Source organism: Castor canadensis, chromosome 5 (genome assembly GCF_047511655.1).
Source record: "Castor canadensis chromosome 5, mCasCan1.hap1v2, whole genome shotgun sequence".
Taxonomy (NCBI): Eukaryota; Metazoa; Chordata; class Mammalia; order Rodentia; family Castoridae; genus Castor; species Castor canadensis.
The window spans coordinates 125,850,972-125,923,060 of record NC_133390.1 but is presented as its reverse complement, the minus strand read 5'-3'; positions in this window follow the sequence as shown (position 1 = coordinate 125,923,060).

Here is a 72,089-nt window from a genome sequence, read left to right as displayed (position 1 = left end):
TTCTGTAACCGTGGCTCCAGTTCAGGTGAATGTCAAGTGTGGCAGGAGTTGAATCAGAGCTAGGGTTGTATTGAGGGTGAGCTGTGCCCATGTGTGACCCAGAAATTTGCTGAGGTCTCCTTTCCTCATGGCTATGAAAAAATTGGCCACCCATTCTTTCCCCTGAGGGTATATGAAGTCTAGCTCTCTCCAGTGTTTCCATACTTCCCGTGGCTTTGCATGTCTCTTGGTCACCTCTGACCCGTAGGTGGCTTTTGATCAATTCTTATTTCTGCTTGTTTTCTTGCTCTGTATTGCCCTAGTATCTGCCCAAATGAAGGTCAGGGCCTTTTCTCCTTCATTGTCTTTCTTCATCTCCTCCCGAACATTCCACATACGCACTGTGTGATGGCTTTCACTGGAGATGTGACAGGAGACAGCCATATCAATGACAGTGAATTTCTTTATTTTTTTATTGAGACCCTCGGCCATTTCTGCTGCTGGCATTTGGCACCCTGCCATTGCATCAAGTGCTCCTCTTTCATCTCTCTACAGACTTTTCTTTCTCATTCTTTTTATCCTTTAGTACTGGGGCTTGAACTCAGTGCCTTGTGCTTTTTAGGCAAGTGCTCTACCACTTGAGCCACAACTCCAATCCTTTTGTTTTTCAGATAGGGTTCATTTTATCCCTGACTGGCTCAGACCATGATCCTCCTACTTCTGCTTCTGGAGTAGCTGAGCCCACAGGTATGTACTACCATACCTGGCTTGTTTGTGAGATAGGGTCTTGCTAACTTTTTGCCTGGGCTTTTGAACCTCAATCCTCCTATCACAGTTTCCTGAGACTGCAGACTACTTTTCTTTTTTATCTGCTTTTCCCACCCTAGATTTCTCCTTCTCCTCCTCTTATTTTTCTTCTCCTCTCCCTCTCCTCCTCTTTCTACCCCATCCTTTTCTTCCTCCTTCTTCTAATGATTTTTACTATTCCCAAATCAGCAGGACACATGATGAAAATACTGGGGAACAGACACTACTCAGAAAACTTCTGATTTTAATAGTTTGGTGTGAGATTCAGATATGAGATTTTTTTAAGGCACTCTCACATTTCCAAATATACATCCATGCTGAGAATCACTGTGAGTATAGCCCATGTATTTCCAGAGTTGTCTGGTCTTACAGAAATTTTTCACTAGTGAAATAAAAAAGGAAAACATAAGTGTCATCTATATCTGTCTGTCCATTTGAATATACACATTTCTATCTTACTACATGTAGTTTAGTTTGATCCTTATAACAACTGTTGTGGTAGCTATCAATGTCCATATCATATGTATACATATTGGGAAACTGAGGCCAGGCAACAGTAGAGGTGTATGAATCTCGGACTCAAGTGTCTTTCCTTTGGGGTCTCACTTCTTCTGCTAACCATTTCTGGTTCTCCAGTAACATCTTTGCCAGTTTATATCAGGCTCATGTTGGTCTTTCTCCAAAGGCTCTCCTTTTGTCCAAAGCCCAGAAAATTCTCATTTATTCCCAGAACATTGGCTAGCATTTGTTGAGTGCCTGTTAGGTTCAGGCACACTGAAGTACAGAGACCATGGCACTTGGTCAAGTTGACACATTTATTAGAACAGAGGCTGGAGTCAAACCCAGGTGTACTCCTCACTCTCTACTGTATACAAGGATCATCGGGGGCCCTGGTGGAAATGCAGCCTGGGATTCTGCAGGTGTGTGGTGGGGCCAGCACCTCTCACCAGTGCACAGGCAGTTGCCACGCTGATCTCAGTGCTGAGAACACTGCTACCTCTCTGTTCTTCCCAATTCAATCAGTTGAGTGAAATTCGAAGTGGCTAAATTTCTCTTGCAGTCTCTGAATTTTTCTTCCCAGCTAAAATGGTCCAAAGATCTCAAGAGCATTACAAGTTCAGTGATTCCTTTTAATATTAAGTAATTAATTATAAAACAACCATTACTCAGCCTTTTTTAAAAATAGGGTTCTCCTGGGAGGGTAGAAAGATGGATGTAGGCAGGTGATTTAGTGTTGAGAAGTAGGAAACAGGAAGTTTAATGTTTTAAATTCTGCCCTTCCAGCCCTTCTTCCATGGATTAGTGAGAAACCTATTTTGGCCATCCCCAAACTTCTGTGAAATGCAAACTCAGGGGAACTTTAAAGATGGAGGCAACAGTTGCCCATTTCACAGAAGCTGCTTTCTAAAGCCAGGTTCTTCCAGGACGTTTTTTTGTTTGTTTGTTTTATTTTTAGTTGCCATTCTTCATTTTGATGTTCAAATCTGTTGAAGCTCTGTAACTTGAGCAAGGGTAATTGGCACTGGGGGAAAGCCACTTGTCACACAAGCCCACCACTGCCAAGAAGAAGGCCAGGGAAGCCGGTGCTAGGCGGGGGATGGCGGGGGGGGGGGGGAACGGCCAGCTAGTATATGAAGAAACTTTCATTTCAGGAACGGGCAGCCCTCCGATCTCCTCCTGAATGCAACTAGCATCAAGCACATTGTACCCTACACAAAATGCTTAATTATAGAGGAAAGTTATGGGTTCCAGTTGACAGAATAAGCTAATCAATATTGCTTATTTCAAACTCTAATTTACTTGTCTTACAACTCATTAAATTTGAAATATTATTGATTTGCAAGTAGATGGCTGAGAGGATAAATAAGTCCATTTTATCTCAGGGACCTTGGTTGGAGTTTGATCTGTGGACTTGTAGGCAGGAAAGCTCAAATCTCTTCACTGGGCAGCGTTTGTGGAGCAATCACAGCAGACATACTCCACTGATGCAAATCACTTGCCAGGATTCTGTGTTTCCCAGGAACTCATGACGAATGGACTCTTCCTCCTGTTTTTGAAGAGGGCATCTCCAAGGCAGGAGATAGTAGATTATATGACTTGAGGAGACACTTCTTAAGAGCACATGCTCCTCTGAAATGTGATTTCTTCATTTTCCACAAATTAAAAGATGCCTTGGACTTTTATATTCTCCTGCACAGAAACTATCTCACTTGGCTTTTGGAAACTTACTCTGTTTTTTTCCCCTCAATAATCTGGACCAGACTTCTCTTCTCTTCTCTCTTCTCTCCTGGCCTCTCCTCTGCTCTCTTCTCCTCTCCTCTCTTCCCCACTCTTCGTTCTATTATGTCTTTCTTTTTTTCTGGGCTGGAGTGCTGGGAGTCAAACCCAGGCCCCGTGTGTACTAGGCAGTACTGCTGAGCTACACTGTCAGCCCCAGGCTCTCATTTTTCTACTCTGACACAGCCTTCTACATTTCTTGGAGTTGACAAGACAATGGCCACAGTTATACATTTTGCCCTAGCTACGTGCCAAATGTGACAGGTGTTTGGTGTGAGGGGAGAGATGGTCAAATGAATTAAACCCCTCTCTGAGATGACACTTAAAATTTTTTTTGAATGGGTGCCTATTAACATGATTCAACATCCTAAAATTATGAAATGTTACCCAGTAAAAACTTCAACCCATGCCCCCATATCTCATTCTCTTTTCTTCCTCTTTCCTTCTTCTCCAACAGGAAAACCCTACTTTTTCTATTTCTTTGATAACCTATTTGAGTGGCCTTATGTGGATTAAGAAAGAGTAGGACTGGCTTTAGTGGCATACACCTGTAATCCCTGCTACTTGAGAGGTGGATATTGACAGGATTGAGGTTTGATGCCAGCTTGAGCAAAAAAAATTTAGTGAGACTCCATCTCAGCTAACAAGCTGGGAATGATGGTGAGTGCTTTTGGCCCCAGCTACTGGGAGGCATATGTAGGAGAGTCACAGTCTGAGGCTGGTCCCTGGGCAAAAAACCACAAGACCCTATCTAAAAAAAAAATAACAAAAGTAAAAAGGGTTTGGGAATGTGGCTCAAGCAGCACAGCAACTTTCTTCCAAGTGTGAGGCCCTGAGTTCAAGCCCGTATAAAATGAATAAAGGTGGATTCTTATTTTTCCTTATTTTTATAAAAGACAGTATAGTATACACACTTCTCTGAACCTATGATTTATTTTGTTCATTTTTTTTTACTTACAGCAATATTTGGGACATTTTTCTATATCATCACATTGAGGGTATCAATACCCTCATTTCCAAAAAGAACTGGGTAACTTTCCATCATATGTGCATGCCATCATCAGCAACACCACCACCAACAGGTGTTGGCGAGGATGCAGGGAAAAAGGAACCCTCTTACACTGTTGGTGGGAATGTAGACTAGCACAACCACTCTGGAAAAAAATTTGGAGGCTACTTAAAAAGCTAGACATTGATCTACCATTTGATCCAGCAATACCACTCTTGGGGATATACCCAAAAGAATGTGACATAGGTTACTCCAGAGGCATCTGCACACCCATGTTTATTGCGGCACTATTCACAATAGCCAAGTTATGGAAACAGCCAAGATGCCCCACCACTGATGAATGGGTTAAGAAAATGTGGTATCTATACACAATGGAATTTTATGCAGCCATGAAGAAGAACGAGATGTTATCATTCGCTGGTAAATGGATGGAATTGGAGAACATCATTCTGAGTGAGGTTAGCCTGGCCCAAAAGCCAAAAATCATATGTTCTCCCTCATATGTGGACATTAGATCATGGGCAAACACAACAAGGGGATTGGACTTTGAGCACATGATAAAAGCGAGAGCACACAAGGGAGGGGTGAGGATAGGTAAGACACCTAAAAAGTTAGCTAGTATTTGTTGCCCTTAACGCAAAGAAACTAAAGCAGATACCTTAAAAGCAACTGAGGCCAATAGGAAAAGGGGACCAGGAACTAGAGAAAAGGTGAGATCAAAAAGAATTAACCTAGAAGGTAACACATACACACAGGAAATTAATGTGAGTCAACTCCCTGTATAGCTATCCTTATCTCAACCAGCAAAAACCCTTGTTCCTTTCTATTATTGCTTATACTCTCTCTACAACAAAATTAGAAATAAGGGCAAAATAGTTTCTGCTGGGTACTGAGGGGGGGGAGAGGGAGGGGGCGGAGTGGGTGGTAAGGGAGGGGGTGGGGGCAGGGGGGAGAAATGACCTAAGCCTTGTATGCACATATGAATAATAAAAGAAAAAAAATATGTGCATGCTATAATTTACTCAATCAGTTCTCTATTTATGGACTTTCTGAGCCTTTAAGTATTTTGCTATTGCAAACAGCCCTGCAGTGAATAATCAGGCACATGGATAAATGGCCTTGCATGTAGGCCATTTTGCAGTTGTGTAAGTATATGTAGGATCCATGCCCCATGGTGGAGAGCTAGGTCACAGGGTGCATGATAATTACTGCCTGGTTTCCCTCTATGGCATGTTTTGCCCACTTTCTCTCCCACCAGCAATGTATGGGAATCTGAATCTGGCAGTTGTAATTTGCCTTGGCAAGGACTTTTTAGGGCAGAAGCTATACCAGCCAGGCTTGCAAACAGCAACAGAGAGTAGAGCTAGTGTGAGGCAGAGAGTTTATTGGAATGGTGCACAGATACTGGGGGGACAAGGGAGGTAAAAGATAGCTAAAGACTTGCCATGGAAATAGTCTTGTGAGCACTGTGCCACAGGGCAGAATGCCTGTCCCTCTGAGCATACCAACGCTAATCTCCCCTGAGAGATGAACTGAGAACGAATTTGGCTTCCAGGTTATAAAGGTGGGGGAAGGGTAGGGAGGCCCTACCAATCATCTCTTTGTCTCCTGGCAAGACTGCTATCTATTCAGACATTGAGCAGCTGAAGCAGTGTCCACTGTGAAGACCAAGTTACCTCTTCACCTTCCTTTCAAGTGGGCTGCATTCAAAGGCATTTTCTTGCATTATGCAGGTTTCAGAATCTAGATTTAAGAGCTCTTCTGGCTTTAGGATCTGAATTGGATCTAGAATCTACCACTACACCCAAGAGGGGATTAATGCATAATTTTAAACTCAGTCTGTGAGTCTGCCTCATTTATCGATCACCTTCTGCATGCTAAATAAGCACTCACTTGGCCAAGGATTCAGAGGCAGGAACTCTTCCATCTAATTCTGCTTCAGCTCTTCTGATCGGTGGCTTAGCCTTGGGTGAGCCATTTTTCTTAAGCCTGTTTTCTCATCCACGAAGCAGGGATGATAATATTGACCTACTTTCCTGGTGTTTGCGGGGATTCATTAATTGATCGTTGTAAAGAACTCTGGAAATACTTTAGAGCCCCCCACCTTTGTTTCCAAGCCTGTTTCCCCTGCAGTGCTCCTGTCATGTGTCATGTGATTTGGGTTGGTCTGCAGAAGGGAACAGATGAGGGACTGGGACACAAACCTGACTTGCTTGGCATAGGAAGAGACACTAGTCCGAGCCAACCAGGAGGCAAGGTAGAGAGCAGTTAGCAACTGCTGTTGCTGCTTCCATGGAGCCCCACTGCCACAGCTCCGGTGAGCAGGGATCACAAAAGTGCAGATGCTCACATCCTAATTGCTTTCCCTGGCTGTCATCCTCATACATAAATAAATTAGCAGCCGGCCCTTAACTCAGATGGTAGAACGGCTCACCCTGAGCAGCTGTTACAGAGTCACTGATATTAATCACACACTCCCTTCAATGGTGTTGACCTTAGGGTGACAATGCCTTGCTCTCCTTCCAGCAATGAGGAGCCATCAGCACACAGAGGGTCTGTACCTGTTGGGGAGAGAGGCTGTTATGGGGATTATAATCATGACAATAACATTTTTATATCATATGAGGGTTGGCGACAGTTTTATGATTTTAATCTGCATTGGACATTAGCAATATCGTGAGGCAGGCAGAAATTGTCATCTCTATTTTTGACTGTAAGCCCAAATTCAGAGCAGTTACTAGACCTGAGATTCTATAGCTGGAAGATGGTAGCTTTTGCCTGGCACCCCCAGCACACTCTGTATTACATCATTTTCTTTCTTTAAATGATAAATAGCTATCTCTAGTCTTCCCCTTTGATACTGAAGCAAAGCGACTCAGAAATGTTAAACTATGCACATCCATCCTTGATGAAATGCTCATTGTCTGCCTCATACTGTTCTGAGTGCCACACAGGCAGAATGTCGTCTAATCCTCACTTCAACTCAGCTAGGTAGGTACCTTTGTTCTGCTTTAGAGATGAAATGAACTGAGGTTCAGAGAGGTTAATAGCTTGCCCAAAGACGCACAGATAGTCAGGAACATTCAGCTTCAATTCAATATTACCAGTCTTGAAAACTGCTGGCAGCAGAGCCAGCCCTGTGCCACACAGGGTAGAGGACTGCATTTTCGAGGTTGGGTGGAGGAAAGCGTAAGCTGGCCTGGCTTCTAGCAACAAGGGTTGCTCCACTTCAGTTTACCCATTGATAGGGCTCATTTCTTTCATTTTAGAAGGAGAGCTGTAATCCACTGTGTCAAAGACACTGGGGACCTTGTTGGCACACACTGGAAGGATGCACACACAAGTGCTTGGAGAGTACTGGTGGTTCAGGCTCCAAACTCTGGTCTTAAACTCTGCCTGCCTGCAGTTGGAAGTTTCCCTCCCGCTGCTTTGCTCTGTGAGGATGCCTGGGACACGGACCTCACATCCTCCCATCTCACTTCAGCTGAGCCATAGTGTTTTTCCATTAACTTCCAACCCCAGGGTTTGCCTTTGGACACTTGTCTCATAGCTTTGCTTTCTGTCCTACTATCCCCAATGTCAGGGTCACCTGCCAGCTTCAGCAGGCCCCTGCAGGGTGGGGCCCTGGGTTTTGTCGTGACTGTTCTGTGTGTGGCATTCTGTGGGCAGCCAGGAAGCCTTGCACACGTCATAGACACAAGCTGGTATGTCATAGTAGATGAAACAACACCTGGTCCCTGGTTGACTTAATGGTTTCTTTGTATGTATTTATTTCATACTTCCTTAAATACCTTGTAATGGAGTCACTGTGCCCTGCTGTGTCTCACCCCAAGATTGCAGCTTGTTAAGGGAGGGTCCTGAGTCACCCTCCCTGAGACAGTTGAAAGGGGAAATTGCACTCTGCCAGGTAAGTAGGATCATGTTAGGGTCAGAAGAATGCTAGGAAGAACTCCCACGCATCTAGCTCAGGTTTTCAGTGGATAAGGAGAACATCTGCAGCATGGATGGACAGACGGAGTAGGTGGCCGTGAGCAGCAGAGTGGAGCTGACCTGGACTGGTGGCCTGGGGCTCTGGATTAAAGTAGCTATTTTCAAAAATTTTTATTATTAGCATATAATAGTTGTCCAGGGAGATACATTCTGATATTTACATATGTGCTTACAAAATGACTTAGTTAGATTTACCCTTTCATTGCTCTCTCTCATCCTCTCTCCACCCTTCCTAGAACAATTCCAACAGGTTTCATTCTTCTATTTTCATACATGAATTTTTGAAAGCGAAGGGGAAACTTTGGCCACTAGAGTTGATGAAGGTCAGATGTTCTTTCCAGGCAGCGCCTGGGCTTTTCAGTGTGTGTGTAGGGGGGAGGGGTGGCAGGGATTGTCAACCTCTGGCTGTCCCTTGAAGAAGAGATTCAGGGCAGGCAGGGGGGCAGGAGGACATCATTTCTGCATGGAGGGGAGTCCTGGCTGTGAGTGTGCAGGTATAGGTGGAGGCAGCTCTCTATGACCTTCTTCCTTTGGCTCCGTGTGTGACTGAAGTCCAGTAAGGACACACCTGCCCTGAATATGGTCCTGTGCTGAGGGGCCTGTGCGGGGGAGGAGGGGGAATGCTGGCACATGGCAGGGGGATGCCCTTGGCAGAAGAGCTCTGCATCTCTTTAGGGATATTTGTGTTCTGTCCTCTGAGAAGTTTACCAGCAGACCAAAATAGCCCGAGCTTATGGCTGGAGTGTTGGCTCTGATTCTTTCTTGCACCTCTAGTCCTTCCAGCACATGCCGGGCAGCTGATTCTCTGTGCTGGCTTCTGAGGAGGCAGAGGTTGGTAGTGGATGGAAGTGGAAGTCAGAGGTGGTTTCTCCAAGTTGGTGGTGGTGGAGGAGTTGCCTCTAGTCTTGGGGCATTGGGAACTCTGTCTGGTGAGGGTGGAGCTGAGAACTGTGCAGCTGCTTCTTCTCTGAACACAATGGAAACAGAGGGACAGAGTATGACTAACGGGGAATCTCAGCCCCACCCCACCACACAGGGACGGTGCCCAGCAGCTCACAGCCTCTGGAGACAATCCTGACTAAATGTCTCCTTCCCTTGCCTTCACCCCATCCCAGCCCTCTAAAACTCACTTGTGCCTCTTCCTTCCCATCTATCTGCTTTCCTTTCCTTCAGTGCATTTTCCCCATCTCCTTTATATGTTGGTGTTGTGTGGCCTTCATCCTTGGCCTTTTCTTGTCACAGATTCATGACCTCTAGGTCTACGGCACCAGTCCTGGTTTCTCTGTTCCTGGATGTCCTTCATTCCTCTAAATTTGGCAAGACCAAAACAGAATGTGTCAATTCCTTCCCACATTGTCCTTTCTCTGAATTCCCTAGCTCAGTGAACCGAATCATCTTCCAAAGTAATTGATAACCCTGGCTAAAAGGCCAGGTGTGATCTTCTTCTCTCCAGCTATTCTCCCTAACACACACAGCCTCTTGTACTCTCTTGCACCCCACAAACATCTACCACCAGATGTGCTGTTTGCTTTTTGTTGCCCTTCAGACCAGTTCCTTCCTTATCATCTCTGCTTGAGCCCCATGAGGCTGGTTTCTGGGACTGCATTATCAGAACCTTTCCCTCTGGATCTGGGTTGAACTCACTTAATGGGAGGTCCTGGGAAGAGGAAGAAGTTGATGCATTTATTCTTTCTGCTCCTTCCCTGTGGGCTGTGGTTTGTCAGGGCCTTCTGTCCTCCCCCTGGGCTGTGGCTCCTTTTGGCCAGCCTTCTCACAGAGTCAGTTCTTTCCACCTTCCAATAATTATTGCCTCTGTTTGCCTGTACAGGTGGCCAAAGAGGCTTGTGTTGTTAGTCCTAGCAAGTGATGGTTCATGTTGGTATGTGTCTCCCTGTGTGTTGTCCCTCCCACTAAACTCTCTACAGATATTTCTTTAAAGATACTGGAGTTTCCTGTTAGGATGCTATTAGATATGTCAGGTCATGCCATTGTTTTTTCCTTTGTGTTTCTCAAATCTAACCTGAATACTTAAGGAAGAGGGAGCTGATTTTTAAAAACCAAGTCATGAACCGTTTCAGACAATGACTCCACCCACATTCCTCATTATTGTTTCTGACTTGACTCTCTTATGGCTGTTCTCATGAGTAGGATGCACAACTATTGGTCCTATACTTGGGCTTCACTTCCTGCCCAGGCAGCAATGATGGCCTCTAGACTTTCCTTTGGGGTTTTAAGTTTCCTACAGGACACTGACTTACACATTCTCTTGTATGTTTGCATTCTCTGGTGTACAAAGCACTGGACATGTACCATGAAGACAGGTTTCAGGGTGTGAGCATTCTTCCCAGAAGGGCCCTGTGCTTGGTTTAATGTTTTACTGTCACTGTCTTGAAATAAGTAAATTTTTAAAAAGTGTTCATGTTTGTATTTTGCAGCAAATTATATAGTTTTTTTCTATGTATATATTATGTAGATTATTTAGGCAGTGTGTGGACATGGTAATAAACAGCACTGAGTCACACAAAGAAAGAAACTATTTCCTTTTCATTCAGCTTTCATTCTTTCTGATTATTTTAAGGAAAATATTTTATTTTTGCACCAGTATATCTTTAACTTCTCCCTCAACACTTGCTAATTCTCTCATTTTTAATGTAGAGAGTGGGCCTTGGATTCTAGACCTTATGGGTCACATAATAACATCATTTTGTTTTCATGGTTACCTCTATTTATGGCTAGTGATACTACTTTTCTGCTTATGAAACTAATGTAAATTTTCTTTAAAGTGAATTTGAATGAAAAATACCAGTCAATTGGAAGCAGTATGTTAATTAAGTAGGGCAGTGTATTGATGGCATTTGGATATAAAAAAATTTAAGACTTTGTGAGAATAATTGAAGTCTGAGCCACAACGGGTTAAGAGCAAAACCATTCTTTTTTCTACCTTAGCTCCCTAGAAGCCAATCTCAAGCCCAGTTTGCCTTTGAAGACTCCCATGGAAGAGCATTCTGGGACTCAACACATGGACTGGGTAGAAAGAATTAAGTTACTTCCACCTAGGGTCTTTGAGTTTCTCTAAATAGCTCTGACTGTGAACTTACAACTTGAACTCAGAAACACTTATTGGGGGAGTACAGCGAGAGGGAGGGTGGCTGTAACATCACGATGTTGCCATGATGTGTGCCACAACTAGCCCTGACAAGTTACATGGAGAGAGGTGGGTAAGGCGAGGCAGCAGAAATAAGAAGGCACAGACCATCTATAAGCCTATAACCTGGATTCCTAAAGCTTCTTAGGCTAGGAGTTCAGTGTTCACCTGGCCAGAATCTGAGCCCACGAGTGGCTGGACATGGTCAGCTTTCCAACAGGCAGTTCCTGGTTCTGTTTGGATGGCATCTTGAGTTGGTGATTCATATTGGCCCTGTGCACCTCTTCATGTGCACCTGCATATGACATTTATGGTGACAAAAAACTTTCCTTACTGGCTACGTTCTTCATCTTATTATACCCATCATTGATTTCATTGGCTGGCATTTAAAAGAGGAAGCTTGTTAAACGAAGCTGTTATGCTTGTGGTTTTAGAGGTTAGCACGACGGACAGTTCTAGGAAGGAAGAAATGTACAAGTGGACAGAAATGCATTTCTTCTAATAAAGTACAAGCTTCTAGGAAAAAAATCCCACCAGCATAAACCATCACTGAAGACATTTTGCACCAGCATACTCCTGATTTCACCATCCTTCTAGTCTGTGGGAAGTGGTGTAAATGACTTCATTTGATGGTAGAAGGAGTTTGATGCAAGTGACTGGGCCCACCCTGTGTTTCATCCATCCTCAGACCTTCGGGGTAAGGCAGGTAAATTACAATGCCATTTTTATGCCATTCTTGTGTATTCAGTTTGGACAACCTAATATGGAACCCAAGAGTAGGCCAGAAGTTAATAAGAGCACAAATGATAATAATAATTTTAGCTGCTTGGTTTCAGGTTTGATATAGATACCCTACTTAAATCACCTCCAGCTCCAGGAGCAAATTTAAAGGCAAGCGTTAACCTCAATTTTTCAGTGAGCTCCAATTTGTCTGTTTGCTCTAAAACCTATTTCCTGCCCTTTCCTTCTCTTGCTGTGTTCTGTTTTGCATTTCCCAGGCTTCCTGGTGGCTTTAGCTAATAGGAGGTACTAGTGTGAAACTGGGTGAGAGACAGTGAGAATTCAGGTGTTGTTCCCCACCCCTTTCTGCTGCCTTGGGTGGCACCTCTTGCACAGTAGTATTTCTCTCTCTCTCTCTCTCTCTGTCTTGGCTCTGTTTGGAGGCCTCCAACTCCTTGGCCCTGAGAGTTACACCATCTTCTCCTCCGTCCCCCCAGCTGCAGGTGATAGCAGCTTCCTCTGTTGCTAATCTAGGTGTTGTTTCATTGTGTTCTGTTAGTGTCTTCATTTTATGACTCCTGGATAACCAATTCTCTGAATTGATTCCTGCCCCTCCCCCACCCCCATTTGAGTGGTCTAGACTGCTGCAGTTTTCCTCGCTGGGCCTTCTTGATACACTATGGCAGAGGTGAGCAGACCTTTTCTATAAAGGGCTAGATAGTAAACACTTAGGCTTTGTGGCACAGGAGGCAAAAGAAGACTTTATTGTGTAGGTATTTATACAACGAGAGAAAAAAATATCTAGGTAAGAGTGAATGGTGACTTGTACAAAGATGACAATCATGACATAGAGTACACAGCTGGACTAGTGTCAGATTCTCAATCTGTCCTGAAATACAAACCATCCCAGAATCCTAGATTGCCCACCACCTCCTAGGTGGTGAGCTCCATGCATACAGTAGCTTATTGTAACCCCCAACTTGGGAAAGGGAAGCCCAGGGGAAAAAGAGAGAGAAGAGTACAGTCTGGGTTTCTGTGGCGCACAGGGAAGGGGTGAATGACAATTGGTTTGGAGAGATTTGGAGTTGACAAGAGACATGGCCCATTTATAGCATAACACTTTCCCTTCATTCCAGATTCTGGGCCTCTCAACGCCAACTGTCTTAAAGGATTGGCACCAGGACAATTAACTTAAAGGGTAAGGGAATGCATGCTTTCATATAGTGCTCACTCTGATCAGAGAAAGTCATTGTCATTTTAAATTATCATTTACAGCAGAAGTTCTTAACCAAAGAGAACTCAAGGATCTATAAACTTGGATAGAAAAACAATGCTACTTCCTTATTTTCACTAACCTCTCAGTGAAGCTTAGCAGTTCCTTCAGTTATAAATGCAGGCCAGAACACCAAAATAGAATTATCATCAGTTCTAGTAGCCATTACAGATACTTTCTTAACTTGAAATATTCATTACTTCCACAACTCTAAGCTACTGCTCCCACCCTAGTTTTTATTAATGTTTAGTAAAGATGTATAACTATGACCACATCACTAATTTGTTTTTGAAAATATTTTGTAACCATCTTTCTATGTAACTGGTTTCTTTCCTAATTCCAAGTTATATGTTTCATGCCTTTAAAAACACTGTTATGAGAAGGGGTTTATAGGTTTCACCAGTGTCCCCTCCCCACAAGTGAACGCTTCCACTTATGAGAAATGTTAGTGAGTGGTGCTGGTACTGGCTCAGGGGCAGGCAGATAGCACAGTTCTCTTTCCTTTAGCACCCTGTGCTTAAGAGGTAGCCAACTGTGCACCCACTCTTCTCCAGCACAGAAGCACTTAGCTAATTGTGCTGAACTCAGGGCTAGACCTCAGGGAGAGAGAAACAGCCTGTCTGGGTCCCCTTGGCAATCAATTATTCCCTGAGCAGAAAGACTGATAGCTTCTGAACATCTTGGTCCAGCTAATAATACTGCAGATGCTGTTTTAATTTCAAAGCACATAGTCATCCCAAGCCTTTCTTTTGAAACTCTTTGCCTAAAAGAGGAGTCAGGGAAGTGACTTCCAGAGACAGGGCAGATGTGCTAGCTGGGGCCATTTTAATACTTATGTATCTTGCTCCTGTCCATTTCCATACTCACCCACTTTCTGGCTACCGGTTTGGATTGGTTACCTTTTTCAGGTTTTTCTTTTCAGGTCTTCTTCCCTGCATGCTCTGAAATTGCCTTTTCTCTCATCAAAAACCTTTAAAAATTTTTTTGTCCTTCTCTGGACCTTTCTAGTTCTTGATGGGCTTGAGAAAACAGGCCTCTGTGTCTGAGTGATGGGTTGGAAGTGGTTATTGTTCCTCCTGCTCTGTGCTCAGAGACCCTTGTAACTCCTAAAGAGCCCTAAGAAGACCTTTGTTAAATCATGCTTCCCCATGACGTTGCTGAAAACCTATCCTTGAGAATACAACCAATTCCAAGCTCAGCCTGAAAGCTCAGAAGTATAAATAACAGTTTCTGGTAGGTTACTCTGTGATTGAAAGTGCTGAACTTTCTTTCCTACTGTGGTTGCAGAGAACTGAACTGCTTTCCTCTCACTCATTGCTAATTTTCTCCATATTTCTGCCCATCTAGTACCTTTAGGGGGCTTCTTTACCACAATGTATCAGAGAATATTGTCCTAAGAAAACTACTGTGAACAATTATCCACCTGCAAATTGGATAAGCTGGAACAAATGTATAAATTCCTAGACATATACATCCCACTAAGACTGAATCATGAAGAAATAGAAAATCTGAACAAACCAATGACCAATAAGGAGATTGAATCAGTAATAAAAAAAAATCACCAAAGAAAAGCCCAGGACTTGATGGTTTCACTATTGAATTCTGCCAAACATTTAAACAACTAATACCAATTCTTCTCAAGCTGTTTCAAAAACTCAAAGTACAGAGAATACTTTCAGACTCATTTCACAAGGCTAGTATTAGCCTGATACCAAAGACAGCAAGGACACCAGGAGAAATTAAGCTATAGGCCAATATCCCTTACAAACAGATGAAAAAATCCAGGCAAAATACTTGTAAACCTAATTCAGTAGAACAGTTTTTTTTTCTCAGTATTGGGGTTTGAAGTCAGGGATCACACTTGCTGAGCAGGTGCTCTACCAACAGCATTTCATCCACTATGATTACAAATCAATAAATGTGATATACCATATGAACTAAATGAAGGATAAAAATTACAAGCATATCCTAATAGAAGCAGAAAAGCACTTAACAAAGTTCATCACCATTTTGTGTAAAAACTCTCAGTAGATTAGGTACAGAGGAGTGTATATCAGTGTGATAAAGGTGGCACATGACAAAATCATAGCTAACATCATTCTCAGCAATGAAAAGTCAAAAGCCTTTTGTCTATGGTTAGAAACAAGGGAAGGACGCCCATTCTCTATACTTCATTTCAACGTAGTATTAGAAGTTGTAGCCAAGCAAGAAGAGAAAAAGGAAAGAAATAAAGGGTACCCTAAAAGGAAAGCAAAAAGTAAAATCACTTTTATTTGTTGATATGATATGGGAAATACTGAAGACTCCACCAGAAGCTGTCAAAACTGAAAAATGAATTTAGTAAAGTTTTAGGATATGAAAATCAATGTAAAAATAAGTAGAATTTCTATGTGCTAATGATGAACTATCTGAAAAGGAAATTAAGAAAACAACCTATTTACAAGAGTAAAAAAATTTAAATACTTAGGTGTAAATCACCCAAGGATATAGAAGGTCTGTATACTCAAAACTGTAAAGCACTGATGAATGAAACTGAATAAACAAAATTAAGTGGATAACCCATGTTCATGGATTAGAAGAATTAATTTTGTGAAAATGTCCATACTACTCAAAACAATCTACAAATTCAATACAATTCCTATAAAAGTTCCAATGTTATTTTTTATAGAAATGTCAAAAAATAATCCTTACATTTGTATGAAACCACAACAAAGTCAAAATAGCCAAAATAATCCTGAGCCAAAAGAACAAAGCTTGAGGCATCATGCTCCCTGATTACAAAACATAGTATAAAGTGATTGTAATCAAGAAGAGGATTGGAAGCCGGGCACTGGTGACTCATGTCTGTAATCCTAGCTACTCAAGAGGGAGAGATCAGAAGGATTGTGGTTCTAAACAAGCCCAGGCAAAAAGTTCGTGAGACCCTATCTTGAAAAAAAAAACAAACAAAAAACATTCACAAAAATAGGGCTGGTAGAATGGCTCAAGGTGAAAGCCCTGAGTTCAAACCACAGTACCATCAAAAAAAAAGAAGAGGATTGGAAAAAAGGGAACTCTTGTACATTATTGGTGGGAGCATAAATTAGTATAGTGATTATGGAAAACAGTATGGTAGGTCGCCAGAAAACTAAAACTATAACTGTTCTATGACCCAGTAATTGTACTTCTGGTTATATATGCAAAGGAAATGTTATCAGTATGTTGAAGGGGTATCTGCACCGACCTCATTTACTGCAACGCTATTCACAACAGCCAAGATACAGAAACAGCCCTTGTTCATCAGTGTATAGATAAGATAGAATACACATATTCTATATATAGTCAATTCAGCCTTCTGTGTGAGGGTTGTCATTTATGACAACATGGACAAATCTGGAGGACATTATGCTGACTGAAAGGAACTAGTCACAGAAAGACAAATGCCACATGTTCTCAGTTGCATGTGGAATCTGATAAAGTTTAACTCATTGCAATAAAGGGTGGAATTATGGTTACCAGAGGTTGCAGGATGGGGGAGTGAGCAGGGAGGGACAGAGTTGCTGTAGATCAGTGGATGGAGAGCTCCAAAGTGGTGGGAGGAACAAATTTTGAGTCCTGTTGTACAGCAGAGTGACTATAATCAATACCAATGTGTTTTATTTTCAAAATAACAGAGTAAAGTTCAAAAGTTTCACCATAAGAAATGATAGATAAGTGAGGTGATAGATAAGTTAATTAGCTTGACTTAATCATGCCATGTTATGTAAGTATATCAAAACACATTGCAGCCTGTAAACAATTATGATTTGTCAATCAAAAATAAACAAATAAATAGTATTGCCAACATATGGCCCTGCTAGAAGCTTCTCTCTAAGGTCTTACCCAGGTGTGGGGGATACTGGTAGCTGAGTGTAACTGTGGGGACTATTTGATTATTTGCTTTTTTGTCTGTATTTCAAGTGTAAGAAATCCAACACAAGAGGACTGTCAGTTCTGCGTGGATATGACAGTGCACAATTCAGGCATTCCCACTGTTGGGCTTGTGGTGGTGACAGTGCTGATTGTGGCTGTTGTTTGGATGCAACCATTTTGTAGGGAGCTCATGTTTGGCTTTACATGCTTATTTGGTTTCTTTCCTTATTATCCACCACAAACCAGAAGCTTTCAGAGTGTTGGAAAGGAGTTGAATTGCATTCATACAGATCATTTAAGAAAGCTATGATAAGAGGTGTGTATGGCAGTACTGACAAAAGAAAATTAAAAAAAACCCAAAACTGTTGTGCATGGGATTTGGAGAACCACAGAGATGCCAAGGCACCCAGGGGCTAGCATTGAGGGAGCCACAACTTTCCTAGACGTGAAGGGAGAAGGGCAGCAGGCAATGTTGCTGGGGCTACATGAGAGCTGGAGCACAGATGAGGGGCTGCTCTGTGTCTTGTTTTCACTGAGAGACAAAGTCACTTCTGGACATGAGGTGCAGAAGCATGGAAGGTGCAGTGGGAGAATTCTCTGACTTCACTTACTTCTCCTGCTCTCATGTTTCCTCCTAATAACTCTTATTTGCTGGACCTGTCAGAAGGCAGAGGACAGAGCCTTCTGTGGCCACCAGGGAACCAGAGCAGAGGGGAGAAGGGCAGAGAATGGACCTTGGCTGGTGAAGGGCTATGGGGAGCAGTTAGGGAATAAGCAGCACTGCTGTTTCCTGGGCTGGCTGGGCACCAGGAAGAGCCCCCCGCATGCCTTCCAGTATGTGGGACAATCCTTCAGTTGTCACAGAAAGATTCTGTCACACTGCAAGATGAGTAATCAAGTCAATTTATTGCAGACAGCACAGGGGAGAAAGAGGGAAGTCTTTATCACATACTCGGTGAATTTCAGTGCGGTATCATCAATTCCCCATGAGCATGTCACCACCCCATATGCCCTGGGTCCTGCAGGAGACCTGGGGCAACCGTTTCCACTCCTGCCCCACACAGCCACTCCTGGTGCCTCTTTCCTCAGTGGATCATCTTCCTGGTCCACACACTTGGGCCATCCACATGGATAGTCAGCAGGTGCGTGAACTTTCTGTAAGTGGGAGCTATCCCACTTAGGAGGCAATTGGGGAAGTAGCTTTTGTTTTATTTTTGCAAGAGAGAGAACTGAGAGAGCCTGGGTTCTTTGCTGTCTGGGTTGTAAAGACTGATGGCTCATGGGTGGAGATTTTAGATTATACCAGATTTTTAATTTATTTTAGGAAACATTTTTATTTCTAATTGTGGTATAAAATATATAACACAAAATTTACCTTCTTATCCACTTTTAAGTATACAGTGGTGTTATCTATGTAGTTGGGCTTCCTATATCAGTGGATTCTGTAGGCATGACTTCAACCAAACCAGGTAATAAATACAGGCAGGCCTATGATGCTTGTGTCTCTACTGAACATGTACAGATGTTTTTCCTTGTAATTGTTCCCTAATCAATACAATATGGCCACTGTTTATATAGATTTAACATTGCATTAGGTATTACATTATAATAATGTAGAGATTACTTAAAAATATGAGAGGATATGTGTAGGTTATATGAAAATGAGATGGCATTTTATATAAAAGGCTTGAAACTCCTCAGATTTTGGTATCCATGGGGGTCCTACAAACAATTCCCCATGGGTACTCAGGGGCAACTGTAGCCACATTGCTATGCATCTGATCCTTAGAACATTTCCATCAAATTTGAATCTCTATATCCACCACTGCAACTCCCAGCTACCTTTCTTCTTTGTTTCTGGAATTTTGCTATTTTAGACATCTTAAATGATTAAATCACAGTGTTTAGCTTTTTGCAAATTGCTTGTTTCCTGTAGCATAATGTCTTTAAGGTTCATGTAGCATGTGACAGTTTCCCGTTTCCTTCTTTTTATAAAGATTGGACAATACTGTGTTATACATATATACCACATTGTCTTTATCCATTCATCCACCAGTGGACACTGGGTTGCATTTACTTCTTGGCTATTGTGAATAAAGCTGTGATGAACATGGGTACACAAGTATATCTTCAAGATTCTGCTCTGAGGGGCATAGACTACCAGTCTAGCAAGTGCAAGGCCCTGAGTTTAAACCCCAGTACTGCAAAAAAGATTCCACTGTATATTCTTTTGAGTATATACCCTAAGAAGTGAGATTACTGGGTCATAAGGTAATTCATATTTAATATTTTGAGGAAACTTCTCAGTTTCATAGTGGCTGCACAATTTTACATTTCCATTAACAGTGCACAAGTGTTCCGATTTCTCCACATCGTCTTCAACACAGGATATTTCTACCCTGCTTCCTTCCTTCCTTCTTTCCTTGTTAGTGACCATCCAATGGGTAGGAGATGATATCTAATAGCTCTTTGAGATTTTGAATTCATTTCTCTAATGGTTTAGTGATGCTGAGTCTCCTTTCTTATGTTTATCTCCCATTTGTTTATCTTCTTTGGAGAAATGGCTATTCAAGTCCTTTGAACATTTATTGTTTGTGAGTGTGTGTAGTTAACTTATAGGAGTTTAAAATACATTATAGATATTAACCCCATGTCATATATAGGATTTGCAGGTATTTCCACTTATCTTGCTGATTGGCTTTTCACTCTGTTAATTCTTTCCTTTGAAGACAATGTGAGGTTGTCCAACTTTTCCAGTCCTAAGAGTCTTTAGACTCTTGTTTAAACTGTGTATTTCCAGCTACTTCCCTTGGAAACTTTGATTCACGAGACAGAGATTAGGGCCCACGTATGTGCATTTTTAATCAAGATCTCAGGTGATTCTAAAGTCAAGCAAGTTTGGAATACTTTGAGTTCTATTACAGTAGCATTTCTCTAGTGTGGATGGACAGTGGAATCACTTCAGAGTTGTAAAAAAAAGTTGATGCCTGGTCTTCCTTCCAGAGCTTCCTAATTAATTAATCAATAAATTGGTGTTGGGTTTAAAAAAAAAAGTCTCAGGGACACTATTGGCTAGCCAGGATTGAGAACTACTGCTGTATCTGCCCCAACTGAACAGGCACCCCATTCCTGGCAGTGTTTGGCTCAATTTTAGTTTGTTGTATTCCATATCCCAGAAAGTGATTCTGGTATTTGTCATATTTGACAGTTGTTCTTGTCTGGTGAGAATGAGAGCTTCATAGATAAGTCTGATGTCTATGACCACAAGTCTCCATGTTGTGGTGGGGAACTTGCAAAACTTGATTGTTAGTTTCCTTCATAGCTGATCTACTTAAGATTTGCTCTATTTTTTTTTTTTTGTGGTACTGGGGCTTGAACTCAGGGCCTTGCACTTGCTAGAATGGTGCTCTACCACTTGAGCCATTCTGCCAGCTCTTTTCTGTATTAGGTGTTTTCACAAACTATTTGCCTAGGTTGGCTTCAAACTGTAATCCTCGTGATCTCTGCCTCCTAAGTGGCTAGGATTATAGGTGTGAGCCACTGGTGCCCAGCTAAGATTTTCTCTTTTGAGATGAGATCTGAGCACCTCCTTTTGTGCCAACAAACCAAGAGGTTTGTTTCTACACCTGCCCAAAAGATTATGACTTTTATAACTGGACATCTACAATGGACTTAAAAACACTACTTGCAATGACCCTAGACCATGTATAACAAGTCTCTTTACTCATGGCAATTCATTTTTCTCAAAGATCATTAAGCAACTATTAATTTAAAATTATTTCTGCACTTCCTTGTCTGACGTGGATATATGACACTGTGACTATAGAAACAAATATAGGGCAAGAAAAACTAACTGGAGAATTTACAAATTAGCTTCTGTTTATCTTTGAAACAAACAAGCTAACTAGTTTTTAATAGGGGGTCTGATAAGAGGCCTCCTACTTAAATCTGGAGTTGAGATTCTTATACATCTCTTGGGTATGACATCTAGCCTCTCTGGGTCTCAGTTTGCTTATCTGTAAAATGGAGTCAATAGTAGTATCCACTCAACTGCTGTAAGACCAAGTGAGGTAAGACTCAAAAGTGATTTTAGAACCTTGGTTTGCAAATAAATGTGAGGTAGGACCATAAGAAGTGGAGCTTGTTATTGTTGCCGCCATTGTTATGAGCTGTTGTGTTTGTGAGTGGACAGCACTTTCATAGATCTTCTTTTCATATAGATAGGTAAACTCTTTACCCTCATACCTGCCAAAGCTCAGAGAGCACGCAGCCATGAGGACATGAAATACTTACATGTATACCCACTGTGTACCTGAACATGCTTGCTAAATTATTCCAAGCTATGACCCTCCTCTCACTGGAAGAACACATTTTCTTCTTTAGCCCTTTCAGATGTCCAGAACTTTCCAAATCCCTCACCAGTCATATCAGACAGAAAGAAATTGCCCTTGTCATTTGCTCATAAGTAGAACTCACTCATGCTAACACTCACACTCTTACTCCCCAAAGCATTTTAAACCTGGTTATTTCTACCTGTGGACTGATTTGTCCTATTATATTAAAAAAAAGTTTTGTATACGTTTTACTTGTCTTCTAAGAAGAAAATGTTAAAGTATGAATCAAATTGGGATTTTAGCATGAGATGTTGTGACTTAGAGAAGGAAGGCAGCTGCTCTTTGAGGTGGGACCTGGGGCAGGAAAAAGATAACTTGTGGGGAGATGATCCAGAACTTGAGATTAGTGTAGATGCAAGTAATGCTGACATGAGACAGTGTGGTGTAAGAGACAGGAAGGAGACCTTTGCTGAGCACTTGCTACGTGTGCATGCTGTGTGTGCTATTGCATTTCTGCTTCTGATACTGCAGAGGAGGCACTCATTTCAACTTTACACAAGAGTCTCAGAGATGTCATGTGACTGGAGCAAGATCACACACTATGAGTGATTCATTTGGTTTCAGACTACCAAACTACCACTTGGACTCAGGGGAAACCAACCCCAAGAGCACTGAGTAGAGGTGGATACTTGAAAACTATCAAAGGAAAAACACAAAAATTGATGTTTGATATATAAAATGGTGCTAGCAAGAGTCATTTATGTTCCATTTATGCCTAATTAACTCACAGCACAATAATTATTATGATTAAATACATGACAGATGTACTGGCCATACATTCTATCTGATCCAAATAGAAAATGCAGCATATGTGGTTTCATCTTCATCATTTCTTACCCACACTCAAGGTCATTTGCTTATAGTTTCAATAAGTTACAAGTGACATTGGTCAGCAGTCGTCTAGATGTAGAATGAAGTAGAGTCACATACAGCCTTGGTGTTGATGTCAACTGAAGAAAAATCCCCTAATTTGTTTAACATTCCTTCCTGTTGTATATTAAAATAAATGCACTTGGATTTAAGAGACTCAGGTTCCTGCTTTGGTTATTGAGATTGCTGAGACTGCTTTAAGTTTGTGATGGAGTGTTTAGGACCACAATGAATGGGCACATTATCTGACTTGTTCCTGGCAGAGAAGTCTCTTAAATTTGCAAAGGGTGGGGATGTGGATAGGGACATACCACCATAATGAATCAGGAAGCAGTGAATTAGGATTTAGAAAATCTGCCAGATTAATGTGTAACATTTGATGTGTCACATTTTCTTATCTATAATGCAGATAATAATAATAATAATAACTAGTTAATTTTGCATGACTTAGACCCTAAAAGAAAACTATATGACAAGAATTTTGAGTGCAGGTCCTTACTTTTGGAAGTTATCTAAGGAAGCTTAACTACTGAGGGAGCTGAGGAGTGAGCTATAGTTATGGACAACTGGTAGACAACACCACTGGGACTTTGTATTAGTCATCTACTACCATGTAACAAATCACCCCTACATTAAGAGGCTTAATGCAACAAAAAATTTACCATACTCATTTCCTATGTATCTGGAATTTGGGAGTGGCTCATTTGCATGAGAACTTAGACACCCTCCTCAGGTTATATATATTCAAGGTGTCAGTTAGACCTACGATCATCTGAAGGTTTGACTAGGGCAGGAGAGTCTGTTTCACTGTGGCCCAACCACATGGCTGGTTGTTGGGAGAGGACCTCAGCTCCTTGCTGTGTAGACTTCTCCACAGGCTACTTGATTGTTCTCATTTCACAGTGTCTGGCTTTCCCCAGCGCAACCCAAACAAGAAACAGCCTTCTGTGATCCAACCTTCAGAATCCTATATCATCACCCTTGTCTTATTCTGGTCATTTGGAGTAAGACACTCTGCATTTGAGGCAAGTGGAATCAGGCTCAACCTTCTGAAGAGGAAGAATGAAATATTTTAGAAGTACTATGTACTCTGGGCAACACTTGTGTAACACACCCAAGATTCTTCCTTTTCCCAGTGCTGTGGGTTGAAGATTCTGAGTGGCACCCTGCAGACAAGAATGAGTGAACTGAGGGAGGGAGGTGCTTGTGACACACTGCCTGAGGTTCCAGGGATACTGAAGAACTCTGCTGACTGCTGGGTACCCCACGTGGATCCCTGCCACCACGCAACTGCAGTTCAAGCCTAGTTCTTTCCCCAACTCACTTTTCCACTTATTGTGTCCAGAAGAATCTGCCTTTTCTTGCCTTCATATTTTCCAGCAGAAAGCAGAACTGAAGAATCTGTTCAATTTCTTAACACCTCTCCAAGCATGGACCAGCAAACAATTCCCAAATGCCATGTAAATGGAGGGAACTTAGAAACATACACCCATACACTTGCATTCACAAAGACAAATTGCACCCCTCTCTGCTGTGCTATTTCTGGTGATAACCTTCATTTATAATGCCATATTTATATAATTACAGTGCAGGGGTGGATCATGATTTCAAAATACAATCATAATCACCATCAGAAGAAATGTGAGAGATGAGAAACCAACGCAGCAAAGCACTTAAAAAGTCCTTGTGAGCGAGTTTTCCCTTGCCACCTCCTATGCTCACGGGATGCTGTGCCTCTGGGTGTGTGCACATGTGTGTTCACATATGTGTGATCATGTATTTTCTATTATAAATTTGGGTCTGACATAGAGTGTGAATATTCGGTGGAGAGACTTATTGCTTGGAGAGTACCATCTTTCTGTTCAGATTTTCTATTTAATTATCTGTGGACTTAGTGCTCAGGAAGTCTTGGTCACAGAATACATTTTATGACCCCATACCTCCATTCACACTTCTCCTTACCAAGGACACTTTCTGTACAGTATTTTGTCAGTATTTTAAAGCTTTATGCTTGAAAATAATTTTTCACTTACAAAATCTATCTGCCTCTCCATCCCTGCTTTCTCAGTCCTTCTTCCACCCATTATCCTTTTGCAATATTCTTCCACCCCAATCATTGAATGAGATGCTTGAAAATGCAAAAGCATCCTCTTTTGTCTGCTAGGCATTTTGCCAACTAACAGCTCAAGAGTCTGGTGGCTTTGTTTGGGGGACACTTCTACTCCTGCTGGCTATATTCTTGCAAGCCCATTGAAATACTGGATCCCTTTGCAGTGCTGCAAAATGAAAGTCTTTTCTTTTCCATTGCTGGCTTGCAATGCAGTGAAAGCACAATATACTTTGCCAGATCTTGAAACCTTAAAGCAGTTTATGTATTCAATTTTAAGGCAGACTTTTTCTTCCAGAGAGTTCCTGGGGGCTAATTCACATAAAATCCAACTTTGATTAACATATTAGTGCATTGCTGTTTTTCAGACTAAGGAAGAAGACTTCAGGGGAAAGAGAGGGAGTATTTTAAGTTATATTTCATTATAAATTTATTTTTTGGCTGGGGCTTTACGAAAATTCTGTTACCACTTTGGGCTAAAAACTCTGGGGACTATTGCGAACACATTGGTTTGTCACTTACACTTTGTCCTGGTTGTGCCTGGCCATTGTGGCCCTTTGTGAATTGGGGCAAAGGGAAAGGGAAGGGGTGGGAGAGTGCAAATGTGAACTCCAATTTTATTTCATTTCTTCATTAACATGTTGCACATGCAAGTCCGTGAGCATTTCAATACTTCTGTCTCCCCCATTCCATTTGGGTTGACAAGGAGGGGTAGTTGGGAAGGCCATCTTTAGCCAGCTTATATCCTTCCAGTTTTAAATTTTCATTTCTGTGACTTTATAGTTCTCAAAAATATTTTTAATGGTTGCTGGAGGCAAATCTTTCAAGAAACAGGTAGAGGGAGGGAACATATTTGTGTTGGTCTGGGAAATTCATGGCTGGTGAAGATAGAAAATAGGTTAATTTTGAGGAATTCTTTTAACTTCTTAAATAAGAAATGAGCAATAGCCTATTAAAAGAAATTAAACATGGCTTCCTTTATGTAGATTCTTTTTACTGATCCAAGACAAAGAAAGCTTCTTTCACTAGCAGGTCCCTTCCTGTAATGCAGTCTACCTCCCTGGGTCTCTTCTCTGCCTTCTGGTCTCCCTCTTAAGTGCTGGCTAAGGAGCTCCTGCCTGCATTTTCTCCTCACTGATGGTGATTGCCCTCCTCTGTGGCAACCACAAGGATCCCAATAAATTAACTGCCGGGAATGCTGTGTTAGAGGTATAGGGTGGAGTCCAGTGATGTGTAGCAAATTACTTTTATCTCCTTCTCCCTGATAAGCAGCGGTTGTAATTCTATTATCTATGCTTTGAATTAACTCTTTGGTCCCTCAAATCTAAATGTAGCTTTTGTGCACAGTTTTATGGTGTTAGAAATGCCACTTGTACCTATAAATTTCTCTGGTTGAGACACATCTGCTCTCCACATCCTGAAAATACAGTTGACTGTATTTTTCCTTGTGCACCAATATATCATGGCCTGCAGTGATGGCCATTCTATGTACACTGCTCTTTCCCTTCCTGACATTTCTGAATCAATGGCAAATACAGCATTGCTGCTCCTTCCACACCATGCTGACCTTGTTTCTTTTTTAGCTAATGAGGAGGCACAATCGGCACTTTGCCGAGCTTGGTGAAAGCCAGCCTCTTTTTCTAGTGCTACAATTAGATCAACAAGGGGGAAGAGTACAGTGACCAGAAAACTACATTCAGACATGTTTCTGTCTGGTTTTTGAGAAGAGGAGGAAGAACTTGGAGTCATTATCCCTCATTTGAAAACATGGTCAATCCTTCTGAAGACAGCCTTGGCAAGGAAAACACAAGGGGCTTGTGCTCTGATAACAAGATTCTTAACTGTTCTGTCCAGGTGGATTCAGATAAAGGGGTGGCGGGGGCCAGGGGATGGGGGGAGAAAAGGAAAGGAGAGAATTTGAGGCCAATAAAGGGAATAGCTGTGTTTGTGCATATATGGGCAGGAGCAGGTGCAATCAGTTTTTGTGTGTGTATGTCTCCTTCGTACTCCTCTTTTTTTCTTTTTTTTTTAATTTTGAAACAGGGCGTTTCACTATGCAGCCCAAGTTGGTCTTGAACTCACAATTCTTCTGCCTCACCCTCCTGAAAGCTGAGATTATGGGCAAGTGCCACTATTCTTGGCTCCTCCTGTTTTTGCTTACTTCTTCCTACTTCTGGCTTATTCATGACTATCTCATGGCCCTCCCTGATGTATATCTCTATCTCTCACTCATTTCCTGTTTCACATCCCTAAGAAAGAGAATCCTACTGTCATGAAGTATTTTTTCACCTGCAGCCACTGTGGAGGTCAAGGCAAAGCTTATTTTGGCTATTCTCTCTTTAGGTTTGCACCCCTGCTTGTGCCTAGAATTCTCGTGGCCTGCGAGAAAGACAAAAGACAAATAAACAGAAAGCTGGGGTCAGGTGGACTGGATGCTCTGATGGAGACACACAACAGCTTCATCTACCTCCAGTGAGTTTATTATATACAGCAGCAAACCAGGAAGTAGAGCAACAGTTTTTGGGGGCCTGACATTGTAGTTATTGGGAAGAGGGGGAACCTGCCATCACTACTCTTAGGAAGTAAATATCTTAGGGAAAGCAGCTGTGGTGCATTTTGCCCTGGCCCCCTTCTGCAGCTGAGGGCTGTGCCATCCCAGCCTGCAGATTATTGGACGTAGCTGTGCTTGCTCCCTTCTGCATTTGGTGGCTGTGCCAACCCAGCCTGCAGACATGGCTGTGCTTATGTCAAGTTCTCATAGGCTTCTCATAATCCGCTCCCCACAGGTTTGCACCTCTGCTTGTGCCTGGAATGGCTGGATCACACGGTATAAAATATATTGAAGGGGTACGTGTTCTGCAGATGCTGTGTGTAAGCACTTTCTGGGAGTGGCAAATGGCATCCACCTTCACCTCATGTTCTCCTGACAGCAGGCACTCACCATTCATGCCTGAATTCATTATGTGCCCTATGTGAACATAAGGGAAGGCCCACATGGCAGTTGTAGGGTGCTGGGTGTCAGTACTTTTGTTCAAAAAGAAAGGCTTTGGTTTAAAATCCACAGCAACTGCAAACAAACACCCCACAAGAGTGATTTAACTCATGAAAATATAAACAATAATTTTCACCCTTAAAGAATCAACAAAAAATGAAAGTTAGAATAACAGAACAAAGAGACTTTCTCCCCTTTTTTCTGCTTGAGAAAAGATACCCAAAGACTAGAGATTTCAGTATTCTATTATTTCTCATATGTGAATGCAAATATACATGATCTAAAGTCAGGTGGAAGCTTATCTCCTTCCTGAATTCTACGCAAACTTGGAAATTCTATTGTCCAGGGAGCTTTACCACCAAGATTTCTTCTCCTTTCTAGGGTAGAGATGTGAGTGGGGTTGGGGTGGCTGCTTGTGGACTCCTAATTTTCTTGAATCTGCCTTGTCCTGTAACACATCCACTCTAATAGGAATCTTCTTCTTTGAGGAGTTTCCTGTCTTTCAAAACTCTGCTCCTCAATTAGGCAAGAAGAAGGAATAAAAGGAATACAAATAGGTAAAGAAACTGTCAAAATAACCCTATTTGCAGATGACATGATCCTATACCTTAAAGACCCAAAAAACTCTACTCAGAAGCTTCTAGACATCATCAATAGCTATAGCAAGGTAGCAGGATATAAAATCAACATAGAAAAATCATTAGCATTTCTATACACTAACAATGAGCAAATGGAAAAAGAATGTATGAAAACAATTCCATTTACAATAGCCTCAAAAAAAATCAAATACCTAGGTGTAAACCTAACAAAAGATGTGAAAGACCTCTACAAGGAAAACTATAAACTTCTGAAGAAAGAGACTGAGGAAGACTATAGAAAGTGGAGAGATCTCCCATGCTCATGGACTGGTAGAACCAACATAGTAAAAATGTCGACACTCCCAAAAGTAATCTACATGTTTAATGCAATTCCCATCAAAAATCCAATGACATTCATTAAGGAGATTGAAAAATCTACTGTTAAATTTATATGGAAACACAAGAGGCCACGAATAGCCAAGGCAATACTCAGTCAAAAGAACAACACAGGAGGTATCACAATACCTGACTTCAAACTATATGACAAAGCAATAACAATAAAAACAGCATGGTACTGGCACAAAAACAGACATGAAGACCAGTGGAACAGAATAGAGGACCCAGATATGAAGCCACACAACTATAACCAACTTGTCTTTGACAAAGGAGCTAAAAATATATGATGGAGAAAAAGCAGCCTCTTCAACAAAAACTGCTGGAAAAACTGGTTAGCAGTCTGCAAAAAACTGAAACTAGATCCATATATATCACCCTATACCAATGTTAACTCAAAATGGATCAAGGATCTTAATATCAGACCCCAAACTCTTAAGTTGATAGAGGAAAGAGTAGGAAATACTCTGGAGTTAGTAGGTATATGTAAGAACTTTCTCAATGAAACCCCAGCAGCACAGCAACTAAGAGATAGCATAGATAAATGGGACCTCATAAAGCTAAAAAGCTTCTGTTCATCAAAAGAAATGGTCTCTAAACTGAAGAGAACACCCACAGAGTGGGAGAAAATATTTGCCAACTATACATCAGACAAAGGACTGATATCCAGAATATACAGGGAACTTAAAAAACTAAATTCTCCCAAAACTAATGAACCAATAAAGAAATGGGCAAGTGAACTAAACAGAACTTTCTCAAAAGAAGAAATTCAAATGGCCAGAAAACACATGAAAAAATGCTCACCATCTCTAGCAATAAAGGAAATGCAAATGAAAACCACACTAAGATTCCACCTCACCCCTGTTAGAATAGCCATCATCAGCAACACCACCACCAACAGGTGTTGGCGAGGATGTGGGGAAAAAGGAACCCTCTTACACTGTTGGTGGGAATGTAAACTGGTACAACCACTCTGGAAACAAATTTGGAGGCTACTTAAAAAGCTAGACATCGATCTACCATTTGATCCAGCAATACCACTCTTGGGGATATACCCAAAAGACTTTGACACAGGTTACTCCAGAGGCACCTGCACCCCCATGTGTATTGCGGCACTATTCACAATAGCCAAGTTATGGAAACAGCCAGGATGCCCCACCACTGACGAATGGATTAAGAAAATGTGGTATCTATACACAATGGAATTTTATGCAGCCATGAAGAAGAATGAAATGTTATCATTCGCTGGTAAATGGATGGAATTGGAGAACATCATTCTGAGTGAGGTTAGCCTGGCCCAAAAGACCAAAAATCGTATGTTCTCCCTCATATGTGGACATTAGATCAAGGGCAAACACAACAATGGGATTAGACTATGAGCACATGATAAAAGCGAGAGCACACAAGGGAGGGGTGAGGATAGGTAAGACACCTAAAAAGTTAGCTAGCATTTGTTGCCCTTAACGCAGAGAAACTAAAGCAGATACCTTAAAAGCAACTGAGGCCAATAGGAAAAGGGGAACAAGTACTAGAGAAAAGGTTAGATCAAAAAGAATTAACCTAGAAGGTAACATCCACGCACAGGAAATCAATGTGGGTCAATGCCCTGTATAGCTATCCTTATCTCAACCAGCAAAAACCCTTGTTCCTTCCTGTTATTGCTTATACTCTCTCTACAACAAAATTAGAAATAAGGGGAAAATAGTTTCTGCTGGGTATTGAGGGGGTGGGGGGGAGAGGGAGGGGGCAGAGTGGGTGGTAAGGGAGGGGTGGGGGCATGGGGGAGAAATGACCTAAGCCTTGTATGCACATATGAATAATAAAAGAAAAAAAAAAACAAAAAAAAACCAAAACAAAACTCTGCTCCTTACTTTCCCCTCCCAGTTCCTCCAGTTGGCCCCAGATCTGGTATTTCTTCTTTTCTTGCAGAGCAACTCATCTCTCCCTCCAGATTTCTTTTCCCTAGTTTGCATTCCTCAACCTATCAACTTAGCCACCCTAAGCAGAACTGGGAGGCTTCTACTTGACAGTCTCTATGTCTGTAAGGAGAACATTGCAGTTAGAAGTAGCACATAGTTAACAAATGAAGTATATCATACTTGGTAATTATAAGCCTCCCACAAAGTATGAAGTTAGAACAGTTATCCTCCTCTGTCAATGAGAAAATGAGCCCTGAGTTTAAGAGCAAACCTTGGGTCACTGCACTACTAACATCACAGCCTAAATGCCAGTGTGGAAGCTGTGTTGAGGCCAGCAGGTTTAGGAATGTCATTATTTCACACACCTGCATTTCAGTAAGACTTCCTCAGTCTGTTGATATAGCCTTGCTGGACCAGGTGGGTCTATGTTCCTGGGCAATTGATTGCATCTGTTTCTGACTGAATGGCTGTTGCCAGAGACAGTTTATTAGTGAATCACTATTAAATGGGAAAAAGTTTGGATAGATTTTTGGAACTTTCTGTATCTATAATTCAGTGGGGCCTGGGGGATGGTCTTTTCAACAAACGGTGTTGAAGCTTGTGGTGGGCCATAGGCAAAAAATAGAAAATAGCAACAGGAGTGAAATAACTTTGATCTAAATCTCATACTTTATGCAAAAATTAACTCAAAGTGGATCATAGACTTAAATATGAATTGTAAAATTATGAAACTTCTAGAAAGGCGCAGAGGAGAAAATCTTCAGGAACTGTGCTCTTACATTTGGTAACAAAGTACAATCCATGAAAGGGAAAATTTATAAGTAGGATCTCATCAAAATAAAGAACTATTTGCTCTAAAAGACTCCATGAAGAGGATAAAAAGACAAGCTACAGACTGGGAGGAGATATTTGCAAACTACATATTTGACAAAAGAATTGAACCTAGAAGATATAAAGAAGTCAAAATTCAAACCTAAAAGTTAAACAAATACTCCAATTAGGAAACAGGTAAAAGACACGAGGAAACATTTCACTGAAGAGAACAGACAGATGGAAAATAAGCACACTAGAAGGTGTTCCCTATCATTAGCCATTTAGAAGATGTGAATTAAATCTTCAAGAGATTCAACTATTCACAAAAGGACTAAAGTAATTTTTAAATAGTCATAACACCAAGTGTTGGTGAGGTTGTGGAGAAACTGGATCATCTGTGCATTGCTGTGGCATCGTAAAATGGCACAGCCACTCTGGAAAATAGTTTCAGAGTTTTTCATAGAATTAAATTCATATCATACAATCTAGAAATTACACTTTTGGGTATCTATCTCAGATAAATAAAACTTACATTCACACAAGAATCTACACATGAGTATTATATCAGCTGTATGTGCTATTGGAAACAACCAGATATGCTTCAGTGGGTGAATGGTGATGATCGAAGAAATTGTGGCACAACCATACCATGGTACTCCACAGTAAAGAGGAAAAGAATAGTGATACAACAATGTGGATGAGTTATGTTGTGTGAAAGGGCAACTTCAAACGGTGACACTGTATGATTCCATTTACACAAAATTCTTGTAATAAGAAAGCTTAGAGATGGAGACCAGATTTGTAGTTGCCAAGAACTGTTCGGTGTCTTGACAGTGGTAGGCATACATGTCCTTGAGGTGATAAAATTGCATAGAACTAGGTACACACACATACACTAGTACATGCAGAAGTTAGGTGGATTAAGTCAATGTCAGTTCCAGGTTGTGATATTGCACTATAGTTACATAAGGTGTTACCACAAGGAAAACTGGATTAAGAGTATATAAGGTGTCTTGTCATTATTTCTTACGACTTTAAATGTATCACAGTGAGTGAGGCAGAATCCAAACTGAAGGCAATTATAGAGCATATCTATAATTATCATAAAATAAAAAGTTAAAAAAGAAAAATCAAGTAACCTCTCTGATCCATAGATCATAGCTTGCACAAAGGCCAGGGTGGCCAGGGTCAGCTCTACCTGCCTCCAAACTCACCCATGCTCTGTCCATGGGATGCTGCCTCCAGCTAACCTCTACCCTAGAGCCTGTAATCACAGTGTCTGGCATTTGTTGGTCACTAAAGGCATCCTGAAGGAATGAGATCTTTTTCTGATGTCCATGGCCATGGTTTGAATATGGTTCACCACCTGAACTCATGCAGGAATCTAATCCCCAAAGTCAAGCTAATGGTATTAAAAGGGCAGAAAAAATCCACTTGTGTTTAGAGGCAAAGACTTTGGGATGTGATTAGCATAAGATAAGGCATTAGAGTAGAACCCTCATGACTGAATTCTGGTAGCTTTATAAGGAAAGGGAGAGAGGCATTCACAGACAGACACACATGCTCCCTGTTCTTCCCATGTGATGCTCTGCACTGCCTTAAGAATCTGCCGTCAGAAGGCCATCACCAGATGAGGCTCCTAGGCCTTGCACCTTCAGCACTGTGAACCAAAATAAACTTATCTTTTCTTTATAAAGCAGCTTGCCCCAAGTATTTTGTTATAGTAATAAGAATGGAGTAATGCATCCACTTTCCATTGAAGTCTCTGCAATAGGTGGCTGTATTCTTTTGCTCCTATTATTTTATAATAATTAATTTTAACATTATTACATGACTTAGAGATGAAGTCAGATCACAAAGGAGGAAGAAAAGGGAATGGAGCCTGCTAATGAATCAATATTTCTAGCTTATAATTAATGGTCATAGACTCCAGATTCAAAGTTGACTATAAACAGTCAAAAAGTATGGTGAAGAGAACAACTGACATACCAAATGAATCATATCTCAGACCAAAACATGGAGCACTTCTTCTGTGGAAAAGAAGAAAAAACTGTTTTAGTTAATTTATTCTCCAGAGCAGAATGAAGATTTCCCAGGTGAGAACAGTAGTATGACTATAACCTTCAGAGATAGGGTGGCAGTTGTTTGACAGACAGTTCAAGAATTTCTTCTTCCACTTGTCACTCAGAATGGAAGTCAGTCCTAACAATAGCCGTTTGAGAAAAACAAAGATTATATATACACAGATTCTTCAGAGTCTTTCCAAGCTCTCAGAGTGGTTCCTAAGTAGTGGGCTGTGTTTTCTCATTAGACATCCAAGTGACAAGTCACTTCTTCTGCCACAGCCTTTCCTCTTTAAATCTTGTAAGAACACTGAGTTTGGAAGTGTTTTTATTCAGTCTTTAATGGAATTCACTTATAGGGTGAATCTGCCCTTTTATATGGCTACACAGATAACCAAGACCAAAGAAGAAACAATGAAGGAAAAAATAAAGCTGAGGATTGGACTCGCGTTGTATATTGAGCACAAGGCTAGCGTTGAGCATCACTTCTGTAATAGCCAAGATGCTGCCTCTACCTGCATCCCCAGGAAGTTTTGGAGACAGGAGAGATTTCTGGAAAGATTATGTCATGCTAAGATTTCCTTCCTGAATGATCCACCGTATTTTCTGGAGTGTTTTTTAGTGTTACCAACCAGAGTCTGTGGTATAAAGTCCTTGTTATTTGTTAACTCTTGTTCCCATTGTTATTATCTTGAGTATCTAAGCTTGATAATGACAATAGCATTACTGGATAGCCTATTGTCTCCCTGTTTATTCTGATTTTAAGATGCCCGAGCTGGGATGAGATCTCACAATACTGGAGTTTTATCATCGTTGCCTGGCTTTCTCTCTTGATATGTACTAAAATAATCAGTGTTCATCATTACTAGTCAAAGAATTGCTCTTCCTTGCAGAGCCCTGTTTTATGGGTTTTCTTTTTTTTGAGACAGGGACTTCCTCTGTATCCCAGGCTGGCTCTAAACTTGTGATCCTCCTGCCTCAGGCTCTCAAGTGTTGGGATCACTAGCTAAATCAGTCAAGAACACTGTCCTATACCCATGTTCTTGGTACACACTGTCATAGTAAAGTGGCTGACCCTTCATTGTCTCTAAAAATTTTCTTACCCAAACATGGTAGCTGTTTGACTTTCAACATGTCTTGTTTTTCTTAATGTTGAGCTCTATGTCAACATTTCTGACTCTCCGATCTGCAATGGGTGATGCTGACTTTGGCCCAGGAGCCAGAGAAATTGCTCTAAACAATTTATACCCAGTCAGAGCGGATGTTACGATTTCATTTATTTTGGACCACTCTCAGCTCTACTTAGAACCCAGTGCAGCCAGTATCCCTTGCCAGATTTGTCTGTATCTCTTAAAGTGTCAAACTGGAGTGGCAGGCACAGCTTTATTGATACTGACTTCTGGAAATTTCCCACTTACCAGTATGTTTGATTCTTGGAAACATGATTTAATTTATCCCAACAAAATCCTATAACATCTAAGTGAGCAGAGGGTTTAAGATTAGGTTTTTAAATTGCTCATTTCTGGTTCACTTGGACACTGCTAAAAGGATAATTCTGAAAAATTTAGCTATGGAAATCTGTATTTTTTGGCAAACCCTGTTGGATTGTCATACCTGCCTCACTGTCTGGTCTGTGTTATCTAACTGCATTGGATCAATGACCACCCTAAGCTATGCTCTCCCAAACCACGTTTCAAGCTCAGGTTCAAACAACCCAAACCAGAAAATACAGCTGAGTATTCTTTCTATCAACTGGACAATGAAAGAAGAATGCAAATGTCTGGTATAATGAAGATGCTCACCTTCTCATAATCAGAGAAATATACATCAAAATGAGATGTAACTTAAAAGTATTGGTGGGTTGATGAAAATTTGTGGAAGGGCCAAGATTAAAACTCTTATGCTTCTATCCTTTTCCCCAAACAATTTTCCAGCCTTTGTTTTTACTAAGGTAGAGTTTTAAAAATTATCTTTAATATATAGGGTTCAGCCTCTGGAAAACCACGAGAAAGCAACCCAGGTATCAGCTCCTGGAAGCCCATTCTAAATGAGAGCATTTGGGATGGTGAGAGTTGAAAAGGTGAACAATGTGAGCCTCCAGTACCTTGTTCTTTAGCTGCTCTTGAGGTAATATACCAAGACTTGTACTCCCATGATTTAACAGAAGGTGCCCGAAGGGATGAAAATGACATTGGATGTCTTTCTGTAGGGCGTGTCCACTGGGCAAGCAGTGGGCTAAAGGGACAGACAAGAAACAACTATGACACAGGCCTTAATTTCAAGGATGTCAGACTGAGGTAGCTGAATGAACAGACCAATCAGTTAGCAAACCATGAAAGGTGAAACTTTGTGCTTTGCTCTGGGATTTGCACTGAACAGAGATGTCATTGGATGGAACAATAAAAGAAGACTTCCTGAGGACAGTGGGACTTGAACTAGATCGTAACTAATGTTTGTGTCAATTTTCAGGGAGTAGTGACAAAGCCTAGTAGCATGGACTTTTACATTAGCATATAGGAGAGCAGAGTGAATAGATTCATTTGGAAAACAAAAAAAAAAGCATCATAAATGTGGAGGCTCTTGTACAGAAGAAGTGAAAAATAAGGTTTTCCAGCTGAGGCTTGATGACAAAAGCTCTTAAAGTCATCTGGAATTGGTGCAGATCTTTGATGACATCTTCTATGTGTTCTCAAGGCTCTGAGGAAATGGGGATGGATAGGACATGGCCCTGCTTCGAAGGAGTTTACAGTTTACAGCAGATAACAAATGTGAAAGTGGAGACTTAAGAAGATTAATTTGGCAGGAATATATAAAATATATGGAGAATTAAAAAACTCTAAGCACAAAGGTTCAGGCAGAATCCAAACTGATTGTGAAGGCAAGTGTGTCTAGGAACTCATTTTAGGGATATTGAGTTGAAAAACTCAATGTTTTTCGACTTTGGCGGTCCAACTGAATTTTTCAGACAAGATGATAAGTTCAGGTTGATAGGTTTGGCAAATATTTTTTTCTTCAGTGTGTATCCTGGCAGCATACATTGTTTATCTGAAACTTGGCTTTGCTGAGCAGTATATTCTGTCAGGTTTTCCTAGGAAAAGTCCTGCTTAACATCCTGTTGTAGTTTTAATAGCCCATATCCTCTGGCAAAGCCAGAGCAACTTGGCTGCACCATTCCTGAATGTTCCGTTGAGAGCACATTCAGTTTTGGTTTGAGTATATGTGGTAAGTACTCGATAAAGACCTTCCATCACACAGCAGTTTAGCTATCACACAAGAAAATATCTCATTTCCACAAATAATCTTATAGAGAAGAATTCTATGTAATGAAACTTTTACTGAGTTCCAATATGTTCTCATAAGAGTACTTAGAATAGGAAGTTTTTTGAACTAAACCTGTAAAGAATCATCTCTGCTACATTTACTTATTCTGCTCATGTTGCCAAACACCACGTATCCTCTACAATTTATGTACTTGATTGTATATTGTTTTCATTTCCAGAGGAAAGAGGAGAAGGGAAGTGATGTCTTCACAGCTTTGCTATTTTGACGTCAAAGATTCCAGCTGATCACAGCATCCCAACAGCTTGTCAGACAGAAAAATAAATTATAATGAAATCACCAAGCATTCCAGAAAATTGAGAAAGGCAGGAGGATAAAAACTAGTTGTGAAGGCCTTTGACATCAATTCATCCTCTCAGTGGGTTCATAGTATTTCTTTTCTGATTCTTTTATGGCAAAAAAAGTCTGACTTAAACTCTGTTTTGTTACAGACTCTTGAAAACTGAGGATGTGATTTCTAGCCTTGTAATATATATAATAAAATTCCACAGTCACAAAACCACTGGGAGCCTTGGACATTTGGAAGCATTGGGTTTTTGTTGAATTACATAATTGCCCCAATGTATACTTTATCCCAGGAAAGTACAAATCAGCACAAAGGAACACATGGAGGGTACATAGTAGGGCAAGCATCTCTTGGTGGCAAACAATGGACATTTCTGAAGCAAGCTCAGGCAAAAAGCAGTGTATTTCCAGACTCTAGGTATTGATTTCTGGAACTGAAATCTCTGAGGCACTCATGTGTTCCCATCTCTTTCACTGTCTCTATCCTCCCCTAACTCTCTTTACATCACAGCATCGCTGTTATCTACTCCAAAATGTGGTGAGCACCTTGGCTTGTTACATAACTCTCTAAATCCTGCACTGTGGCTAAATAACTGTGATGTTGGTGTCTGAGTTCAGCTTTCTGTGAAGAAGACTCTTAAGAGCCTGAGTTTTACCATGTGTCCATCAGTGATGCACAGGACTGGTCCCTTGGCTTCCTGTCTCCTTAGCAGGGTTCTCACATGGATTTGGGCAGAGATTTGGACACAGTAGCTAAATCAAGTGACACAATAATTTGCATGTTTTCAAAGGATGTGAAGGACCTCTATAAGGAAAACTATAAACTTCTGAAGAAAAAGATTGAGGAAGACTATAGAAAGTGGAGAGATCTCCCATGCTCATGGATAGGTAGAATCAACATAGTAAAAATGTCTATACTCTCAAAATCAATCTACATGTTTAATGCAATTCCCATCAAATCCCAATGACATTCATCAAAGAGATCAAAAAATCAACCCTTAAATTTATTTGGAAACACAAGAGACCATGGCAATACTCAGTAAAAAGAACAATGCTGGAGGTATCACAATACCTGATTTCAAACTATATTACAAAGCAATAGCAATAAAAACAGCATGGTACTGGCACAAAAACAGACATGAAGGCCAGTGGAACAGAATAGAGGACCCAGATATGAAGCCACACAACTATAACCAATTTATTTTTGATAAAGGCACTAAAAATATACGATGGAGAAAAGATAGCCTCTTCAACAAAAACTGCTGGGAAAACTGGCTAGCAGTCTGCAAAAAACTGAAACTAGATCCATGTTTATCACCATATACCAATATTAACTCAAAATGGATCAAGGATCTTAATATCAGACCCCAGACTCTAAAGTTGGTACAGGAAAGAGTAGGAAATACTCTGGAATTAATAGGTATAGGCAAGAACTTTCTCAGTGAAACCCCAGAAGCATAGATAAATGGGACTTCATAAAACTAAAAAGCTTCTGCTCAACAAAAGAAATGATCTCTAAACTGAAGAGAACACCCACAGAGTGGGAGAAAATATTTGCCAGCTACACATCAGACAAAGGACTGATAACCAGAATATATAGGGAACTCAAAAAACTAAATTCTCCCAAAATTAATGAACCAATAAAGAAACAGTGAACTAAACAAGCAAGTGAACTAAACAGAATTTTCTCAAAAGAAGAAATTCAGATAGCCAAAAAACACATGAAAAAATGCTCACCATCTCTAGCTATAAAGGAAATGCAAATTAAAACCACACTAAGATTCCACCTCACCTCTGTTAGAATAGCCATCATCAGCAACACCACTAACAACAGGTGTGGGGAAAAAGGAACCTTTGTACACTGTTGTTAGGAATGTAAACTAGTACAACCACTCTGGAAAAAATTTGGAGGCTTCTTAAAAATCTAAACATTGATCTACCATTTGATACAGTAATACCACTCTTGGGGATATACCCAAAAGACTGTGACACAGGTTACTCCAGAGGCATCTGCACACCCATGTTTATTGCAATACTATTCACAATAGCAAAGTTATGGAAACAGCCAAGATGCCCCACTACTGACGAATGGATTAAGAAAATGTGGTATTTATATACAATGGAATTTTATGCAGCCATGAAGAAGAATGAAATCTTATCATTCGTAAGTAAATGGATGGAACTGGAGAACATCATTCTGAGCGAGGTTAGTCTGGTCCAAAAGACCAAAAATCATATGTTCTCCCTCATATGCGGACATTAGATCAAGGGTAAAACAACAAGGGAATTGGACTTTGATCACATGATAAAGCAAGAGGATGCAAGGGAAGTATGAGGTTAGGTAGGACACCCAAAAAACTAGATAGCATTTATTGCCCTCAATGCAAAAAAACTAATGCAGATACTTTAAAGTAACAGAGGCCAATAGGAGAAGGGAACCAGGAACTAGAGAAAAGGTTAGTTTGAGAAGAATTAATCTAGAAGGTAACACACATGTACAGGAAAGCAATGCAAGTCAACTCCCTGTATAGCCATCCTTATCTCAACTAGCAAAAACCCTTGGTCCTTCCTATTATAGCTTATACTCTCTCTTCAACAAAATTAGAGATAAGGGCAAAATAGTTTCTGCCTGGTAGCAAGGGGGTGAGGGGGGAGAAGGAGGGGGAGGGGATAGGTAAGGGAGGGGGTGGGGAGAAGGAAGGAGAAATGACCCAAACATTGTATGCACATATGAATAAAAGAAAAAATAAAAACTTAAAAATAATTTGCATGTTTTCTTTTGCATCTTTTCCTCAGTTTGTTCCTAAGCAGAAAAAGTGCCTGATTCTTGCGGTGTTGGTGTTGGGCATGTGTGTGTGTGTGTGTGTGTGTTTCATCAAGTTCTAAGTAAGCATTTCAGAACATTGGATTTTGTATTATGGGTTTTGTGGTTTGCATTTTTCCTAAAGTTTTATACCATGAACAGTACTGGTGGGGGGGGGGCAGTGTATTGTTCCTAAGATCATTTTAAAATGTCTTACCTCTGTCTTGTACTTTCAAGATCCAGTCAGCCTAAACATGGTCCATATTTCCATGATAAGCAAAGACAGCACTTGATGCGGCTCAGCTTTAAGTGGGAACAAGGACGAATCTCTTTAAACTCACTAATCAAAGACTTGAGACTTAACAAAAGACGATACACTGAATAATTGGTTATAGCAATTGAGTTTATTAGAGATTTTTCTGTTTTGGCCTTCTCTCAAGTTCCGTGGTGCATTGTGTGAACACAAGAGCAGTCAGAGAGAGTTGGAGATGGCCTTTTATGGGCTTCCGGTTAAGCTTTTAATTTACACTGGTTATCTATACCAGCTGAGGCTCCCACATCATTATCTGTGAGAAAGGACAAAAAAGTGGCATTCTATTTTTTGCACCCTCTTTTCCTTGAGCTCTGTGTCTTCATTTAAAAGCAATCAGGTGGGCAGGTGAAGGGATTGGGAAAAGGATGGCTTTTAATAGGTTTTGAGATCAAGATTCCTTAAATGCTGTCCCACACTGCTGTGATGTCTGATGTGGTATTTTCAGTTCCACCTGTGTGTTTTAAGAATTTTGCACTTTTCAGATTAAAAAAATGCTTCAAGGAAGGATAGCAGGGTATCTGGAGGTGGCATAAGTAGAAGAGAGAATGCCCACCTGATTCATCTTGTCAATCAGTTACAGTCTAGCTGCCCTCAACTCTAGCCTAGGTCTCAGTCTACAGGGGTCTTGGATAAAGAGGTCTCTAAAGAGTGCATATCTGAAGTATGCTGCTTACTTGGGAATTCTGGGTGGTTATTTGTGCAGTTCTATTGCTCCCTTCTTCCAAAGGGCCATGAGTTGGGTTGATTTCATAGAATTGATGAGCTCATTGGAGTCAGAGGGAAGTCAAGCCTTACATATCTGGAAGACCCTGTGCAGATACCACATTGAGAACAGCAGAGCAACTTCAAGACCAGGATCTCAGCACTACAACCAGAGTGTCAGAAGCCAAGGCCAGTATAAGTGGAAAACATACAGTCACCTGTGACTGCTGGCAGCAAATAGGATGGTGGGCAGGGCTGGCGAGCATTCCCTGCAGGATTGACAAGAGGCTGACAGAGTCCTGTTCAGGGACAGCATGACCTCTTTAACCCTGTCCCACTACATTGCTTCCCAAGAGAAATTTCCTCCAAGATGTTGAGATCTGGGTATCTGCCAGTGGTGACAGCTCTGCAGTGAATCCTCTGGGGTGGGCTGTGAGGCTGCAGCAGGGCTGTTGGAGCCATCCGAAGTCAAAGGTAAGTGGGAATCTCTGCTTTGCCCTTTATTCCTTGGCCTGGCAGAGGACTCATATTCCAAAATCTGTGTATGTCCTGCCTTAACATCATAGCCCCAATTTGAGGAGAAAAAATGATGCAATTCTGTTTGAGTCTTGAGGCAGGACTTTAAGCACTGGGGCTGTATATTAAATGCCTGACTCGCTACATGATTGGGGTGGGACAGGCGTGGCAATCAACCAACATAGAAGTCACCTGAGTGGCTGATTCAATGAGACTATCCCAACCCAAAGGAGAAGAAGTATTCATTTATTCATTCAACAAATGTTCCAGGTTCTGTGCCTAAATCGTAGATACAATACTCATGGGACCCAGACACTTATCTCACTTTTAAAGAAAGCTATGAGAACATGTGGAGAGGGAACCTAAAGGGGTCTTGGGAGAAAAGGGGAATCTTCCTGTTGGTACAGAAAGCAAAACTGTGGCTTAGGAACAAGTTGGAGTTGGGTAGAATATGCTGGCTTTAGGCAAAGGAAACAACATATACGGACTCCCAGTGGAGTAGGAGAGCATGGTATTTTGGGGAAACTACATGGTGTTCAGACTGGCTGCAGCACTGAGTGCCAGCTGGAGCGTGGTGATGGGTGAAGGCGCAGATTAAAGCAAGGGCCATAACTTAAAGGGCCTCCTAAGTCGTGTAAAGATTTTGGATTTTATCCCCAAAGCCAGGGGAGAGCTACTGTGAGGGCGCTAAGCAAGAGAAGTAAATGCAATTTCAGCTATGTTGGGAGCTGGCTTGGGAAGGAGAAGTGGAGCTGGAGACAAAGAGATACAGTGGAGAGAGATTTAGGCTGCCAGAGTGAGAGGCCTTGGTTACTGGCCAAAAAAGTAAGGGAGATGGAGGAGGCAGAGTTGACATCTAGGTTTCAGGATTGGACAATGGAGGGTGGCTGGTCTTGTCTTTTGTGCATTTGGGTAAATAGGGAACTGATTCTGGAAGGAGAACAGTGAGTTCTGTTTTGGATGTGTCTGGTGGGGAACCAGCGCACATGTTGCTTTGCACTAAGCTTGTGCCTGTCTGCATGGGTCAGTAAGGCTTTTCACAGGACCAAGCAGGTCTCGTCATCAAGAACAGCCTTGGCTTGTTTTTCTCCCTGATGTAGAAGGGAACAACACTGGGAAAATAAGGAAGTTAGGCTGAAACATTCCAGCAGAGTAAACTTTTGTTATAATCTACATGTACAGTAATAAGATTTAGCTTCTGAATACAGAGACAAACAAAATCTAAATATCTCAGTGTGATAAAAAAGAATTCCTGGAATTTCTCTTGCAGGATGGTTCGTGTTTCACGAATTCCCTGACATGCTTCTAAAGCTAAGCAGTCACTCTGCTTTGTTACTGTGTTCTGGGAAGCTTCCAGCAGGGCACGCCCAGAAAACGGTGTGCTTCACAAAAGATGTGCCATCTTCTGCTCTGGCTTCCTTCTCCTTGGGTCAGTATTTCACTCTTGTCAGGATATAGTCCAAGGCCTGCCTGACTTAAAGCCCAGAAGAGAGCCATCTGCTGAACTATGGAATGTTTTCAGCCAGGAGTTGTGCATTGTTATTCTAGCCAGGGCATGCTGTTGCTTGTAGAATTTTTCATAGGTGGAGGCACAGCGTATGTTCTGAATTAGAGGCTCTCATCTGCCTGTGGAAAATTACAGCATGTACCAGTCGAAACTCCCTCCTGGGTGGTGCTTGAACTGTTTGGGATATTATTTGTTCAGACATTCTGCTACTCCTTCAAACAACTCTTTCTCCATTACCATTACCGTACTTCTTCCAATGCAGAAGTGTGTGTGTGTGTATGTGTGTGTGTGTGTGTGTGTGTGTGTGTGTGGGTTGGATTGCCTCACACAAAAAGCACTGCCTACTTTCTCATTAGGAACATTTTCTTTGTTCAGAGGAAAAAAAAATGTGTGGGGATTCTGTGGCTTAGATAAGTGTCCCCCAAAACTTCGTTGTTAGCCTGTGGCTCCATTGGGAGGTAGAAGAACCTTTAGGAGTTGGAGCCTTGTGAGAGGAATTAGGTCACTGGAGGTGGCCTTTGAAGGCATATTGGGAACCCAGCCCCTTGCTCTTTCTCCTTGCTTCCCAGCTGCCTGGAGGTGAGCAACTTCCCCTGCCATGGAGTCTTGACGTGATGAGCTGTCTCAACACATGCCCACAAGCCATGGGGCCAACTGACCATAGACTGAAACCTTTGAAACTCGGAGCCAAAGTCATCCTTTCCCCCTTTTAATTGGATTATCTTGGATATTTTGTTACTGTAATAGAAAGCTGAAGAATACAGAAGAAAAACACCTTGTATTTAAGCTTTTTGAAAGGACCCTTTTATACCTTAAAGGATGTATTCTGGAATAACATATTTATAATTTTAAACTTTTAAAGAGGGAACAGGGGGAGGTGGGAGAAATGACCCAAACATTGTATGCACATATGAATAAAAGAAAAAAAAGGAACGAACAGTTTTGAACTTAACTCAGAATTAGTGATGTCTGTTAAAAGATAATTCCACTTTAAAGTCTCAAGTTAGATAAAAGCTTTGGCTTCAAGAAAATGGCTCAGAGTAAATGGGGGTGTTTTAGGGAAGAAATGCATGTTGAGGCAGACGAGTTATGTGGGTTCCTGCTACAGGTGCTGACCAATTATTGTCTTTCTTTCTCATCTGCAGAAATCAGGACTCTGTCCCTCAAGCTGGAAGACAGAACCCTGTAGCATTAAACAGGCAAGAGGCTGAATATGCTGGCTGGGTAGACAGTCCACAGACACCAGGAACTTACTTTTCTAGAATAAATTAAACTTTTCTATGGGAGAAAAGCTTTAGAAGTTTTAATGTATGGTGAAACTAAAAATTTTGGATTCAAGGAACTGAGGTGCAAGTTATTCTCAATCCTGGAGACGGAAATGGAATAGTTACTGATGAAAGCCCTCAGAGGTGCCTCTTTATGCTTTGGATGAAGCCCAACTTTCTAAGAATGGTCCATGGAGTTGCTATGATTTGGTCCTGATTACATTTCTAGCCTTATTTTTTTTGCCATCCTTGTCTACCTCTAACACTGTGTACAGTGTCATTCTTCCCAATATTTATCCTTAGCTTTTAAAACACAACATACTCTGGCAAGCACGAAATCCTGAGTTCAAATCCCAATACCACAAAAAAGTTTAAATAAAAAAGCAAAATAAAGCATACTACACTGACAGAAAAATATAATTAAATACATTCTATTCTCTGTATCTCAATTATAAACTAACAAATTTAACAAAAAGCCAAATTTGATTCTTACTGAAGTTTGAGAATCGTGCCTTCAAGAAAGAAGTGCATGTTAGATGTAAATGACCTTGATGTTTTGTCCAAGGTCATGTGGTAGTTTGGTGATGACGCATACCTTTGTCTTCTTATCTTCAAACTAAGGATATTACAATTTACTAAATATGACTGTAGGGAGAATAAAATGAGATCACACTTACAAAGACCTAGCCATGGTTCCTAGCACACAGTTGGTGCTAAATGGTGTCCGCTATTTTACCTAGGGGACTGGCTTGACTCCTTCCAACAGGAGATGCATCTAGAGACAGGTGTGATTTCACAATGCTCAGCTCCCTTGCTGCACTTTGTATTGTTCTTGTGTGTGTGTGTGTGTGTGTGTGTGTGTGCACAGACGCATATGTGTATACAGATGTTCACATATGTCCTTGTTGTCTGGCATGGACTGTGCCAAGCAGAGGTTGAATTTCCCCAAAACTTTCCCCTTCTAATAAGCATTTTCATCATTCTAGTAACCTTCCCATGTAGTTCAAACTGTCACTTAAGTATTAAGTTTTGAGCACACCTGCTCAAAACTATGCTTGGTTGAAAATGTTGAAGGTGTGTGGACACCTAAAGCTATAAATAATAAAGGAGAGTTTCAAGCTCTAATTATAGCCATCTTTGCTAACTTCCAACTACAAATTAAAATATCCGTCTTGACATAAGTTAAATTTTTCTAAAACACCTGTTCTAAAAAGAAATGTACTTTTTACATAATAGGAATGACAATACTTTGAAGATTTTCACTTTACTGGAAAGTCAGTTATGTTGTAGAATAAATGTTTTCTTGCATATAATGGGCGAAATCAATTCCCCCCAAAAATCCCAGGTAACAAATATCAGAACTCACTCACAGATTTTTCTTTCTTCTCTTCATCATTATTATTTTTTAACTTATCAATGAGTCCCTTTGGTTTACTTCTCACATTTTACAGAAATCATTGTAGAAGCAGAAGTGTGATCAGTTAACAACTATTGAATTTTGAGAAAACAGCAAAGCTTCTGTCTTAAATCACCTGTAGAAATTGTAGTAATTTCCATTACAGCCTTATGGATCAGGCAGCTTATTTGCACACTATGTTTTTCTGCACACCAGCTACCGTTTCATCAATAGTTCTGGTAGGGTGGTTGCATGGCAGGCTGGGACCTTCACTAATTTTTCTACCAACTCAAGCAGGCATTTAGTGATACAGTGTCTTTGACAATAGACTTCAAAACAGGCTCAAGTAAGAGAATTCTGGTTTACAATTGCTGTGCTGTTTTCTAGGCAGCATCTACTATAACTGGGTAGCAAAAGAAATACCACTGTTTCCTTAAAATAAAACAATTTGTGAGGCCTGTCACAAGAACTGGAAAGATTTCTCTTCCTTCTTGGTTTCCTTTTAACTACCTCCATAAAACAAAGGAATTGCTGGAAACCTTTGGATGCTTCCCCTGTCTTCATGAAAAGAACTGCTTAATTGAAGTTAGCGACCTTCTTCTCTTTCCCAGTCAAATATCACCTCTACCCCTGGATATCAGAGATTTCTGCCTTCCAGGAGCCTTGGAGAATTATAATCAGCTGTCTCCGTGCATCATGTACTCACCTTAAAGTATACTAAAAAGCCATGAGATCCAAAACATATATTGTATGTACTTTTACTACTTTTCAAATATAGGATCTTTGAATTCATGATGGGAAAGTTGAGTTGTGGACAGAAGGGAAGGCTGTATTTAGACAAATTTCCATGCAATTCTAAGATTCTGTGACATTTTTACTTGCACAATCTAAAGTATTGCTGTGAGCATCGCTTCTGTGGGCTGGCTGCCAACTACTTTCCATTGTTTATTTCTGCACTGTCCTGCACTCAGGAAATTTCTCTCCCATTTATGCCCTCCTCCTCCAAGTTACAAAGGCCTTGAGGGGAGAGGGAGTTTTGCATTTTTGGAGAAACACAAATAGTTTGCTATGCTCTAGACTTCAGATTGTTGAGTGGGGAGATGTGGTGGGAAGACATTGGAAATCATGGAATTCAAACAATGGATTTCAACAATGGAATCAGAAAATAATCCTAAGGACAAGGAGGAGATATTGCACATTTTATAGACAGGTGATATGGTAAGAGTTTAGTTTTAGAGATGTCACTGTTAATTCTGTGGAGTGAGAATATGGATGCTCATTTTACAATCTTTGTGTTCCTCTGTGTTTTCAAAATTCTCTCTCAAATGATTTAGATAAATGATGCTCATTTTGGTTATAGAGTAGAGAATGGATTAGCGAGAATGCAACACATCTATCAGCTGGAAATTTGTGACAGTAATACAGACGGGGAAATGGCGTGTTAACTGTGGCACATATGCAATCAGATGGAGGCACACATAGGCGATACAATTGTGATTGGAAACTGGTGTGGTTCCTGGAAAGTCAACTGGTGGTCCATACAGAGAGGCAGGGGAGAAGTTTCAAGTGTTTGTGACTCATCTCCGTAGAGATGCCCTACCGTTGGATCTTTGAATGTAGGACTTGGGAAAAGTTGTGAGCTGCAGATCCAGATTTGGGCATTGTCAGTATGGAAGACATAGGAGTAAGTGGGATCACCAAGAAGGTGAAAAGAGTAAAAGCAGCCAGGGAGGAAGTTGAAACCCTGAGGGATGTCTGCATGCATTGGAATGTTAGAGGAATGAGCAAAGCAGTAAATGGAGAGCTTGCTTCGTAAAGAAAAAGTCATCAATTTTTCCAAAGGAATCAAGAATGATGATTCTGGAAAGTTATCTTTGATTGAATTTAGCAATAAGATTTTTTTTGAGAAGAGAAATAGCAGGAGAAGAAGCCAGATTTCAAAATTTCAAAAATTAAAGAACAATTGTAGGTACATTTTTAAAAAGAGTTATGTGCTGACACAGCCTTTTGCAATATTTCCATATTTTATATCACAATAACCCCATTATATGTAATTAATATTTATTCATTTTACACGAGAAGACAGAGACACAGAGAAGTTAAATGCTATGTCTGTGATCACAGAAGCCAGGCCAGGAGGAAAATGATTCTGACTCAAATCTACTTTAATCTAAGACTTCTAACCTTATTGGAAAGGAGAGAGGGACAATGAATGGGGTCCTGCTTTCAACGAGCAAGTATACGATGTGGAAGAAAAGCAAAAGGAGCAGCAGTGCTTGTTTGTTTTCCAGAGGGTATAACCTGAAATGTATGTAAACTCTGCTGGAGAAGAACTGGTAAGAATGAGAAGGCAAAGATTTGGAGAGATAAAGAATCATCACAGGGTAGTTTTCCTGAGAAGGTGGCTTAGGATGGGATGGGACCAGTAGTATTCCACTGCCATTATCATCATGTGACTGCAATTATGGGATTTCTGCTTTCTTTGTGAAGGAGATGAGGGGCTTTTCTGAGTAGAATATGAAGATTACATTTGCCTGTGTGAAGATGGAAGCCAGTGCTGACTAGAAATGTAGACAGACTCCAAGTAGCACTTAAGTCGCAGTAGAGGCTGGAGTGAAATCAATTTGTAGTGAAATTGATCTGGGGCAGAGAGGAGGAGAGAAAGGCATAGTCTCTGCTAGGTTCTCAGAAAAAGTTATTGAATTATGCAAAATTAGGTAGGTAGATAAACATTGAATTTGCATTGACTTGTATTTGATTTAATTTTCTTAAAAATTAAATCTACCACATCAGCTAGCTATTAGTCCATTACTCATAAAAGGAGAAAAAAGAAAAATAAATTCATGTATGTGATTTTGTGGAAGTTTAGATTTCAGTCAAATAAAAACTCTCCTTAATAAACTTATGTTCTATGTTGAATTCTGTTGCTCATTTGATTTTGTAAATCTCTGAGAATTGAAGGAAAGACACATACACACAAAGGAAAAAAAAAGGAAAGATGGGGAAAACGAAGAAGAAGAAGGAGGAAGTAGAGATGGGGCAGAGACAAGGAGAGAGTGACCCTGATGTGGCTTTGGAGTCCTGGCACATCATTATTATTTCAGTGCTCCTTGGGCTCTCTGGCATTCCTTTATCTGAATTTTCATTTTGTGGAACTCCTCCAGTGTCTTGGCCAGTTCATATGGTGACTTTGTAGTTCACAGTAGTGACTGACAGCTTTGCAAACCAGGGTTGATGTCTGATAGACAACTACATCTGTACTGTTAAGTGTTGGATCTAAACTTCTTTGTAGCTTTGCATATCCCAGAATAGGATTGCCTCTCAAGACCCCCAATCTGCCTGTTTTTTTTCCTGCTCTTGTCTAATTGCAGGATGGCATATCATGCTTTATTTTCTGACAGGAAGGGCTGGGTCCCAGTTGAAAATCCAGGTGCAATGAGTAGCCTTGTTTGAATGACTGCATTTCTAAATCAGGGTAAAACTGGCTTTGAGGATGACAGCCTCATCTCTTCTCCCATGGGGATCTGTTGCTCTTCACAGGAGAACAGAATCACTTTGACTACCTTGGAGACCGCACTTTTGGAATTTTCAGTTGGATACCTGATCGGCCTTGTCATCCTTCCCAGTTGACTTTAGCCCATGAGTTTGTTAACCAAGTTGCAGAGGAACTGAATTATGGGTGAAGTTTTTAGAGTAAACGGCCCTGGTGAATTCTTGAGTGCTAATGCCATGGATTACAATTCTGAAACACTGTGCCAAATTTCCGGCTAGGGACTCTTTTCCTCTTTGACAGTGGCTAAGAAGTCACCCTTCTACTTAATTCATTCATCAAATATTTACTGAGTACTTATTATGTTCCCAGCACTGTCCATTGTGAAGACCCTCCCCACCCCCTTCATGCTTCCTTTCCTTCTGTGCTTGAGACCAAGTATTTGGGGAAGAAATTAAAGTTCCTGTTTCTTGAGCACTGGGCATAGTTTGTTCCATGTTCCCTCATGGCTCACTGGGAAGGCCTCAAGGTAAGAAGTATGAAATCCATTTTACTGTTTGGAAACTGAGCTTTAGACACAGGAAGTAATTTGCCAGCCAATGATGGCCCTGGAATTTGAACTCTTGCTTGTGGTCTTTCCACTATTTAAGCTACTCAAAGAGAAAAGCAGAAGGGAAGAGGAGACTTCAATTTTCAAGAATACCATTTCCTCATACAACTGTATCCTAGCACAGGAAGCAGCCATTGACTCCTTTCTGCAAATAAGGACCCATCTAATCGTCATTTTCTCAGCAGGGAGGTGTGAAATTACAGACTGACAGGAAAAATCATCTAGCTGGGAGAGACTTCATTCATGAGATAGGGCTAACTAGAAGGCTCTTAAGTACTTTGCAAAGCTCTGTGAGCTGCAAATCTTCCTTCCTTTTGTCCTTACTCTCCCTTCCTCTAGCATCAGTATAATTAATGGATGCTAAAAGAGATGGCAACAGGAAGAAGGAAGAGGGATTTGTGCTGATTAAATGTCCCAGGGGGCACATTGCTTATGCCATCCCATTTAATCATCACACATCCTGCAAAGGGAAAGCAATGGTTTGGATGGGATTTGTCCTCCAAGGTTCATATGTTGAGAGCTTGGTCCCAGTTTGGTAATAGTGCAGAGGTGGTGGATCTTTAAGAGGAGGGGCCTTGTGGGAGGGCCTCAGGTCAGTTGGAGGAGTGCCCTCATAATAGATTTTGGCACTGCAGTTTCTCAGGCCTCTAGGTGTGTGATGTGATCTCTCCCCCTCACATGTGCTCCCACAATTGCCATCTACCAGTAGTAGATGACAACAGATGTCCTCCCTACAGCCTGCACCATGATATTTGGGCTTCTGCCCTCCTGAACTGTGACCTAAATATCCTCACTTAAAAAATCAGTCTACTTCAACCCACAGAATGGGAGAAAATCCTGGCCAGCTATTCAGTGGATGAAGGATTAACATCCAGAATATACAAAGAGCTTAAATTATCCAATTAATAAGTGGGCAAATGAATTGAACAGGCAGTTCTCAGAAGTAGTACAAATGGCTAATAAATAAATGAAGAAAAGTTCATCATCCTTAGTCATAAAAAGGAAATGCAAATCAAAACTGTCCTGAGATTCCATCTCACCCCAGTCAGAATGGTAGTTATCAAAAAAAAAAAAATGCTGGCAAGGATGCTGGTGAAAAGAGAACTTTCATAAACTGTGGTGGGAATGTAAACTAGGGCAACCCATATGGAAATCAGTATTGAGGATCCTCAGAAAACTAAAATTAAGCCTATTTATGACCCTGACATGTCACCCTTGAGCATATATTCAAAGGAGTATAAATCAACATACAGGGGAGATCTGCACACCTATATTTATTGCAGCTCTGTTTATAATAGCTAAACTATGAAATCAGCAAGGTACATACACACACACACACACACACACACACACAAGTAGTATTTAACCATGAGAAAATGAAATTATGTCACTTGCAGAAAAATAGGTAGAACTGGAGATCATTATGTTGAGCAAGATAAGCCAAGCTAAAAAACAAAGTAGTTTACATTTTCACTCATTTATGGAACCTAGACCTAAACTGATGATGAGGATATAATAATAATAATAATGATAATAATAATAGGAAATTAATAAAAATGGACTTTCTAGGGGGAAATCAGTGGTAGGAGTCAGGGGAAAGGAAAGGATACTGAGGGGTGAAGAGGATCGAAGGACACTACATAAATACATAGGAGGACAGCACAATGAAACCCACCAAACACTTAAGAAAAATGAGGAGAAGAGGGTAGGGGACTATAATGGAAGGGGTGAATTGTTCAAAGTACCTACATCTATTGAATTATCACAATGGACCCCCCTCATATCATTAATGTATGTTAAATAAAAAGCAAAATAAAAATTTGAGAATTAGCCTGCTGCAGATATTTCATTATAGAAACAGAAAATGGACTTATATGGGGGGATGAATTGAGGAGAGATATGTAAGAACTTGCTCAATTAAGGAAAAGCAAGTTTAAGATTTGAAATTAAGTGTTCCTGGCTCCAAAGTCCTTGCCTTTACCACTCTTTATAATAATAGAGAGGAGTCTTTTGGACTTGAGAAGGGATTAGATGGGTTGAGATGCCATCTAGGTTACAAGCAGACCCATTACTCAGTCTCCTTATCTTTTGCTGTTTTCTCTTTCTCTTCAAAGGAATCCTTGGTTAAAACTGCAGATGCTGACTCTCAATAATGCAACCTATGACAATTTTGTTATTGGATATGGCAAGACTTGGACTTAAATACATACAGCATGTCTATTCTTTACTATCTCAAAGCTTTGGACTTCAAAGTCATATACATTGAGAGTTGATCCTGGGTTTCTGTATGTCCCTCATGGTGGGCTGGTATCAGATGGTTTATGGACCTTGAATACCACTTTCTTGCAGAACAGGGTTTCTTTCTGGCCCCATCTTGTACCCATAGGCCTTGTCACTGCCCCCTTCACTTTAGAAATCCAATGTCTTGGTCGGCATTGGTGCCAAGGAGCACAGAGAAGAGAGCATGTTCCCAGCTGAGCTGTACTCTGAAGGACGCTGGAGAAAGGTGACATTTAAGATGAGTAAAGTTTGCAAGTTGAGTAGTTACTTGTCATGCAGCCAAAGAAAGGGCAGAGGAAGGGTGCTGTGACTTTCTGTAGCTGTTTTGCTTTGCCGTACTTCGAGGCAGAACATGAAAAAGAGTCATTTCATTTAAATGGGACACAAGATTCAAAAGCACACCTCAGGCACCTGTGTAAGTAAATAATGTTGAGGGCCTCGGTATGTTGCTTTCTGATTACTTTCACAGACTGAGGCCTGGAGGCTGGTGTGAGGAATCATCTTTAGTTTTCCCATGCTGTTGGAAATAGAGCTGTCCAATCAGCCTAGAGCCAGGGCAACCTTGCGGGAGATTTTATGCACCATCCAGAGGCAGGGCAATGACTGGCAGGCAATTTCCCACTAGGTCTCAATTCTTTTTACTAAGTTTGAAAAGCCAGGGTGGAAGTGTTCAACAAGGACAGAATTCTTGCCAAGGTGAATTTCGAGCTGGCTTGAACAGACTTGGTAATAGCTGACTCTTAAATGGGGGACCTGACAAGCTTATTAAAACTGTGGAAGTGATAAACAAGCCAATGTCCTCTGCAAAAAACAAACAAACAAACAAACAAAACTGTGGAAGTGCACCTTCCCAACAGCTTGGCTAGCTTTTCTGTACTGGCAAACTCTCAGTGGATAGGTAAGGGCTCTATTCCCTGTCTGGGATACAGAAGGAAGATCAGGATGTCAGATTCTGGAGGGAGATGTTTATCAAGGGTGCTACAGTAACTTCTCTCATATCTCACACAATGCATAGGACTTTTAGACACTGGGAAGTCTCAGTCTTGCTTAAAAGAACAAAACCAGAGATTCTTGGCTTCCAGTACAGGGTACAGTATTCTTGTTTTGTCTTAATTTTCCAATAACTGAAAATCAAGCAGAAATTATTTGGAGAACTTCACCCAAGGAATGTTCCTCTAGGCAAGGAAATGAAATTGCTTTAAACTCTGAAGCTAGTACACAAAAGAGCAGGGAATACTCTGGAAGTGATAGGTATAGGCAAGGACTTCCTCAATAGAATCTCATCAGCTCAGCAACTAAGAGAAAGGATGGACAAATTGGACTACCTGAAATTAAAAAACTTTTGCACAACAAAAGAAATGGTCACCAAACGGACCATTTGCCAGCTATACATCAGACAGATAACCAGAATATACAGGGAGATGAAAAAACTAAACTCCCCTAAAGTCAATGAACCAATAAAGAAATGGGCAACTGAACTAAACAGAACTTTTTCAAAAGAAGAAATCGAAATGGCCAAAAAACACATGAAAAAATGCTCACCATCTCTGGCCATAAAGGAAATGCAAATCAAAACCACACTAAGATTCCACCTCACCCCTGTTAGAATAGCTATCATCAAAAACACCACCACCACCAAATGTTGGTGAGGATGTGGGGAAAAAGGAAACCTTATACACTGCTGGTAGGAATGCAAGCTAGTGCAACCACTCTGGAAAACAATATAGAGGCTTCTTAAAAAAACTAAACATAGATCTGCCATATGATCCAGCAATCCCACTCCTAGGTATATACCCAAAGGAATGAGACTCAGGTTACTCCAGAGGCACCTGCACACCCATGTTTATTGCAGTGCTATTCACAATAGCCAAGTTATGGAAATAGCCAAGATGTCCCATTACTGATGAATGGATTAAGAAAATGTGGTATTTATACACAATGGAATTTAATTGAGCCATGACGAGGAATGAAATTTTGTCATTTGCAAGTAAATGGATTCAACTGGAGAACATCATCTTAGGTGAAATCAGCCATATATGGACTTTAGCCCTAAAAAAAAAAAAAACGGTAATACTCTTGGACATGGGTCACACACTAAGGGGAGAACACATACAGAAGGAATAGGGAAAGGTAAGAAACCCAAAACTTGGAAGTGTTTGATTTGCTCACTGTAAAGGAGCTAATATAGTAACCTTAAAATGACAGAAATCACTATGGGAAGGTGACCCAGAAATAGTGAAGTGGTCTGATAGAGATGGGCTCTGTTTTGAATACCTACTCTCGGTTGGGAAGACATATGCCTATTTTCCTTTTCTGCTATATTTTTCTTGCCCTGTGATTAAAAAACATTCTTGGAAACTTAAAGATATGAAAAGCTCCCAGAAGGCAATGAAAGGACTATGTCTTCTCATTCAGTTTTAGACTCCATGGTTATGAGTGAATCCACCGACTTGAATTCTGTTTCCAAAAGAGGATGGCAGGTTGAAGCAGAGTACATCCAGGGTTGAATTTGAACCCTGTCTCTTCCTTGTTGGGGTAAGTCATGTCTTCTCTCTGAAGCTCTATCCCTCATGATGCATAAAATAGTGATGGTACTTATGAAAAGTCCATGTTAAGTGTGAAATGAGATATAATTAGAGTCTGTGTTCGTCACCTTTCTGTCACTATTATAAAATAACAGCAAGAAAACCATCTTAAAAGAGGAAAGATTTATTTTGGCTCATGGTTTCGGTTCATGGTCAATTGGCCCCATTGTTTCTGCGCCTGTGATGAGGCAGAACATCATGGTAGGGAGTTCACGGTGAAGAAAAGCTGCTCACCTCAGGGCAACTGGGAAGCAAAGACAGATTGGGTGGGGGAGGGAGAGAATGAAAGGGATCAGGGACAAAATAACACCTTCGAGGGCACCAGTGACTTACTTCCTCTAACTATGCCCTACCTCCTAAGGTTTCTACACTTCTTGCCTCTGATGAGCTCTGAGCAAGTTAGTTGAGAGGAAATGCTCATGATGCAAAGCAGGGCATGGACTAACAGAAAGCTGTTATGTACAAGTAGAGGGCAGGAGCAGAACACAGGCCTGTTTGCCTGCTGGTCTGGCTGTCCTCTTCCTGAGAATGGGTAACCATAGTCACTGCTAAGAACGATGGAAACCAGGGCTGGGCCCACTGGCCACAGCCATCCAGATTGCTAGGGGACCCGTGGCCCAACCAGGGCCCAATAATTCTCTCCATTCTTTTAGGGCACATAGTTTGTTGGAGTTGGATGTTTGAAGTAGAAGACTCTGTGGATTTAGGAATGGCACATTAATACTCTTTTATTGTTTTAGAATGAATGGTACTGGTGTTTTATTATTGTTGAACAGTGTACCACAAACTTAGCAGGTTGAAATAATACCCACTTCTTAGCTAATAGTTCCTCTGGCCAGTCCTTGAGTGCTGGGTTCTCTGCTCAGGGTCTTAGTCGAAGGCTAAGTCTTAGACTGTAGTCAAAGTGTTAGTCTAGCAGTGTTCCTCTACTAGGATTCTGGGGAGGAATCTATTTGCAAACTCTTCAAATTTTGAGCTGAATTCAATTTTTTTGTGGTTGGAGGACTGATGTTCTCATTTCCTTGTTGGTTTTCATTGTGGGGTGAGTCTTAGTTCCTAGGGGTACCGGCAATCCTTGTCATGTCACACCTTTCATCTCTGGAGCCAGCAATGGAGCATCTCCCTCATGTTGAGTTTCTTGTATGCTTCTTGTCTTTTTCTCAGATCCTTTAAAGGCTCACCTGATTGGGTTTGACCCACTGGCATAATCCTCTTTTCTTAAAGTCAAGTATGCTATGTGATACAACTTGATCATGTGCCCTAGTCTGTTTTCTGTGGCTACAACTGAATACCACAGGCTAGGTGATTTATAATGAATAAAGGTAGATGGAGCTCACAGTTCTGAAGGTGGGGAAGTACAAGATTGGGAGGTCACATCTGATGACATTCTTCTTATTGGTGAGGACTCTGCAGAGTCCCTAGTGGTGCAGGGTATCACATGGAGAGACAAACTGTCTGGCCCAGGTCTCTCCTCTTCTTCTAAAGCCACAGCCCCATTACATTAGAGCCTCATCCTTATGGTCTCATTTAACCTTATTTCTTCCTGAAGGTCCCACCTTCAGATGCTATAGACTAACTTTCCACCCTCTTAAGGCCTCATAGTGGGGATTAAACTTCAATGTGAGTTTGTGTAGGGATATTAGATTATAGCATCTAAGGTGTGAAGTCCATGGTAGTCACAGTCCTGGGGACTTGGTAAGGCCTGTGCATTAAGGGGTAGAGAATCTTAGGGGTCAGGTTAGAATTTTACCTAACACAGATGGGATTGCTCTTTGGTGGGGGGGACTAAAGGAAAGCAGAATAAGGAGATATTGGGGAGGGAGGAGAAAGAGAAATGAAAATGAAGGTGGGGGAAGGAGAGATGAGAGGAGCAAAGAGGGGAGAAAAAGGGAAGAACAGAGGTAGAGAGCAAACATGAGGCCAAATCTGGGCACCCTAGAGAGTGGAACCCAACACAGGGGTTAAGGAGAGAGATCTGCTGCCATTTTCCTCTGGTTCCCATTAAGCCCTGATAAAGTTCAGCTTCCAGGCCCTAACTGACATGGAAGATCCTTTGTGCCTATAATGAAGTCTCCTTTTATGTTTGTGCTAGCTTGAGTGGGTTTCTATTTCCTATAATTGCATGGAAAGGATTCTCCCTCTGCAACTGCAGATGCAAAAGAAATTCACTTTTCTTTGTCTATAAGTCACATTAGTTTTTCTTTTGAGCCACTTTCTACTTGGGTAGCAGAGGCAATCTCAATCAATTCAGAGGAATCCTGCTTTTGTTAGCATTGTGATGTGTTGGGGATTAGTACACACTGCACAAGGCTGTGGATGCCTCATGCACATCCCTGGCTCTACCCTCAACAGTGCTCCCCACAAACCCCCACTAGTCCCCCATCTCTGCCTGTCCTTTTGGTATTCCCACTTCAAGGCCTGGGGCAACCATGCTCCCTGGAAGCACCTGCCCACCAGTGACTGATGGGACTCAATGTAGACTATCCCCACTCCTTCATTCCTCTAGTGGGAAAAGTCTGAAGCATGTGCTCTCCACGGGCTTCCAGAGTTCCCAGTGCGTTAAGTGTGTTACCCATCAAAGTAACCCTGTATTTCTACCCTCCTTCTTTCTCACACTCTCTCTTTCTCACTAGAGTGTACAGAGATGAGCATTTGAGTAACTGTTTGGGTTACTCACAGGGGGTTACTTCCGGGGGAAAGTACCCTAAGTTACTTGTGTAGAGCCAAATTTGGGGGGAGGAGTCAGGAAGGATGGGAAGATTCCTTAATGTCATCTGGCCACAGAAGCACTGCAGAGGTACTCACTCCCTGCCACGCCCTCAGGTAACAGTGTTGCACATCCCCCAGATTCCGCTGCTGTATCTTCACCTTCCTTTTGCTTGTTCTGGGTGGCCAGGTCTCTGGCTTCTTGCACTACTGCAGAGCTGGGTCAGTGGGAGTCCTGACAGGGACAGATGGTAAGAACTTTCAAGGGCATCATAGTACTGTAAGGATCTCACAAGGAAGAGTGCAGGGAGAGTACACTTAGCCTGTGGTGGAGGTGGCGGGGTGGAGGGAGGAGAAGAGGAGTACTTGCAGGAGTGCTGAAGGGCACAGCTGGCCACAGACAGCTATTTGTTCATGTGGGGGAATGTGCATGTGTGTGTGTGCATGTATGTACTGGCTTGAAAGGCAGTGTGGTTACTGCAACAAACTACCACAAATTCAGTGGTCCAAAACAAAAGTACTGTTACATGGAGGTCAAAAGACCAACATCAGTTTCATAAGGCTAAAGTTATGGTGCCAGCTCCTGGTTCCTATGGTGGCTCTGAAGGAAACTGTCCTTGTCCTTTCCAGCTTCTAGAGACCACCTGCCTTCCTTGGCTGACTCTTCCTTCAGCTTCACTCTGATCTTTGCTTCCATTGGCAGAACTCAGGATGGCTTTCCCAGCTCAAGATCCTGGACTTAATCACTTTTTCAAAGTCTCTTTTGCCATGTAAATTAACATTCATAGGTTCTAGGTATTAGGACCTGTCTGTCTTTGGGGAGCTATTATTAAACTCTCTAGAGCTGGTGTGGACTCTTGAGTCACGTGGCTTGAGTTCAAATTTCAGCCCCACATCTACTGGCCGTCAAGTGACCTGGCCTCTCTATGTCTCAGAGATAATACTAACAACAATATATGTATGACATTATTTTTTATGAAGATTAAATGAAGCAATTACTGTAAAGCCTTTAGCTCAGAGAACGGTAAATACTCAATAAACATTGATGATTACAGTGTCCACAGTTGTTATTGAGGGCTTATACTGTGTATCTATTGTTTTTGCCTGCCAGCATTCATTTTCTTCTGCTGCTGCTAATGGCAACCCTGCTTTTCTTGGGGAATGTCCTCTACCTCACTCTCTATCCATTTGCTTTAGGTAGGGCTGAATTACCCATAACCCAAACATTGGGTGCAGGATAATTTCCTTGACTTGGTCCTGAGGAGTGGTTCAATGAAGGCTATATGAGCTAAGTCAGTACAAGCAGTGTGAATACCCAGCTTTCCCAGGGGTGACCAGGAAGGGAGTATTTTCATGGGGTCATTGAGAGCAGAGTGGATGAAGTGTAGCCATGAGCAGGTGAGCAGCCCACCCCACCTTTAAAGTTTTGGCACACTGTAGCGCCAACCTAGAGGATGGGAAGCAGAATTAAGGGAAAGAGAAAAACTTCTGGAGTCTGAGGTTAGCTTCAAATCCAACTGGTCCTGAAACTAGCACTTTTGTGGCCTTTCCAGTTATGTGAGTCAATAAAGTACCCATTATTACTTAAGCCAGTTTAAATTAGGTTTTCTGTTGTTTTTATCTGACAGATTCCCAGACTCATGGGAGGTGGTGAATATTTGTCTTCGAGAAGGGATTTTATTGAACACTTCTTAGCCTCAGCAGACTCATGAAAACCCAGAAGTCTGGGCCTTATATCCATGGCCTCAGAATATTTCTGAGGTTCAGTGAAGTCACTAATGTTACCCCCACTTACACCATAATGGTGATGCAGTGGTGAAAACTTATTGAATGCTTCCCTGTGCCACCTATGAGGCTAGAGAGTCCTTTCTGCCGGGTACCAACAGCCTGGTAAGGGAAATGTCATCTTATAAGTGGGGAATGGAAGCTCAGAGAGGGGAAGCAAAACTTCCGATGTCAAATGGCCAATGACAAAAATAGGGTCAAACATGTGGTGTTTGCATTCAGAGCTTGCCCTTTTCTACTCTGCTCAGTAACTGCCAGGCAATCAGTGGGGAGACCTTCCAACCAGGAGTTCACTAGTTCTGTTTGCCCTAGCCATGGCTTCTAAGCCTTCTGAAAGGCTGGGTCTCTCCATCTCCTCAGAAGATGCTGCAGAGACCCAGACTTCAAAAACCTCCTCCCCTTGGCTGGATTCTCTGGCATTCTGTCCTTCCATACTTTCCAGTGTTTCGTTTAAACCTCCAAGAGGTACTGGATTTGTGTCTAGGGAATATTCTTAAGTGTTCAAATTAGCATTGTATGCTCTTGGGGTTCTTTGGCCCACAGGATTAGTCACTCTTTTTACAGACATATGTCATGTCGTGAGACATGAGGCCTTTTTAGTCCTGGTATTCCAAAGCAGATAATAATAGTAATGGACCAGTGAATAGCATACATATATAGGTGAAATACTGTGTTTTGATGATAAATGAAAGTTGGGTACCTGATCTTTATAACAGTTTCTAACCCTGGGCAAACTGCTTAATCATTTACCTCTCAGTTTCTTTTTCCTTCCTCCTCCCTCCCTGCCTCTCCCCCTCTCCTTCCCTCCCTCCCGTCTTTCCTCCCTCTCCCTTCCTCCCTCCTTTCTTCCTTCCTTCTTTTATTCCTTCCCTCCCTTCCTCCTTCCTTCCTTTCTTTCATTTTTTTGGCAGTATAGGGGTTTGAACTCAATGCCTTGCACTTGTTAGGCATGTGCTCTACCACTTGAGCCATCCCCTCAGGCCTTTTTTTTTCTTAAACTATAAATTAGAATAATAATTTCTCGTAAGGACACTGTGAGGATTGTTGCTATTATGTGAGAAGACCATCAGTGCTAAATGGCAATTACAAAGGCTCAGCATTTTGCTCAAAGCCTGAGAACTCAAATATATTAGCTCTATTATAGTGTATGTATATGTTAAAAAACGTAAAATATCATAATGCACGTATAAGCTGTCTAATGTACACAAGGTATAAAGTTAGACTTGTAAAAGAGCAATGGAGACCGAATGCCATAGGCCCTTGGCGTTCATGGGTACAAAGTTGCATGAAGCCTCCATTGAGGAAAACCTGCACATGTTAAGGGTGCAGAGTTCAGTCCTGCAGTACGCGTGCTTGGTTCCTTTTCCCCATTGCCCAAATTCTCATTTTATCACTTACATTAAGCACATTAGCCTCAATCTGCTTTTGGGGGCACTATTTGATTTTTGGAGGCAGATTTTTACAAAATGAAGGACAGGGAAATACTCAGAAGATCACACAATAATTTAAACAACACTGGTAACATAGGACTGACTGAAGAGCTTCTCTACAGCTCCACACAGGAATTGAAATTTTTATTTATTTTTCTAATTATTGCTTTTTGCCCATTGCTTAGTCAAAAGCATGTACAATAAACCCACACATAAGCAGACTTACTGTATATGTGTTTTGTTCAAGTCAGAGTCTGGCCCTAGAGATCAAACAGTTCCCTATACAGGAACTGTTTTCATGGGAAAAGCTAAGTCTATTATCTTGTTGGACACTTGTCCTTTGGAGTCAGGATTCAGAAGCCAGTTACTGAACAGAATGGGACCTATTTGCCAGCTCTCATGGGTACCTACAAGATGCCAATGGGACACTCAGGTGACTCTCAGAAGAGGAAGAACCACAGCTGTCCAGGAATCAGATCTGAAGGCCAGGTGCCCCCTAGTCTCTGTAGAGAGAACAAGGGAAGAAGTACTGTCAGGCATTAAGACAAATTCCACTGAAATCTCAAAGCCATTCACTTGCCAACCCTTGTTTCCCCTCAGTCTTTACAAGATTGGTATAGCTCCAATTCTCCTTTTCTTTTTAAAAAATGTTTTATTGTTGTGCTGGGAGTACATTGTGGCATTAAGAAAGTTCTTACAATATATCAAATATATCATTGTTGAATTCATCCACTTCACCATTCTTTACCTCCTCTCTCAGATTCTTGGAATAGTTTCAACAGGTCTCATTTTTCAACTGATTCTCCTTTTCTGAGAACTGCCGCCAAGTTAGTGTACAGTTGAACCCCTCCTTCTATTGGCCTGACTACCTTCTATTATCCTTGAGTGATCATTTAGACCTGTCAATCCCCTATCTCAGGATGGTGGAGTGAGATTTGTAGTTACCTATGATCTTTCTGAACTGAAGACTTGAATGTTCAAGAGCTATAGGACAATTCTTTTTTTTTCTTTTTTATTGTTGTAGAGGGGGTACAATGTGACATTTATAAAAGTTCTTATATCATGATTGAATTCACCCCCCTCCATCATTCCCCTCTATCCCGCCCCCTGTTTCTGGATTAATTTCAACAGGTCTCATTTTTCCATTTTCATATATAAGTACATAATATTTATACCATATTCACCCTCCTACACCCTTTCTTTATATCTTCCCTGCTCCCACTGGTACCACCCCCCCAGACAGGATCTGTTGTGCCTTCCTGCTCTCTATTTTTGTTTGTTTAAGATAGCTACACAGGGTGTTTCATTGTGACATTTCCATATACATATGTGTTATAACCAAAATTGGTTCATCCCCTCTATTTTCCTCTTTTCTATCTTAGTCTCTTTCTCATGGTAATTTCAACAGGTTTTAAAAATTCTATGTTCATTCTTATATAGGAAGTATATCAATCATATTCCTTCTTTTACTTTCCCTCTCTTATATGTGACCTCCCCTCAGTGTGACCTGTTTTTCATAATATTATTTGTGTTTGTAGTGACTTTATATTCCACATGTGAGAGAAAACACACAGCCTTTGGCTTTCTGAACCTGGCTAACTTCACTTAAGATGATGTTCTTCAGTTCTGTTCATTTATCTGCAAATGATAAAGTTTCATTCTTCTTTATGACTGAATAAAATTCCATTGTATATAAATACCATATTTTCTTAATCCATTCATAGTGGTGGGGAATCTTGGCTGTTTCCATATCTTAGTATTATGACTAGTGCTACAGACTAGTTATTATGACTAGTCTGCAGGTGTCTTTCTTGTAACCTGACTTACATTCCTTTGGATATGAGTGTATTGCTGGATCATATGGGAGTTCTATTTTTAGTTTGTTTGAGAAGCCTCCATACTTTTTTCCATAGTGGTTGTACTAATTTACATTCCCACCAACAGTTTATGAGGGTTCCTTTTCTCCCCACGTCCTTGCATTTGATTTGTTATTTGTGATCTTAATGGTAGTCATTCTAACAGGAGTGAGGTGGAATCTTAACATGATTTTGATTTGAATTTGACGTAGGACAATTGTGTACATGAAATGAGAGAGGGGAAAGAGTGGTGAAGAAGAAGAGGGAAGGAGAGAGGAGGGAGGAGGGAGGGAGTGAGACAGAGAGAGACAGAGAAAGAAAGGAGGAGGAGGAGAAAGAGAAGGAGGAGGAGGAAGAGAAGAGGGGGAAAGGGAGAGAGGAGGAGAGGGGGGAGGGAGGGAGGGAGGGAGAGAGAGAGGCTTCAGTTTCTGACTGTTCTCCAGTTCTTGTTTCTAGTCTCCTCCTAATTCTTCAAGGTCTTGATTCATAATTGTTTAATCATAATAAATGCTACTCCCTCTTTGTTTTGTTAATTCTAGTTTGAGATGTGCCCTGTTATTTGTTAATAAATGTATACAAACATGTAATGCCCAGGTTTCCAGTTGTTGTAGTTCAGGATAATTAAGATGAAGAGCATCTGTCCAATGACTAGGAGAGACCCAGTTGGAAATAGATGTCGTTAGTCCTGGGGATGCATAGCACACATGCGGCCTATGTACTCAGAAGTCAGGGAGTACAACAGGCAGGGATCACACACACACACACACACACACACACACACACACACAATGAAAGAGAGAGAGAGAGAGAGAGAGAGAGAGAGAATGAGAAAGTTTTCCATGGTGAGTTTTAATTTTTTAATTGATGGAAAGAGACGGCTAGAGCATAGCTCAGTGGTAAAACACTTGCTAACATACGCAAAGTCCTGTGTTCAAGCCCCAGCACTGCAAAAAAGTTCATAATTGATGGAGCAAGTTTATTAATTAATTTATATTTTCAAAGTATAAATATCTGGATGAAGAGACATAGTAAGCACCTACATTGTTGGTGGGCATGTGAGATGTAACTGCCATTCAGAAAAGTAATCTGATTTCTTAGTTGCATGAAGTAAATGCACACCCCATACCCCAGTGGTCTGTTCCTGGGTATATGGCCCAAGGTGTTCTCCTGCATGTCTGTAAGGGAAAGTGCAGGGTATGGACATTGTGATGGTGGAGAGATAGAAGCACTTCCGCCACAAGGGAGTGCATAGACAACATGAGTAGATTGCAACAGTTAAGAGATATAGACCTGAGGCACACATAGCAACCCAAATGGACATTAAAAAGTTAGTTCTTAGTACAAATTAGTAGACATAGAGAGAAATATGTAATATAATCTAGATACATGTAAGAAAAAGACTTTACAATGTGCAAATGTATGTACAATATGTAATACATACCATAAGAACATAAAATGATTGCTGATGAAGAGGGGAACAGGGTTAAGAAAGGCAATAAAAAGGAATAAGTAATCACCTCACCCTCACTAGGATGGATAGCATAAAAATTAGAAAATAATGAGTGTGGGTGAATGTGTGGAGAAATTGAACCTTTGTACCTTGTTGGTGAGAACATAAGATGTTGCAGCTGCTATGGAAAACAGTATGACAGTCCCTCAGAAAACAAAAATAGGGCTACCATGTAATCCAGAAGTTCTAATTCTGGTTACAGTCTTCAAAGAATTGAAAACAAGAGTCTGGAAAGCTATTTGCACACCCATCTTCATAGCACCATTATTCACAATAGACAAAATTTGAAAGCAATTCAAGTATCCACCGATAGAATGGATAAACAATATGTGGATACATGTGTAATGAACCTTAAAAAAGAAGGAAATTCTAGGACATGCTGCAATCCATATAAACCTCGAGGACATTGTGTTAAATGAAGTTAGTCAGTCAGAAAATAACAAATACCACTCCTATGATTCCACTCATGAAATACCCTAGAGTAGTCAAATTTATTGAGACAGAAAGAAGGGTGATTGCTAGGGCTGGAAGATGAGAGGGACAATGGGGAGTTATTAATAAGTGCAGAGTTTCAGTTTTACAAACTGAAACAATGTGAATGTGCTTACCACTACTGATCTGTGCTTAAGAAGGGTTGAAATGGTCATTTTTATACTATGTATATTTTACCACTACTTTCAAAAAGAGAATGAATGAATGAATGAATGAACAAATAAATAAATAAAACTAGGGAAGAGCATCATACAAACTGACAGTGATGGTGCCCCATGGACCAAGGAATGTGATTAACTCAACCCTTTCTGCCAGAAATGCTCATTTTCAAAAATGTGGGGCATTCCCTAAAAACCTTAGGCTATGGGAGTAGAGATATTAGTGACTTTAAGACCCTCAGACAGATGCTCTTTGTGTTGCTTGCAGCCCTGTTTCTTGGTTGATTCAGATAGATTAGGAGGTTTTATGTTCCCATCCTTTCCTACTATCCAGTATTTCTCAGCTTTGAATCAACAGGATTTATTATAAGGTTTTATCTTCCCTTTTCTTTTGCTCAGTGGAAATCTATTAAATCTAAGCCTCTTCCTCCAAGTTGTTTTACACTCAAACTCTCTGCCAAAACACTTAGAATCGCTTCCTCTTGGCGTGGTGTACTAAATTAGGCTAGCTCCGCTGTTCTCACTTTGTATGGAGAGCTTTAGCATGGCATCGATGCTTACATGACCACAGTGATGTTATGGGTGGCCTCTGTTTTAGTACAAGATGGATAGAACCCTTTGGCAACAAAGTCTGAAATAACCACGCATCTCTGAATGTGACAGTTGGGCCTGAGGCTAGAGGTGGCAGTATTGGATGTGGCTCCCAGCTTGGTGACACAGCTGGTCTCTGAGATTGTTTATCACTCCCAGTCAAGTTGGACAATTCTCTTAGCTGATTACAACCTCAGAGTCTATGCTATGTAGGGCTTAGATTTTTATCACCATGATTTTATAAAAGGAGAGAAATCAAAATCCCCTCAAATCATGTGCTGACTTAATGATCAGTGTCATTGATGGAAATACTAAGCAACCATAGAAAAACATGGGGCACTGAAATGTTAAAGACTTGCAAAACAAACAAGTTGAACTTATTCCTTTTCTTTTGGTATCTACTTACTAGTATGTCAGTAGTTGCATGGTCAAATTTTATAGTCTCTGTTATAGTTAGATCATTGTTTTGGTCTTGGTCAATAGAGCCCTTTTGGAAAAGACTGTTCCACTGCAGAAATTCAAGGGGCTTCAATTAACAAGTTTGTAATTCAGTATGAATAACAAAAGCCAAGGGAGGCTGATGGGGGAGGGAGGGAGGAAGAGGCAGTCTGAGAAATGGATTCCTAGTTAGTGAAATATCTGATGGAGTGATGATGCCTTGTGATAAAGGATTTGAGGTCTTCGAGGGTCCGTGTGATAAGGGACCTGAGAGGTGGAAAATAAACCCTGTTTTTTACTTCAGTCAGTATTATGTTGATTCCTTGTAAAGCAACAGCATTTTTATGCTTGATTGCATAAGAAACTAAAGCTATAAATTACATATAATTTTCTTATGTTATTTATATTTTTATTGGGCAGGAGTGGAGCAGGTAAGGTGAAATAACTGTCTTAAAAGCCAAAGTGAACTGATACATGCTACAACATGGATGAAACTCACAGACATGCTAAGTGGACAAAACAACATGCAGAAGATCACTTACTGTAGGATTCTATTTATATAAAATATCCAAAAAGGGCAATTCATAAAGAAAGTAGATTAGTTGTTGTTTGCTGCTGGGGATGAGAATGAGGAATGATCACAAATGGATAAAAAATGCCATTGGGGTGATGGAAGTGTTCTCATATCAGTTTGGTAGATAATTGTATTACTGTAAATTTATTAAATATCACTGAATTATATACTTAAAACACGTGCAATTTGTGGTGAAAAAAGTATACTTCAATGTATCTGTTAGAAAAGAGAAGTATGTCAAACAGAAGTGATGGATTTTTGCTGTTTGAAATTGTGCAACTTGGCCCTGTAAACCATCTCTTCTTTTGCCTCTTACTCTGCAGTGAAGCAGATCCCTAGTGTCGGGAAATAATGGCTTTCTGTTGGTTTGTGTAGACATTACCTAGAATGCTATTCAGCAACTGCTTTGAAACTAAAGGGTGACATCCTGCATCCTGTCACTGAACCCGCCAGTGCTAGATAACAGTCCATCCTGCATCGCTGCTTCCCTGCTGGCTTTCTCAGTGCTTCTAGGGTCTTCTAACCACAGAAGCATCTCCACTGAAAAACGGTTTATCATTTTCTACCATTATCACTTTTCCATGGTATGACTTAAATAATCTTAGCACTTACCACACCGTAGCAAAATTGGGTTTTAGGTGTCTGTGTACCACTTAAAACATAAGCTCATCCAGGCTGAGAGACTGTTGTATTCATCTCTGTGCTTGCGGGACTTGACACTTAATGGATGGTCAATTAATGTCCACTGCTCTGAGATGACTTTGTTTGCTGATGAGTTGCTATTGATCTCATGGAAGAGGATGGAAAAGTTATTATCAGATATGGTTGATTTCATTATGAGATTCAGGAGAGTGCCAAGCCATAGGTTAACATTTCATTGTATCAGTTTTATTATTATTTTATTTTAATATTAACACATAATATTTGTGCACATTTATGGGGTACAGTATGCTAATTCAACCATTATACAATGTGTAATGATCATAGTGGAGTAATTAGCATTTCCATCTCTTTGATATTTATTATTTCTATGTATTGGGAAGCTTTGGACTCTTCTGGTATTCAAAAATATCAGAAATTGTTGTAGCCCTTCTGGACTGCAGAACTTTAGAACTAATTCTTCCTATTTAATTGTATTTTGATATCTATTGTTCAACCTCTGTCTCTCCTCCACTCTACCTTTCCTAGCTATTCTATGAGATGAAATTTTTTTTAGCGTCTGTATATAAGTGAGAACATGTAGGATTTGTCTTTCTGTGGCTGGCTTATTTCACTTAATGCAACTTTCTACAGTTCTATCTCTGTTGTTGCAAATGGTAGGATTCATTCTTTTTATGGCTGAATAATACAATGTGTGTGTACACATATATATGTTCATACCACACTTACTTTATCCGTTCATCTGTTGATGGTCACCTTGGTTGATTTCATATTTGAGCTAATATCAATAGTGATGCAATAAACAGAAGAGTGCAGTACATCCTTAACATGCTGATTTCATTTCTTTTGGATATAAAACCAGAAGTGGAATTCCTGGATCATATGGTGAGTTTATGTTAGTTTTTTTGAATAACCTCCACATTGTTTTCCATAATGGTTATACCAATTTAAATGCTCACCAACAGAGTATAAGAATTCCTCTTTCTCCATGCATTCCCCAGTATTTGTTAATTTTTGTCTTTTTTTTTCACAATAGCCATTCTAACAGTATGAGATGATACTCACTGTGGTATTGGTTTGCATTTCCCTGATAGTGATGTTGAACATTTAAAAATATACGTGTTGGCCATTTATGTTTTCTTTTAAGAATCATTTATTCAGATCATTTACCCATTTTAAGTCAAATTATTCAGGGTTTTGTGTTGAGTTGGTTGAGTTCTTTGTATATAATGGATGTTAATCCCTGGTCAGATGAATAGTGTACAAATATTTCCCCATTCTGTAGGTTTTGCCTTAACTCTCTTGACTGTTTCCTTTGTTGTACAGAAGCCTCTTAATTTAGCATAACGCTGTTTGTCTATTTTTGCTTTTATTGGCTATGCATTTGAAGTCTTATCCAAATAATCTTTGCCTATTTCAATGTCTTGAAGGGTTTTCCCCATATTTTCTTCTAACAGTTTCATAGTTTTATGTCTTTGATTCCCTTTGACTTGATTTTTGTATATAGTGAGAGGTAATGGTCTAATTTCACTCTCCTGCATGTGGTTACACAGTTTTTCCTAAATAATTTACAAAAGAAACTGTCCTGTCCTCAATGTGTGCTCTTGGAACATTTGTTGAAAAACAGTTGGCTATTGATGAATGGGTTTATTGCTAGGCACTCTATTCTGTTCCATTGGTCTATGTGTCTTTTTCTTTTTAAAATTCTGTTACCATTGATTGCTACAGCTTTCATTATGTTTTGAAGTCAGATAGAGTGGTGTTTTCAGCTTTTGTTAGTTTGCTCATGATTGCTTTGACTATTTGATTTTTTTTTTGGTGGTTTCATATGAGTTTTTTTTTTGGTGGTTTCATATGAGTTTTAGGATTGTTTTCTCTGGTTTTGTGAAGAACGCTATTAGTATTTCTGACAGAAATTACATTGAATCTGTAGATTGCTTTGTATAGTTTAATGATATTGATTTCCAATTCATGGATGTGGGGTGTTTTCTTTTTTTGTGTGTCTTCTTCAATTTCTTTTACCAGTGTTTTATAACTTTCATTGCAGAGATTTTTATCTTTTTTTTTACATTTTTATTAGCATAATTAGTTGTAGAGGAGGGATTCACTGTGACATTTCTGTATGTGCTTGGTTAGGTTTGCCCCCACCATCTCATCATCTCTCCCTCATCCTCCTCCCTGCTACTTTAAATGATTTATAACAGGTTTCAGTGTTCTGTTTCATATAAGTACATGTAGAGATATTTGGTTAAACCGGTTCCTGAAAATTTTGGTTTTTTTCTGTAGCTATCGTGAATGGGATTTCTTCCTTTTTTTATTTTTCAACAAGTTCATTATTGGTGTATAAAAATCCTACTGCTTTTTTGTATATTAATTTTGTATCCTGTGACCTTACTGAATTTATTTATAAGTTCCCATAGTTTCTCTGTGGAGTCTTTTTAGTGGAGGATATCTGTATATATAAGGTGATGTCATTTGCCAATAGGCAAAATTTGACTTCCTCCTTCCAATTTGGATGTCTTTCTTTGCTAATTGCTCTACCAAAGACTTCTAATATTACTTTAAATAGAGTAGTGAAAGTGGCATCCTTGCTTTGTTCCAAATATTAGAGACATTGAAATGTCCAACTATTATTGGAATCTCTCTTCCTTTAGATCAAATATATATATATATACATATATAATATATAATATATTATATATAATTATATATAATATATAATATATATATAGATATTTATAATTGGGTGTTCCAGTATTGGGTACATATGTATTCACAATTGCTATTTCTTCTTACTGAATTGATCCTTTTATATAATTACCTCCTTTGACTCTTTTCACAGACTTTTTATCTGTTTTAGCTGAGATAAATATTGCCACTCTTGTTTGATTTTGGATTCCATTTACATGCTATATTTTTATCCATCACTTCACTTTTAGTCTGTATGTGTCCATAGATGTGAGTTTCTTTTATTTATTTTCATTAGCATATATTAATAGTACAAATCATGATATTTATATACATGATGTTGTATATATGTGTATAATGTAGTTTGATTCTGTTTACCACTTCTATTTATTCCCTCTTATCTCCTCTCCTCCTGTTTTTAAAACAAAGTTTAATGGGTTTTATTATTCTATTTTCATACATACCTATAAAGTACTTTGATCATATTCACCCCTTGTTCATCCTCTCCTTTCTCCTTCCTTCTGATGGTTTACACCCCCAGACAATTCCCATTTGATACTTATTCGATTTATTTTTTTTAGGTTTAGATCCTCCATATGAGAGGGAACATGTGATATTTGTCTTTCTTGGTCTGGCTTATTTCCTCTTCCATCCATTTTCCTACAAACAATATTTCATTCTTCATTATGACTGAATAATACTCCATTGGGTATGTATGTCACATCTTTATCTATTCATTGGTTGATGGACACATAGGCTGATTCCATAGCTTGGCTATTGCTAATTGTGCTGCTATAAACATGGGTTTGCAGGTATCCCTATTGTGTGCTGACTTACATTCCTTCAAATATATGCCCAGGGGTGGTATAGCAGAGTCATATGGGAGTTCTACTTATAATTTTTGAGGAATCTCCATAGTGATTTCCATAGTGGCTGCACTCATATTCTCATCAACAGTGTTTATAAAGTTTCCTTATTCCCTGCATCTTTGCAGCATTTGTTGCTTGGTTCCTTGGTGATTGCCATTCTGACTGGGGTGAGATGGAATCTCAGCATAGTTTTGATTTGCATTTCCTTTATGACTGAGGACATTGAACATTTCTTCATTATTCATTGGTCTTTAGAATGACTCTTTTTGCTTAGGATTGCTTTGTCTATTTAGGGTCTCTTGTGCCCCTATATAAATTTTAGGATTTATTTGTCTATTCTTATGAAAAATGACACTGGAGTTTTTAATGGGGATTGCACTGAATCTGTAGTTTGTTTTTGGTAGTATAGCCATTCTCACAATATTAATTTTGCCAATCCATGAACATGGGTGTTTTTTCTACCTTCTAGTGTCTTTCTTGAATTTATTTCTTCAGTTTTTATTGTAGAGGTCTTTTACTTCTTTTGTGAGATTTATTTCTAGGCATTAATTTTTTTCAGGCTATTGTGAATGGGAGTTTTCCTGATTTTTTTCTCAGCCTGTTCATTATTGGTATATAGAAAAGCTTCTAGGTTTTGTATGTTGATTGTATCCTGCTTTTTTGCCAAAAATATTTATCAAAACTAAGAGGTTTTCTTTAGTGAAATACTTAGGGTCTTTATAGTATAGGACCATATCATTTGCAAATAGGGACAATTTGTCTTCTTCCTTTCCTATTTGTAATTCCTTTTCTTTCTTTCTCTTGCCTTATTGTTCTGGCTAAGAATGAAAGCACTATATTGAATAAGAATTGAGAGAATGAACACCCTTGTCTTCTTTCTGACTCTAGAGGTAATAGTTTCAGTTTTGCCTCATTTAATACAATGTTGGCCATATGTTTATTGTATATAGCATTTATTATGTTGAGGTACATTCCTTCTATTCCTTGTTTCTTTGGGGCTTTTATCATGAAGGGATGTTGAATTTGATCAAAGGCTTTTTTTTATATATACTGAGATGATCACATGGTTTTGTCCTTTTTTCTGCTTATGTGCTGTATTGTATTTATTGATTTGCATGCATTGGACTATCCTTGCATCCCTGGAATGAAACCAACTTTTTCATACTGTATGATCTTTTTAAGGTGTTGTCAAATTTGGTTTGCAAGTATTTTATTGAGATTTTTAGCATCTATGCTCATTGAGGAAATTGGTCTATAATTTTCCTTTTTTTGTCATGCCCTTATCCTGTTTTGGGATCAGGGTAGCATTGGCTTCATAAAAAGTTTGGGAGTATTCCTTCCCTTTCTATTTTATGGAGTAGTTTGAGAAACATGGCTGTTCTTCTTTAAAAGTCTGGTAGAATTCAGCAGTGCATCCATCTGCACTACTGCTACTTTGTTGTAGATTCTTTCAATTTCATATCTGTTTTATATCTAAGTTTTTTATATCCTCTCAGTTCAATTTTGGTAGGTCATATACATCTAGAAATTTATCCATTTGTAGTGATGCATGGTGGCACATGCCTGCAATCTCAAAGACTCAGGAGATAGAGATCAGGAGGATTGTGGTTTGAGGCCAGCCTGGTTAAAAGCTTAGCAAGACCCCCATCTCAACCAGTAAATCAGACATGGCAGTATGTACCTATAACTCCAGCTGTATGGGGAGCATAAGAAAGGGAATGTGGTCCAAGGCCACCCCTAGAAATATGAGACCCTATCTGCTAAATAACTAAAGCAAAAAAGGTATGGGAGTATGGATCAAGTGGTAGAGTGCCGTGTATCAAGCACAAGGCCCTGAGTTCAAATCCAAGTACCACAAAAAAAAAGAAAAAAAAAAGAAAGTCATCCATTTGTTCTAGATTTTCCAAATTTTTGGAACATAAATTTTTGAAGTGTTTTATAATAATCCTCTAAATTTCACTGGTATGTTGTGATAACTTTTTTTATATCTTATTTTGCTTATTTGTCTTTTGTCCTTTTTT